The sequence below is a fragment of the Ptychodera flava genome, chromosome 3 (genome assembly GCF_041260155.1).
Source record: "Ptychodera flava strain L36383 chromosome 3, AS_Pfla_20210202, whole genome shotgun sequence".
NCBI classification, from domain to species: Eukaryota; Metazoa; Hemichordata; class Enteropneusta; family Ptychoderidae; genus Ptychodera; species Ptychodera flava.
Genome location: NC_091930.1, coordinates 39,985,113 through 40,057,201, shown reverse-complemented (window position 1 = coordinate 40,057,201; position 72,089 = coordinate 39,985,113). Strand labels below are relative to the sequence as shown.

At 37.5% G+C, this 72,089-nt stretch overlaps 2 protein-coding genes across 2 annotated transcripts in view; one reads left to right on the top strand and one right to left on the bottom strand.

Moving 5' to 3' along the window:
- The window catches only part of LOC139130002 (FAD-dependent oxidoreductase domain-containing protein 2-like), an 18,997-nt gene extending 9,916 nt beyond the window's left edge, over positions 1-9,081 (bottom strand). The window contains exon 1 of the mRNA XM_070695719.1: positions 9,003-9,081. Within this exon, the coding sequence (XP_070551820.1) occupies positions 9,003-9,009 (7 nt within the window). The 5' untranslated portion in view covers positions 9,010-9,081. The remainder of the gene's footprint in view (positions 1-9,002) is intronic.
- Positions 9,082-26,739: 17,658 nt separating this feature from the next.
- Positions 26,740-40,973, top strand: LOC139130000 (FAD-dependent oxidoreductase domain-containing protein 2-like). Its single transcript, XM_070695718.1, has 7 exons — positions 26,740-26,829; positions 28,093-28,773; positions 30,159-30,416; positions 31,263-31,508; positions 31,892-32,081; positions 32,345-32,573; positions 40,151-40,973. Exons 1-7 carry the CDS (start codon positions 26,823-26,825, stop codon positions 40,325-40,327), a joined length of 1,788 nt encoding a protein of 595 aa, XP_070551819.1. The 5' UTR covers positions 26,740-26,822; the 3' UTR covers positions 40,328-40,973.
- Positions 40,974-72,089: the final 31,116 nt, after the last annotated feature.

The following is a 72,089-nucleotide window of genomic DNA, read 5'->3' as shown; positions in this document are numbered from 1 at the left end:
AATCCCCATTGGGTGTATCAGAAAAAGGTAAGCATATCAGTGATTAATATGTAGGAACCTAATATAAATGTATTAGTGAACTCTGGCAAGGTCAAGAAATTTGTTTCTCATCCTAGACATATTGCAAAAATGATGCGGTGACGCGGGGTTTATTTTCCTTCTCAATTTTTTTTTATTCTTCAACTAACAAGAACGCGCAAAAAACTTGAAAACGTTGCTTTAATATTTTTGTATAGCAACAGTTCTGCGGTTTGACTTTTAGTGCAGCAATGCAGTTTTGTCAGCTTAATATAACAGTGATACATGTGTACAGTTCTGAGTGGAATGTTAGTGTCAGTAATTTGTTTGTTATGCACTATCGTCGCGTATTTTTGCGTTTTTTAAATTTCATTTCGTCATGAGCAGAAAAGAAAGGTCGGCGTGGCGGGTCTGAATTTACACGCGCGAGGATGAGAAACAAACTTTTTACTTTTCTTCGCCTAATCGTGATCTTTTTTCTATCAGCACTATATCATTTGCGACTACTCAATAATTTTGCTATGTCTTCGTAATCCTACATCAAATAAGATGTGACTTGACGTGAATCACGACAGAAAGGATGAAGAGGAAAGAAAAAGCAATATGTCTACAAAATCTGTTGACTTGGCTTGCTTACAGGATTAACTTGCAAAATTAATACATTTTGATTATGAGGAATTCAATGGGACAATGAGTCCAGACTTAGCTGTAATTCAGTCCCAGAAGGAGAGTTACATTGTAAAGACTTATCGTTATTTTGAATATCCAGACGTTGTAAGTAGCCAAATTTTATAATCGGTCATGTTGAAAACTTTTTTCCAAGTCCTCCCGACTTAAAAAGTGTGTCGATAAAGACACTCACATGTGTGTTGTATCTTGAATTCATCCCGCAGGAATACTTATTAATTAGTTCGCATTTCCCAAATTGATGAAATTCGATTCGCGATGTATGAGTCATATCACAAAAACAGTATATTCCAAGTATAAGGTGTAACTGATTGATTATGAAAAAAGCGAAAGATACAACACTCATTTATATTCGGTTAATTCCATTTAAATACTCTATCGGTCGATTAACAATTTATTTGTTGACTTGATGCATTATCAGTTGATTGGAGTCTGAACTCTTTGACTTGGCTAGGTTATTGGTTGATTTGATACATAATTGGTTGATTTAATGCGTCATCGGGTGATTTTATACGTTATTGTTCACTTAGCTACATTAGGGGCTGATTAGATACATCATCTCTATATTTATCTATCTGTCGATCGATCTATCTATCCATCGAAATATATTATACATATACATACCTAGAGCTATCAATCGTTCTATTAGTCAAGCAATCGATCAATCATTCAATCGATAGAAAGATCAATCGATTGATAGATCAGTGCATCGATCGATCAATCGGTCGATCTATCGATTGATCAATGGATTGGTCGATCGATCGGGGGTAGATCTATCCCAATGAATCTATCCCCATGAATCACTTGATCCAATACATTATCAGTTGATTTGATACGTTATCGGTAAAATTTGTTGATACGTTATCGGTTACGAAAAAATACTACGTTAATGGTTCGTTACTACGTTATCGGTTCGTTACTACGCTATCGGTTTATTTACTACGCTATCGGTAAATTCTTACGACGTTATTGGGTTTGATACGTTATTGGTTTGTTACTACGTTATTTGTTGTAACAAGGCAACGCTTAAACAGCAAACAATGAGAAAATAGTTCATCACTGTCATGGACCCGGCAAAAGCCCGGACGCAATCCGGAGATACACGTCTGTGTCAACAAAGAGGGTACACGGTTAATATTAAACAGAGCTACTCACTCTACTAAGAGGATATTCATGCTGCACACAGTGATCTGGATCAAAGGTTTGAGGAAGGTCCTGGTACGTTTCTGCTCTTGTTATTATTATTGTTCAGTACTGAACTTCTACTCCCAAGCTTTTTAAACTGCCTAGCATTCAGCTGCAAAACACTAGTACTGTCTGTGTATTGTGTACTATGCATTTGTATCGTTGACAAACGAATCAGTCTGCACTCTAATTCAATCGTGAACAATTTGTCATACACAGCACGTCACCTCATCCGCGATCATTCTGCGAGAAAATTCCCTTTCTTGGAGGAAATTTTCATGTTTTATTGGTTTTTACCTAGCCGTAGCTGTGTATCAATGTACCTGGACTTTATCGTTGAAGTTTAATGTGACAAGTATTGCCGATTGCGTGCAGAAAACGGGATTTTCGTTTTAGTCCCCAACGGTTTGATTTGCTTGCCTTGCACAGCTGCTTCGAAACGAGTCACGAGTGTTGTTACATAATAACCTCGGGAGGTTTGCCACGTCAGTACGTGCAAGCTGTCAGAATGACTTTCCTACGCTGTGAGGACTGTGGTGAGCTCTCAGCTAAAGTGCGTCTATGCCAAGGAGACATGCATTTATGTACAGGCTGCAACAAAAAACGCTTCGGCGGAGGCATGATTTGATTTGATACATAATTGGTTGATTTAATGCGTCATCGGGTGATTTGATACGTTATTGTTCACTTGGCTACATTATGGGTTGATTTGATACATCATCTCTATATTTATCTCTCCGTCGATCGATCTTTCCATCCATCGAAATATATTATATATACATATATAAATCTATCAATCGTTCTATTAGTCAAGCGATCGATCAATCATTCAATCGATAGAAAGATCGATCGATTGATAGATCAGTGCATCGATCGATCAATCGGTCGATCTATCGCTTGATCAATGGATTGGTCGATCGATCGAGGATAGATCTATCCCCATGAATCTATTCCCATGAATCACTTGATCCAATACATTATCAGTTGATTTGCTCGGTAAATTTGTTGATACGTTATCGGTTACGAAAAATTACTACGTTAACGGCTCGTTACAACGCTAACGGTTCGTTACTACGTTATCGGTTTATTTACTACGTTATCGGTAAATTCTTACGACGTTATTGGGTTTGATACGTTATTGGTTTGTTACTACGTTATTTGTTGTAACAAGGCAACGCTTAAACAGCAAACAATGAGAAAATAGTTCATCACTGTCATGGACCCGGCAAAAGCCCGGACGCAATCCGGAGATACACGTCTGTGTCAACAAAGAGGGTACACGGTTAATATTAAACAGAGCTACTCACTCTACTAAGAGGATATTCATGCTGCACACAGTGATCTGGATCAAAGGTTTGAGGAAGGTCCTGGTACGTTTCTGCTCTTGTTATTATTATTGTTCAGTACTGAACTTCTACTCCCAAGCTTTTTAAACTGCCTAGCATTCAGCTGCAAAACACTAGTACTGTCTGTGTATTGTGTACTATGCATTTGTATCGTTGACAAACGAATCAGTCTGCACTCTAATTCAATCGTGAACAATTTGTCATACACAGCACGTCATAGCAGTCACATTTGCATACACAGCACGTCACCTCATCCGCGATCATTCTGCGAGAAAATTCCCTTTCTTGGAGGAAATTTTCATGTTTTATTGGTTTTTACCTCGCTGTACTGTTGTGTTTCAATGTACCTGGACTTTATCGTTGAAGTATAATGTGACAAGTATTGCCCATTGCGTGCAGAAAACGGGATTTTCGTTTTAGTCCCCAACGGTTTGATTTGCTTGCGTTGCACAGCTGCTTCGAAACGAGTCACTAGCGTTGTTACATAATTCACCTCGGGAGGTTTGCTACGTCAGTACGTGCAAGCTGTCAGAATGACTTTCCTACGCCGCGCTGTGAGGACTGAGGTGAGCTCTCAGCTAAAGTGCGTCTATGCCAAGGAGACATGCATTTATGTACAGGCTGCAACAAAAAAACGCTCGGCGGAGGCAATGGTTCAAATGGTTCAAAAAGTGATGGAGACAGAGGACAAGTAAGAACAACGAGTAGTGGTGTGATAATTAATGCGCTTTTATGCTTTTTGGTGAACAAAATGGATTCTGTCACTACTGATATGCTTGTCAAATTATGTTGTGATCATTTTGATGATGATGGTGATGATGAAGTGGAATTGGCTAAGAAGACCCTCTTCCAATTCTGCCATAATGACTTTGGACGGCTTGTAAAGCGTCAGGGTCAAAACAAACGCTATAATATTGTTATGGATGTGATCAAACTACTGCATGAACTGGACGAGGAAGACCTCCGATGCTTTGTTGCGAAAAACCTCGCAAAGTTACCTCCAGTTGACATCAACCACATAGATGTTTCTACACTAATGGCAGAACTGAAATTTATGAGGCGTGAGCTGTCGCAGTTGAGAGATAACAATGCTCTGTCTGAGGTGGGTGATTTGGTGGATGAACTGCACACTTAGCGGCAAGAAATCTGCGAGATGAAAGGCTGTCTTGGTAATATTCAGTTGCACAGTAAGTGAGGCTACCCACAATCCTCCACGATCTGTACACACGAAGATCACTCACTAAACTGAAGCAAATTTCTTCTGTACACAGAACAACTCGGTTCATATTTCAAAATTCTGGCAACATAGTTCTGATCATCATAATTTTCTGATTTCTCACTGTGAATAATGAGAAGATCAACCCCTTTTCCGCGGAGGAGATAGCAATTTTGTAATTTTGTCGACATAGATTTTTGACAGCCATAGACAATATTTTGAAGGAAACTAAGGGAATAAGTTGCATCTGTGTTGGCAAAAGAAAGGGTATTGATTTTTTTTAATGTTCGTAACAAAGGAAATTTGCATGTCTGACAGGTGATATGATGAGACCATCTTAGTTGCTGATAACTTTATCTTGACAAGTGTGCAATTTTTAGAACCTCCAAACATCAACTTTTCATTCAATTTACTCTTGAATTTTAAACATAATCAATAATTTTGGAACATAGTCTTAACAAATAATCCTGAACTTAAATTGTAAGTTAAAAATTGTTAAGAAACTGATAAAATTGAAAAAGCCTTTAGCAAAAAATGTCTGAGTGAACAAATCAAGGGGAATTGTGGGTAGCCTCACTTACAGTGCGTTGGGAGTTGAAAAACGTGACGAGATCTAACAGGTGGTGTGTCGAGGTTCCGCTGAGACATCGGTTATGAAATTAGCACCGCCCCGTAGTAATGAAGCTCGGCGTGTGAATACCAATTCATATGCTGAAGCTGTGCAGTCGCAGGTGGCTGTTGGTAACGTGACAACTAATACTTCGTTGTTGCCTTCTCGTCGAGCATCTTCTGGGAACCTGGGAAACCCGTCATCAAACCAGAAGGGAGATTTCAAATTGGTGACACGCTTGCACAAAAGTCGCCCCAACATGTACTTGGGACAGCAAAACCGGTGGAAGGATGCTCGCCAAAGGTAGTACGTCCTTATCCTCCATTTCAACCGTTTATCACAAGATTTTCTCCGACAACAACTCCCGAAGATGTTAAACGTTACATTGAAAGTCGTTGCAAGACTGAAGTAAAATGCGAATAGCTCACTACAAAATACGATACGTATAAATCTTTCGTGATTGAAACGACAGGGATTTCGCTGACGCGGTTCGTGATCCTGCTCTGTGGCCAGACGGTATTCTTGCACGTAAATTTTATTAACTATTTCCATGACCCTACGGCTTACATCCTATAACTGTCGTGGGATAAAATCGTCCATTGATGCTATCAAATCTCTCTGTGACATCCATGATATTGTTTTTCTTCAAGAACATTGGTTGACAAAAGCGTAACTTTCGTTGCTGCCTAATATTCACATGGAATTCAACGCTTGTGCTGTGTCTGCCATTGACGACACTTCTGGTTTTCGCGTCGGGCGCCCATTTGGTGGGGTTGCAATTGTGTGGCGTAAGTCATTGGGACATAATGTAAATATAAAGTATTTAGATGACACTAGGTTGTTAGGCGTTGAAATCATTACATCCTCAGCGAAATTATTCATTATTTGTGAAACTTTACTTGTTACTAGCGATCTCCGGTGTGGCTTTAAAAGAAGTCATTCCACAGATATGTGTATTTTCAAACTTAAAGAAGTTGTAGATTTTTATAAGAGACATAATAAAACCATATTTTAGTGCTTCATTGATTTTACTAATGGCATTTGACAGGGTAAATCATTGGACTTTGTTTAGAAAATTGATAAATAGGCGTATACCATTGTTTATAGTCCGTATTTTACAGTATTGTATTCAAATCAGTTATTTTTTGTATGATTGGTTTCTGCTTTGTAAAACGCATTCAGTGTTATTATTGGCGTAATCTCTCACCTATGTTCTTTGCTGTGTATGTAGACGATCTAAGTACAAAGCTACAATCAGCCTGTGTTGGATGCTGTTTGGTAAACACAGTTGTGAATCATCTATTTTATGCAGAAGACTTAGTTTTGATTTGCCCCTCGGCAAAAGCACGTGTACTAAAAAAAATAATTTACGTAAGTGAACACTTTGGGACAAGCATAATATTGTTTTTCATCCCACTAAAACGGAATGTATGGCCATATTCCCGAGGTCTTGGAAACCTAACAGAATTCCTATCGTATTTTTATGTGGAAAATCACTTAAATTTGTTAACACTAAAAAGTATCTTGGATATATTGTTTCTTCTTCGGGGGAAAGACAACGCTGATAGGCATAGGCAACTTCGATGTGTTTATGCTAGAACTAATTGGATTGCACGCAATTTTAGCTGCTGTTCACAGATTGTGAAATGTACCCTTTTTAAAAGCTTTTTATATAGTATGTTTTGTCTTAATGTTTGGTGTAACTACAGTGCTAGACAGATGTCAACTCTAAAAGTGGCTTTTCATAATGCATTGCGTATACTTTTTGATCTTAAACGAGATACGAGTATCAGTCACAATTTAGTATCAAGAAATATTTTGAATTTTGCTTCATTGCAACGAAAGTTACCATTGAACTTTTGCAAAAGATTAACAGAAAGCAAGAATTCTGTAATACACAGTTGTTCATTCTGAATTTTACTTTAATTCAACTTTCTGGCAGCATTGTAGGAATGCATTGTATTAGTATTTTCAGTAGTTTTTTTCATTCTTTTATAAATTTATTTCTCGCTGTAATGTCTACATTTTAATGTTATTCTTAGTATGGGCCGATGGCCTGAAATAAAGATAGTAATAACAATAATAATAATAGTATATGCACACACTAGCTTTGTGCAGATGTTGGATACTCAGTGTTTCAGCTTTAGGAAAGAGCAAGAAACAGTAATCGATGCAGTGGACAAAACTATTGAAGCCATCATGATGTTTTCAGATTTTGTGTTACAATGCCTGCTTGTTCTTATCAAATCCATCCTCATTCGTACTAATTTATTTATTTTCAAAATAACAGTAATGAAAAGCTATAAAATTTCAGAAATTGTGTCACCTTTAGTAATTAACATGATAGTTAATTTAGTTCACTAAACTTTTCAAATTCAACAATAAGTAGGCAATTCAATGAAAACCTTATAAATAACATCATCATCATATCCGATATTTCGACGGAAACTTTTTTTGTTTTCTACCAACGCATTTTTGAGAGGGAAAGAGTTGTCACCCAGGAGTTCCTAATGGCTTTCGATAGAAACGTCGTTTGACCATTGCTTTACAACTATGTATACGTAACATGGGGGGGTGGCAGCAGGTTGCATGTATAATATTGCAACGTTAGTAACGGGACCCTAGAAGGAAACCTGCCTTCTTGAGAATTTCTGCCGAGGGTAGTGGCCAGATTCTAGCCGATAAAAACATCGGGATGTATACATTAAAGCATCGTTGTTCGATTCGGGTTAAATACATTCACTTTATATGATTAAACGATACAGTGCTGTTACAATCCATTTAAATTTACGACCTAGCTGCCATCACTTCAATATAATAGTGGAATATATCAGTAAGGTAATCCAGTATTTGGTACTCTATAGTCAATGATAAGGAGCACTGGAACTGGTATGGACTCGAGACTTAGATGTCTCTGAATATGTTTACAGCAGCAATGTCAAAGCCAACGTCTACCGTAGAGAATAGAGAGCATTTACAGTAAGGAACTGAGTCCTTTACCATCCGCTAGGCCGCTTGAAGTCCGTAGGGGCCAGTTGTTGGTATGCCGACCATCCGACCTACACTAGCTAAATCACCCAGTGTTGCTGACTAGAGCTGAGCTCTGCACCAGTTTTCCTGGATATCTCGCTGCCATCAGCTCCGTCTTACTATGCAACTAAACTAAAACCTCAGCTAAGAGGTTTCCTCTACAGTTTGGCAAACTTTTTTTCTCACAGTAGAGAAGTGTTCATAGCTCAAGATTTTGATTATTTACCGCAAATCATAGTGCTTAATCGTAGTAAAATATTTAAACTTACGCTACGTTGATAAAAATTATCAAACCATCTGCTGTTTTGATAATGACCATGATATATTGTCCATGATTATGTTGTTTTCAACTACAATCTGAGAGTTTGCGTTTTGCGTAGTGGAGCGGGAAGAAGCTCTCGCACGCGCCGATATCTAGTCTGAAAGCATAATTAAATGTCCCATTGTATGTCAGTATGAGAGTACAATAACCCGTTGGTCGCGGTTGATTGCATTTTTGACAACAATGATATCTCAGCGTTTTTAATGTACAAGGATTTGCTACCAAGATTAATTTGCACTTGTAAGACATCGAACCACGATTTGTAACCGGGCACTTTCTTATTTAGATACAAAGTCACTAAACAAAGCATGCGAATGTGTGCTGTTTAGTAGAGATTATAAAAACGTCGCACCAATAATAAATTTGGTAAGACAGGCACTCTTGTTAGACTGTATAAGAGTTAAAGGAAACTATTGGTTTTGCATACGATTTAGACCAGAAGACGTCATTTTAGCCCTTTAATTGCTAAAAGCATAAATATGTACTAAATGTCCTCAAAAATTAAGTGTACTATAGAAATCCGGCATTCAATCTCAGACATTAAAATAAAGTAAGTTGAAATAAGAAATATATAAAAGTCGATCTTACTCATCATTGTTTCCAGGTGATGATCAGGACACCTCACAGTAGTTCAACGATGACCAAATCGAACAGCTTCAGTTGATGCAATTATGACTTACTTTAACTTATATATTATCCGTGAAATGTACTGGACTATCGTCAATGTGAATCAGGGCACATTGAGCACGTGCTCTAGACATATCACAGCCGGTCAGGCCTGCTTACTGACAAACGTGATGAAGAGATCTTTGTCTATGCGATTGGTTAAATTCCTGTTTCAAGCTGACATCACGTGTTCTGACAGTTTTCTTGATTAATTTGACATGCCTTATTCAATTTGTTATCTAAAACAATAACTGAAAACAACACAAACAAATAGTCTGTAAAAGTCTTTTTGACTAATTTAGTCTATTATAGCCCTGATTGCAAAATATCTATCGAAATCAATCGAATTTAACTGTAAAGAATGAATCATTTATATACTGAGGAAAACTCAATATCGCCTAGTATTATCAATCTTGCCCTGTAGATTTTCTTTTTTAAATATATGTCATTGGAATAAAATTTGCTCCGTTAGTATTTAAGATGGGAAACATTTTCAGAATATCTTTTTCGAGTTTTTTTTTTGTTTTTTTGTTCGTTTTTTACTCATTTTTTGAAATTGATAACAATGGAGAATATATAAAGAGTTTTTGACAGGTACTTGAAGCAGGTCCAAGGCTGCAAATAGCGGTAAAACCTCATTCCTGCAATGACCAGTTTCTCCATACCACAAAGACAATGTGAGATCGGCTCTATAGCAATCGACTGAGAATAATCGTGAAAAGAAAAACTCATAAGCGGGCAAAAGAGTGTTGTACAGGTGATTGCAGGAAGAGTTTTGCAGTAGCAGCAACCAAAGGAAATATCTCATTTGACAAGGGATGTTTGTACGATTGCGAAATTTAATTATCGTCTCACGTAATATTTATATCGCTCGTGAGTAGTAAGGCTCATGAGTTGCCTTTTGTTTCGATTTGACCCACGAATTTTGCTGAACTTTACAAATATTGTCACGCTGTAGAAGAAGCGCCAAGTCCCTAAGCACGGTGCATATTTCTAGTAGCATCTGCAGGACGAATTTCTCATAATATTTTTTACTGGAAGATTATCCCAATTTTAGTAAATTATCTGCAGCCCTTGTGTGTTATTAGAGTTATTTTCATGAAATATATTGAAGGCATCATCCGCGTTACTGCAATCATACATTTCCTGTCATGAAGTACTACTCAAGTCAGTCAAAAAAGAGGGTACGCTAATTCACGTGCCGCGTGCCACGCGCCGCGTGCTGTGAACCGCGAGCCTAGAGTCATTTTTTTCTCAGCATTATTTTGAAGATTTCGCCCCCCTCCCTATAACTTTTTCCAGTCCCTTACCGGCCAGCACATGTTGAATTCGTGAACACACATATCGCAGGTCACTACTTTATGCACATACAAGGCGTCTATTAAATGTGATTTAACAGTGAAGATGAATCGATGAAGTGAGTTAGAGTGAAAATGCACCTATTTCTAGCTTAACATGGTAATCGTGCATCGTGAACTTTGGCTCGCGGCACGTGGCACGTGGCACGTGAATTAGGCTTATCCCAAAAAAGACTCAGGACTGTAAATAGAACAATCGAAAAATGTGTGCTGCGTATGCTATTTGAAAACATATTTCAACCCTTTCACGACTGCAAAAATGGACAGATGACCTGAAATGTCAGTTTCGATGGAACCGCATTCCAAAAAGGGTTCTGTTATATTGGTAATCAGGTGGTCTATGGTTGTACATGCATTGTTAATTATCGTGGTTGGGGTTTTAATTTCTTGATTGAAGTTATACGAATTCAAAAGTGTTGAATAAGAAGTATTTAAATGAGACGATGAGGACGTATTGATATTTAAATATTTAGTAATGTATCAGCCGGACCACAGATTAGAAACAGATAAGGAACATCACATATGAAAACGTAGAACAAGTACACCCAGTAATGGTTGACCCCAGGGCAGTAGCAAAAAGAAAATACTTCTTTTTGAAGACAGCATTCTTGGCTTGGAAGTCTCTTACGCCAAGACAGAAAGTTAAGGCTACTAGTGATAAAGGGCACTTACATTGCGATTTCATTGTCTCTCGAGATGAGCATTTCCATCAATAAACACATTTAAGCTATCACAAGAGTAAATGTAGAGAAGTATAATTTTATTATGTGGGTTTTATTATTTGCACGACCAGATACAAGCCCTGTAATTGTACTCAGGTGCAAGGTCACAGTTTTGGCAGGGGAGTTCAGATAAAGTACTTATTCTGTCGGTCAAAGTTCAAAATAAAAACGTTACTTCTGTCAATTCATGTTTTGTAATTTTCCCTTTCAGTAGAAATTCTACATGATGTCTGTGCTGTAGGGACATATTCAATGAAGATTCTGAGTAAAACAAACTACCACAAACGAACAAACAAAACACAGGTAAATGGGCAATACTCGCAGTGTTTGATTGCAAAGCAAGTCGAGCATAATGTAAATACCACTCAATTTTACGGGATTCGATAATGTTCTGAACTGTTGACTTCACTTGCCGTCACACTGATAGATCAGTCTACTTGCAAGCAATGAATTATATTAATGTTACCAAGATTTGGCAACTGATCAAAACAACCCCACCATCTTTGTCTTTGCAGGTCAGTACAATTTTTTCATCTTCGGGTGACATGCACACCATAAGCTTTATGTTGATTTGGATTCAAATTGGCCACCAAACCACTAAAAAAACAGTTGACTAGTTCATAAAACGAGATGTATTTAAATTGTTTACGAGGCGAACTCTCCGAAGCCGGTAATTCTCGAACACGTACCAGGACCTGAGGATTGGAAACACTAAGAGGACTTTAAAGAGGTTATACTTTGATGTGCTGACCTTTACTGAAATTGTCAAACACTGTCATGTGCTAGGTCTGTCGCTCTATATGGTCAGGAGCCTTGGGCTGCTTATTAGAGACACAAGCTTCCTGTGCGTGGGCCCAAAGAGAAGATTCTTTCCTGACAGTTTCTACGTTTTAGATAGGGCTCCTTCTCGTCGGCGGTTAGGATCTTTTGTAAGATGTGGGGTGTAGTTGTTCTCTAGTCCTACAGTTTTACAAGTTACTTGCTTGTGCTTTGCTTCAGTTGGGAGTCTTTTACTGCTTTCTCTTTTTCATCTGAGAATATTCCTGCGCCTCGTATCTTTCCCTCATATATTTTATTCAATAATCAGCAATTGCTGGTATCCTTATGTCGCTGTAGTATACCTAGCTGCCTGCTTAATTCATCAATTTTCTCCGCTGTCTCGTCACTACTTCAGTGACATCGATTTGCAGCTATTGTATGTTTCTCTTTTTGCTGACCATTTTCTTCAGTTTCCAATTGCTGTTCAAATACATCAGATCTATGTCTGATCATTATATGTTCAATCGAATCCTATTTTTCATTTTGTTTTCATCGTTTTTTTCTGACCCATCTATGTTTTAGGAGGACATTGTGTCAGATTTCATGTTTTCCCTTGTCGTTTATAAGTTTGATATGTACTTTTCTGTTTAGGAGTTTGTTTTAGTATTAGACGTTCTTTTCTTCTTGTTCTTCTTCTTTCACTTTCCTTGCGTGATTTATTTGTGGCTTCTAATTATTTAATCTAGTTCTCATGTCTGTTAGAAACTTAACACCTTCTCAACGGATAGGGAGTACAATGCATAGTCCCTTGGATTTTATTTGATCACATCGCCTTGGCAGTCTTTGGTTGTTTGCTCACGTGTCACGTGTTCACACACATGAGCATATGTCGCAACGATGTCTGTCTGTCTATCTGTCTGTGCGCTCGATATCTCAAAAACGGTTTATCAGATCAGAATCGAATTTAGTACATAGATTCAGTTTGCAAATGACGAGAACTGATTAGTTTTTGGTGGAAGTGGCTTGCTTACGTTTTGCTCATTTGCATAATTAATTATTTCAGAAAAAATGGCTATAGATTAAGAACGTCTGCACACACTTTGATGAGACTTGCTACAAATGTTGATCACACCAAGATATATCAGCTATGGGAACCATTAAGGGGTTACATGAAAGATAGCTGCTAATTTGCATATTTATTGAACTTTCCTAATTAGGGATATATATCTGATTGGACCTGATCAAAATTGACCAAATTTTGTATGTATTTTGAAGATACTTTGATTAAACTTTATTGAAAGTCATTAAGCATTTTAACTTCAGCCAATTCCCAATTTGCATATTTATGAACTTTGCTAATTAGGGATATACATCTGAATTGACTGGACCAAAGTTGATGAAACATGCTACATATATTGAAGCTACTATGATACAATATGATTGGAAGTCATTAAGCATTTTTACTCCAGCTAATTCCTAATTTGCATATTCAATGAACTTTCCTTATTAGGGATATATATCTGAATTAACTTGATTGTAGTTGTTGAAACTCGCTATGTATATCAAAGATACTGTGATGTAACACTATTGGAAGTCAAGAGACATTTTTACTTCAGCCAAAACCTAATTTGAATATTAAATGAATTTTCCTAATTAGGGATATATCTGAATTGAGTAGATCAAAATTGAATGAAACTTGCTATGTACATTAAAGACACTATAATACAATATTATTAAAAGTTATTTAGAATTTTCTCTTCAGCCAATTCCTAATCTTCACATTTAATGCATTTTCCTCATTAGTGGTATGTACGTGAATTAACTTGACCAAAGTTGATGAACTTGTCATGTACATTGAAGATACTATGATACAACATTACCAGCATTTTAATTTCAGCCAATGCCAAATTTGCATATTTAATAAACTGTGTTAATTAGGGATACATATCTGAATTGACTGGAACAAACTTCATGAAGCTTGCTACATATATTGAAGATACTATGATACAACGTTATTGAAAATCATTAAGCATTTTTACTTCAACCAATTCCAAATTTGCATATTTAATGAACTTTTAGGGATATATATCTGAATTGCCTGGAACAAAGTTCATGAAACTTGCTACATATATTTAAGATTCTATGATACAACATTTTTGAAAATCATTAAGCAATTTTACTTCAGCCAACTCCTTATTTGCATATTTAATGAACTTTCTTAATTAGGGATATATATCTCAATTGACTGGAACAAAGTTCATGAAACTTGCTACATATATTGAAGATACTATGATACAACATTATTGATAGTCATTAAGCATTTTTCTTCAGCCAATTTCTTATTTGCATTTCAATGATCCTCTCTAATTACGTATATATACTGGGATTTACTTTATCAAACTTGGCAAAATATGCTATGTACATTGATGATTATACCAGGTTAAGGTGGCGGTAAAGGCTAGGGCGTCAGTTATAAACTTCAATAAACCTATTAAAATATAAAAGTAGTCAACATTCTCTGTTGAATAAATAAACTAGACATTTGGGGTCAAAGGCATTGCAGAGTTATTGAAACTTCTGAAAACTGATCAAATAAGAAGTAGTTGGTGAGTACTTAGTGTATTAACTATGGTAGAGGTCCCCTAGCTTTTAAAAAAAGATTTGAAAAGGGAAAGTCATTTTTTGCTGTTTTTCAGGAAAGTTTGACAAGGCAGTGCTTTCATTCAGAATGCGTGACTGCTATTGTAAATGCATTTTTAGATTCTTTGAGTGTCAAAGAGGTGTCAAAAGTGAGATTAACCAAAAAGACTGCTCTGTGACTTCAAAAGAGGGGTGCAAATATGGCTTGTTTTCAATATTTTGGACAGACATTTTCCTACATAATTTTATGCCAATTTAATCCAACCTTTGAAATGAGATTTGTACATGGAATTTTTACAGCCCATTAACAAGGTTACAGACAAGATGACTATGGCACAATTTTCCCGTGTTTTTAGAAATTTGAAAGAATTTTTAAATACTTGTTTTGATATGTAAACCCATGTACAATCATAAAAACAAATTTTATTTACAAATCCTGCCGTACACATCTTACAATTAATAGTTTCAACATATTTATAACTAATTTGGTAGTATTAAGTGATATCCAATTATTATTAAATTCAAATATGTAAAACAATATGAAAAATTTAATTTTAATATTTACTGGTGTCATATTTCAAAACAATAGCTGCAAATATAAATTGTTTATATCATTTGGTGAAAGTATTAAGTAAGGGAGTTATCCTGAAAATTTGAAATAAATATCTTGATTCTAACAATCGACACCTGACATTAACTCTGAGAAAAGAATTGGTGCAAAAATAACCTTTACCACCACCTTAAAAAATACTGAAAGTCATTCCACCTTTTCATGTCAGCTCATTTATAATTTGCATATCTAATGAGCTTTCACAGTTTGGTATATATGGCTTAAAGGACTTGGCCAAATCACACTTGCTATATAAAGTGGTGATACAATTAGAGCAGTCAAAGAAATTCAATATTTCTATATCATCTAATTATATATTTGTATACTTCATGGCTTTTTAGAATTAATGTGGTAAATATTGTTCATTATGTTGATCATAATACTTTCAATGAAGTTGCAAACATGTAGCAACGGTCCAAAATCACACATAACTGCAATATATAATGAAATACGTGAGCATTTTCAGTTCATCTCTGGTTATTATTATTTGACAGTTAATTTGAATAACATCAAAATTTTAGGGCTTATTTCCTTCGTACAAACATTGCATTGTTTCGAGATTAAATTCACAGGATCAAAAGCTAGTGCATTAATTTTGTTAAGTGTGTCTGTAATAATGTTCATTGATTCGTCATTTTTCTGAATAGATATTTATCAATGATGTTAGACCTTTAAGAATTCCCTAACGAAAGAAAATAGGCCAGATAAAAGAAACCTGGGACATCATATCGAGGTCAGTGTGTTGTTAAGTGTTAGTGCTACGGGATTTTATACATTTTAAGGTAAAACCAAGTCTTTTAGGGGATATTAAAGATCCCTGAATGTGACCCATGTGTGAACAATAAATAAATTATAAAAATCCTAGCCTTTGCTTAGACAGAGTATTAAGTTGTTACATTCAATACAATTTTACAGGGTTGACCATTTAGTTTGTACTGAGAATGCGGATTTTTAGGAACAGCCTAATACTTAACCTGCAGCCTTAGATTGTTACCATAAAATCTGAACATTTTATGTCCTATTTTACATGTTGGAGCTAAGGCGCCTTGTCTCGCATTTTTCCTGTAACTGCATTCATGAAAATTACGTGACCGCCTCTTAAGTACTTGCGAATCAACCAATTCAATAAAACAGGCTTCAGAGTGTTTATTACAAGATACGTAGGAAGAAGCGCCGCAATACTTTGGTAATTTATCAGTCAGCTAAAGAAATATCAATGTTGAGTGGCTTGTTATAAAGAAATTCAAGAAATATGAAGTAAGTGCACTCAGTGATGGCTGACCTGAGGACAGAAGCAAACGGAAAAGGCCTATTTCTGAAGATAGCCGAAGTAGAATCTGGAGTTGGGATTCTCAGTCGGCAAGAGTGCAAGTTGTGGCTACTGCTTGAAGGGGGCACTTTTGGCATATGTTGCAATTTTATGGTTTCTTGAGACTATCACTCGAGTGAAGATAGGTTAGTAATAATCTTCTTATCAGGGGTTTTATACAGCCTGTACCATTCGAAAAACCGAGCTACAAATCTTTTTATTACGATTAGGTGCATAATCACAGTGTACCAAGGGCAGTCAATCAAGATACAATGCCAGATATAGGTAAAACATAAAAGAAAGGCCATCACCTTAACTTTTTCACGATAATGTCGCGTAGGTCTGAATAAAAAAGTTTCTTCTCACGATTCATTTTTTTGCAATTTTCCCTTTGAGTTCAAATTATATTTGATCTCTACGTTCTGGAAAACAGATTTAATGAAGCATCTGCTTCATGCATTATGACGACAAGGCAAATGACAACACTTGCAATGTTCGATTACAAAGCAAATCGTACTCAATTTAAATACCTCGTAACTATACTGAATTCGATAATATTTCTGAACTAACTATTGATTTTATTTATCGAGCCAATTCAGTCGACTTGGAATAAGGTAATATATTGATGTTACCAGGATGGGTTTCATGGTCAACACAAACCAACTACTATTTTTCTTTGCAATTCAGTTCAGTGGTTTTTGCTTCCTATGAAATGCACATTCGCCCTCTTTTTCAGTTTGCTCCTAGATTCAAAGTTGACCACCAAACCTATAAAGGAACCCAGTTGACAAGTTAAAAGACCCTATATAATTTATATTGTTTGCGACCTCTCTCAAGAATGTAGTTCTCTACCCCGTACCATGAACCGAGGCTCGAAAACACAAAACTGGTTAAAAGAGGCTACACTTTGATCTTCTAACCTTTACTGAGATTGTCAAACACTGGCATGTGCCAAGTCCGTCGCTCTCTTTGCCTAGGTTTTTTGATTGCGTATGTTCAATATTTGGTTGTTATGAGTACTTCAAACAATTACGTATTTGGCACAATGACTCTAATGTAAATGGCCTATAAAGATAATGTGAGGTGGATGCAATTATCATCAAGATGTCAAATAAACAAGTCGACCATTACGTCACTCTAGGTACGGTTCACAACAGGAAAGAAGACGCGTAAAAATTTAAAAGCAGTAACATTTCTATCCCAGAAATTTAAATGAACGACCCGACGGCAAATATATCATGCATAAATGTGTGGTCTTCGAATTATTAACGCACCCAATATTTTTCTTATGTTAAATTATTTTACAAGATCAAATTATTAAAAACCTATAGACTTTCAGGTGATGCGACCGTTTGCAATATAGTTTGTGTTCAAACATACTTTCGCGTTAGTATTTAAAAGTAACCAATTTTTTCTCTCTTAAGATTCGCTTGGTCAAGATTTCAACGATATCAGGATTTTCAAATTTCACTGAGTGAAGTACGAGTTTTCAAATTAACGCCTTATACACATATTGTGCAACTGCTTGTAGGGGGCACTTTTGGCATATGTTGCAATTTTATGGTTTCTTGAGACTATCACTCGAGTGAAGATAGGTTAGTAATAATCTTCTTATCAGGGGTTTTATACAGCCTGTACCATTCGAATAACCGAGCTACAAATCTTTTTGTTACGATTAGGTGCATAATCACAGTGTTCGAAGGGCAGTCAATCAAGATACAATGCCAGATATAGGTAAAACATAAAAGAAAAGCCATCACCATAACTTTTTCACGGTAATGTCGCGTAGGTCTGAATAAAAAAGTTTCTTCTCAAGATTCATTTTTTTGCAATTTTCCCTTTGAGTTCAAATTATATTTGATCTCTACGTTCTGGAAAACAGATTTAATGAAGCACCTGCTTCATGCATTATGACGACAAGGCAAATGACAACACTTGCAATGTTCGATTACAAAGCAAATCGTACTCGATTTAAATACCTCGTAACTATACTGAATTCGATAATATTTCTGAACTAACTATTGATTTTACTTATCAAGCCAATTCAGTCGACTTGGAATAAGGTAATATATTGATGTTACTAGGATGGGTTTCATGGTCAACACAAACCAACTACTATTTTTCTTTGTAATTCAGTTCAGTGGTTTTTTGCTTCCGATGAAATGCACATTCGCCCTCTTTTTCAGTTTGCTCCTAGATTCAAAGTTGACCACCAAACCTATAAAGGAACCCAGTTGACAAGTTAAAAGACCCTATATAATTTATATTGTTTGCGACCTCTCTCAAGAATGTAGTTCTCTACCCCGTACCATGAACCGAGGCTCGAAAACACAAAACTGGTTAAAAGAGGCTACACTTTGATCTTCTAACCTTTACTGAAATTGTCAAACACTGGCATGTGCTACGTCTGTCGCTCTCTTTGCCTAGGTTTTTTGTATACGTATGTTCAATATTTTGTTGTAATGAGTACTTCCAACTATTACGTATTTTACACTATGACTCGGGTGTAAATAGCCTATAAAGATAATTTAAGGTTGATGCAATTTATCATCAAGATGTCAATAAAACAAGTCGACCATTACGTCACTTTAGGTACGGTTCACAACAGGAAAGAAGACCCTTAAAAATTTAAAAGCAGTAACATTTCCATCCCAGAAATTTAAATGAACAACCCGACGGCAAATATATCATGCATAAATGTGTGGTCTTCGAATTATTAACGCACCCAATATTACCAATTTTTTAAAACCTATTGCGTTTGCAATATAGTTTGTGTTCAAACATACTTTCGCGTTAGTATCAAAAAGTAACCAAATTTTTCTCTCTTTAGATTCGCTTGGTCAAGAAGTCAACGATATCAGGATTTTCAAATTTCACTGAGTGAAGTACGAGTTTTCAAATTAACGCCTTATACACATATTGTGGCTAATGCTTGAAGGGGGCACTTTTGGCATATGTTGCAATTTTATGGTTTCTTGAGACTATCACTCGAGTGAAGATAGGTTAGTAATAATCTTCTTATCAGGGGTTTTATACAGCCTGTACCATTCGAAAAACCGAGCTACAAATCTTTTTATTACGATTAGGTGCATAATCACAGTGTACCAAGGGCAGTCAATCAAGATACAATGCCAGATATAGGTAAAACATAAAAGAAAGGCCATCACCTTAACTTTTCACGATAATGTCGCGTACGTCTGAATAAAAAAGTTTCTTCTCAAGATTCATTTTTTTGCAATTTTCCCTTTGACTTCAAATTATATTTGATCTCTACGTTCTGGAAAACAGATTTAATGAAGCATCTGCTTCATGCATTATGACGACAAGGCAAATGACAACACTTGCAATGTTCGATTACAAAGCAAATCGTACTCAATTTAAATACCTCGTAACTATACTGAATTCGATAATATTTCTGAACTAACTATTGATTTTACTTATCGAGCCAATTCAGTCGACTTGGAATAAGGTAATATATTGATGTTACCAGGATGGGTTTCATGGTCAACACAAACCAACTACTATTTTTCTTTGTAATTCAGTTCAGTGGTTTTTACGTCGGATGAAGTTCACATTCGCCCTCTTTTCGGTTTGTTCCTAGATTCAAAGTTGACCACCAAACCTATAAAGGAACCCAGTTGACAAGTTAAAAGACCCTATATAATTTATATTGTTTGCGACCTCTCTCAAGAATGTAGTTCTCTACCCCGTACCATGAACCGAGGCTCGAAAACACAAAACTGGTTAAAAGAGGCTACACTTTGATCTTCTAACCTTTACTGAAATTGCCAAACACTGGCATGTGCCAAGTCCGTCGCTCTCTTTGCCTAGGTTTTTTGATTGCGTATGTTCAATATTTGGTTGTTATGAGTACTTCAAACAATTACGTATTTTACACTATGACTCGGGTGTAAATGGCCTATAAAGATAATGTGAGGTGGATGCAATTTATCATCTAGATGTCAAATAAACAGGTCGACCATTACGTCACTTTAGGTACGGTTCACAACAGGAAAGAAGACGCGTAAAAATTTAAAAGCAGTAACATTTCCATCCCAGAAATTTAAATGAACAACCCGACGGCAAATATATCATGCATAAATGTATGGTCTTCGAATTATTAACGCACCCAATATTTTTCTAATGTTCAAAATTTTTTTAAAAGATCAAATTTTTAAAACCTATAGACATTCAGGTGATGCGTGCGTTTGCAATATAGTTTGTGTTCAAACATACTTTCGCGTTAGTATTTAAACGTAACCAAATTTTTCTCTCTTTAGATTCGCTTGGTCAAGAAGTCAACGATATCAGGATTTTCAAATTTCACTGAGTGAAGTACGAGTTTTCAAATTAACGCCTTATACACATATTGTGCAACTGCTTGTAGGGGGCACTTTTGGCATATGTTGTAATTTTATGTTTTCATGAGACTATCACTCGAGTGAAGATATGTTAGTAATAATCTTCTTATGAGGGATTTTATACAGCCTTTACCATTCGAGTAACCGAGCTACAAATCTTTTTGTTACGATTAGGTGCATAATCACAGTGTTCGAAGGGCAGTCAATCAAGATACAATGCCAGATATAGGTAAAACATAAAAGAAAGGCCATCATCATAACTTTTCACGATAATGTCGCGTAGGTCTAAATATAAAAGTTTCCTCTCACAATGCATTTTTCATGCAATTTTCCCTTTCAGTTCAAATTATATTTGATCTCTACGCTCTGGAAAACAGATTGAATGAAGCATCTGCTTCCTGCATTATGACGACCAGGCAAATGAAAAAACTTGCAATGTTCGATTACAAAGCAAATCGTACTCAATTTAAATACCTCGTAACTATACTGAATTCGATAATATTTCTGAACTAACTATTGATTTTACTTATCAAGCCTATTCAGTCGACTTGGAATAAGGTAATATATTGATGTTACCAGGATGGGTTTCATGGTCAACACAAACCAACTACTATTTTTCTTTGTAATTCAGTTCAGTGGTTTTTTGCTTCCGATAAAATGCACATTCGCCCTCTTTTTCAGTTTGCTCCTAGATTCAAAGTTGACCACCAAACCTATAAAGGAACCCAGTTGACAAGTTAAAAGACCCTATATAATTTATATTGTTTGCGACCTCTCTCAAGAATGTAGTTCTCTACCCCGTACCATGAACCGAGGCTCGAAAACACAAAACTGGTTAAAAGAGGCTACACTTTGATCTTCTAACCTTTACTGAAATTGCCAAACACTGGCATGTGCCAAGTCCGTCGCTCTCTTTGCCTAGGTTTTTTGATTGCGTATGTTCAATATTGGTTGTTATGAGTACTTCAAACAATTACGTATTTTACACTATGACTCGGGTGTAAATGGCCTATAAAGATAATGTTAGGTGGATGCAATTTATCATCTAGATGTCAAATAAACAGGTCGACCATTACGTTACTTTAGGTACGGTTCACAACAGGAAAGAACTTCAAGACGCGTAAAAATTTTAAAAGCAGTAACATTTCCATCCCAGAAATTTAAATGAACAACCCGACGGCAAATATATCATGCATAAATGTATGGTCTTCGAATTATTAACGCACCCAATATTTTTCTAATGTTCAAAATTATTTTAAAAGATCAAAATTTCAAAACCTATAGACTTTCAGGTGATGCGTGCGTTTGCAATATAGTTTGTGTTCAAACATACTTTCGCGTTAGTATTTAAACGTAACCAATTTTTTCTCTCTTTAGATTCGCTTGTCAAGAAGTCAACGATATCAGGATTTTCAAATTTCACTGAGTGAAGTACGAGTTTTCATATTAACGCCTTATACACATATTGTGGCTACTGCTTGTAAGGGGCACTTTTGGCATATGTTGTAATTTTATGTTTTCGTGAGACTATCACTCGAGTGAAGATATGTTAGTAATAATCTTCTTATGAGGGATTTTATACAGCCTGTACCATTCGAATAACCGAGCTACAAATCTTTTTGTTACGATTAAGTGCATAATCACAGTGTTCGAAGGGCAGTCAATCAAGATACAATGCCAGATATAGGTAAAACATAAAAGAAAGGCCATCACCTTAACTTTTTCACGATAATGTCGCGTAGGTCTGAATAAAAAAGTTTCTTCTCACGATTCATTTTTTTGCAATTTTCCCTTTGAGTTCAAATTATATTTGATCTCTACGTTCTGGAAAACAGATTCAATGAAGCATCTGCTTCATGCAATTTGACGACAAGGCAAATGACAACACTTGCAATGTTCGATTACAAAGCAAATCGTACTCAATTTAAATACCTCGTAACTATACTGAATTCGATAATATTTCTGAACTAACTATTGATTTTATTTATCGAGCCAATTCAGTCGACTTGGAATAAGGTAATATATTGATGTTATCAGGATTGGTTTCATTGTCAACACACACCAACTACTATTTTTCTTTGTAATTCAGTTCAGTGGTTTTTTGCTTCCGATGAAATGCACATTCGCCCTCTTTTTCAGTTTTCTCCTAGATTCAAAGTTGACCACCAAACCTATAAAGGAACCCAGTTGACAAGTTAAAAGACCCTATATAATTTATATTGTTTGCGACCTCTCTCAAGAATGTAGTTCTCTACCCCGTACCATGAACCGAGGCTCGAAAACACAAAACTGGTTAAAAGAGGCTACACTTTGATCTTCTAACCTTTACTGAAATTGTCAAACACTGGCATGTGCCAAGTCCGTCGCTCTCTTTGCCTAGGTTTTTTGATTGCGTATGTTCAATATTTGGTTGTTATGAGTACTTCAAACAATTACGTATTTTACACTATGACTCGGGTGTAAATGGCCTATAAAGATAATGTGAGGTGGATGCAATTTATCATCTAGATGTCAAATAAACAGGTCGACCATTACGTCACTTTAGGTACGGTTCACAACAGGAAAGAAGACGCGTAAAATTTAAAGCAGTAACATTTCCATCCCAGAAATTTAAATGAACAACCCGACGGCAAATATATCATGCATAAATGTATGGTCTTCGAATTATTAACGCACCCAATATTTTTCTAATGTTCAAAATTATTTTAAAAGATCAAAATTTCAAAACCTATAGACTTTCAGGTGATGCGTGCGTTTGCAATATAGTTTGTGTTCAAACATACTTTCGCGTTAGTATAAAAAAGTAACCAAATTTTTCTCTCTTTAGATTCGCTTGGTCAAGAAGTCAACGATATCAGGATTTTCAAATTTCACTGAGTGAAGTACGAGTTTTCAAATTAACGCCTTATACACATATTGTGCAACTGCTTGTAGGGGGCACTTTTGGCATATGTTGCAATTTTATGGTTTCTTGAAACTATCACTCGAGTGAAGATAGGTTAGTAATAATCTTCTTATCAGGGGTTTTATACAGCCTGTACCATTCGAATAACCGAGCTACAAATCTTTTTATTACGATTAGGTGCATAATCACAGTGTACCAAGGGCAGTCAATCAAGATACAATGCCAGATATAGGTAAAACATAAAAGAAAGGCCATCATCATAACTTTATCACAGTAATGTCGCGTTGGTCTGAAAATAAACGTTTCTTCTCAAGATTCATTTTTTTGCAATTTTCCCTTTGAGTTCAAATTATATTTGATCTCTACGTTCTGGAAAACAGATTTAATGAAGCATCTGCTTCATGCATTATGACGACAAGGCAAATGACAACACTTGCAATGTTCGATTACAAAGCAAATCGTACTCAATTTAAATACCTCGTAACTATACTGAATTCGATAATATTTCTGAACTAACTATTGATTTTACTTATCAAGCCATTCAGTCGACTTGGAATAAGGTAATATATTGATGTTACCAGGATGGGTTTCATGGTCAACACAAACCAACTACTATTTTTCTTTGTAATTCAGTTCAGTGGTTTTTTGCTTCCGATGAAATGCACATTCGCCCTCTTTTTCAGTTTGCTCCTAGATTCAAAGTTGACCACCAAACCTATAAAGGAACCCAGTTGACAAGTTAAAAGACCCTATATAATCTATATTGTTGGCGACCTCTCTCAAGAATGTAGTTCTCTACCTAATACCATGAACCGAGGCTCGAAAACACAAAACTGGTTAAAAGAGGCTACACTTTGATCTTCTAACCTTTACTGAAATTGTCAAACACTGGCATGTGCTAAGTCCGTCGCTCTCTTTGCCTAGGTTTTTTGATTGCGTATGTTCAATATTTGGTTGTAATGAGTACTTCAAACAATTACGTATTTTACACTATGACTCTAGTGTAAATGGCCTATAAAGATAATGTGAGGTGGATGCAATTTATCATCTAGATGTCAAAAAAACAGGTCGACCATTACGTCACTTTAGGTACGGTTCACAACAGGAAAGAAGACGCAGTAACATTTCTATGCCCGAAATTTAAATAAACAACCCGACGGCAAATATATCATGCATAAATGTATGGTCTTCGAATTATTAACGCACCCAATATTTTTCTAATGTTCAAAATTTTTTTAAAAGATCAAATTTTTAAAACCTATAGACATTCAGGTGATGCGTGCGTTTGCAATATAGTTTGTGTTCAAACATACTTTCGCGTTAGTATCAAAAAGTAACCAAATTTTTCTCTCTTTAGATTCGCTTGGTCAAGATGTCAACGATATCAGGATTTTCTAATTTCACTGAGTGAAGTACGAGTTTTCAAATTAACGCCTTATACACATATTGTTGATACAGGTGTTTAATAAGCACATAATCCAATTCCATGGATTTCATGGCCCCGGTTTGAGAAGGTGCGTTTCTTTCAGCAAGTATGAAGTTGACAACCTTTCCTCTCCTGAGAAAGTCCATTTTGAAGCGATTTAAGCGATTTCGACATGTGCTGGTTAAAATCTAGAGACAGACTGGGTACAATAAAGCAAGTGCAAAAGATTTTACTTTGAAACAAAATGTAAAAGATGGATAATAAATATGTGACTATAACTTGCTCTTCAATCTTTTTTAAAATTCAACCCTTGCTCTTACGTAGGAAACTATTTGATTGTATGTTTGTGCGTAAATGCCTTTTATCTTCTTATGACTCTACAGATTGTACAGGTCTTTATGGTCTATTCGTAACTAGATACTCTGCTAGACATAGACCTCTATTACACATCCCTTACTGTAGAGTTGATGTTACAAAAAATGGCCTGATTGGACGTACGTCACGACTTTTTAATGATTTGATTGATAAGGTTTGCGATGTCGATGTTTTGAAGAATCGCTTTCAACTTTTAAAAGACATGTTTACTTGTTTTTGTCATTGTTTGATGTTTAGGGTACTTTTAGTTTGTTTAAATTTTAGTGTATTTTATCCTCTTCTTTATTTTCTTGTCTGTAAGTAGGGTGCCTGATGGCGCTGTTGATGAGCAAATAAAAAAAACATATCTAGTTATCTCTTGTTCACGTGATTTCTTTAAGATTTACCACGTAGTCAATGTTTGCTGTGACCTTTTTCCATTGGAACTAAAGAACTTTAACCTCTGTTCAGTCGACCGGAGGAAAAGAACGCGTTTTCTCAACTTTAGATTGATATTCGCTTCTACACGACCGGTCATTGAGGAATAGCTAAAACATCATTATGCATCCCCCGCAGAGTTATTGTGAATTATTGTGATCCTCAAAAGACTTCAGCTATCATTGTGAACTTACAAATTTAACATTCTTTTTAAGTAAATGAGTCTAAAGCTCTGTAATGGCAAGAGGTTTGGGCAAAGTTCCTGTACTAGCTAGAATTTGGATCAGTCGTCCCTGACAATGTGGTGTGGGAAAGTATGAATCGAAATATAAATAATTTTGGCTGCAATACGCTCTACTTGACATTGCCCGCCAACTTGTCCGAGTTGAGTCACCAGACCCTCCTGTTCACAGAATCCGTACTTTCTAGGATAGTTGATCACTTGAGAGTCGTGTAACCACGATACCGAACCGATGTTCAAAGTTTCCACCTGGTTTGAGGCAGCGAAAAAATACATTCGTGTGCATTTGCCTATGCAGTTTCAGGAAGGGTCCGTACTAAAAGTTCTCTACTTAACATAGTTACCCATAAGCAGGCTGATGCAGCTATGTAAGTGTTACATAGTGCGATATATCCCTTTTCCATTTTGTTATCAGCTGGAGCTGATCCAAGTTAAAAAGCGATCACATTATTACCTCACGTGATTGACTGGGTTTGCACGCTTCTCTGCGTATCAACCTCTCCATCACACATATTTAAGCACCAGCGTAGGCCCTGATCGATTACAGAGAGCTTCATCTCATCAACGGAACGTGTCTGGTTTACATCATCAAAAGACGATTCAGAGTTGATCAGGAAACATGAGAGGTAAGCAGGGTAGCACACTTTCTCACCTGTTATGGATTTGGTTCGGCAAGTTCGTGTACCATTATACTGAATCACTCTTGTTTTGTTTCCAATTTTGAGATGCGTTCATCGTTTGAAAAGAATAAGGAATTTTTGAAATAGTTGTTGTCACTACTGCCTATATTTTTTGTTTGCGTTGAAAAACATATGAGTCGGCTTGAAGAAATTTACACTTCTGCAAATCAAAATCTGAATTGCAGGTCACCATGTTGCAAGTCACCGAAACATATGGAGATCATGTATTTTTTGTGCAACTTATATTCTCTAATATTGATTTTTAGGTAAGACAATGAAAACAGGTCAATGCATGACGAATGTCAATGTACGACAAATGATCATATTATTTTAATGTGCAACAATTTATTTCTTTGGTTGATTAAGAAAGGGCATCGTCCCTTGCAATGTAATATGAGAGAGAGAGAGATGCATATATGCAGACAGACAGACAGACAGACAGAAAGCGAGACAGATTAAGACAGACAGAAAGAGACACATGCACAAAAAGAGTAGTTCAGGCATGGGGGAATTATTATTACTATCTCTCTTACTTTGTTGATAAAATAGAGATTTTTTCGATAACCAGCGAAACGTAAAACATATTCATATGAGAAAGTACTAAAGAAGGTTCAATCAAAGGGATGTTCTGTTCATTTCTAGTTACGTGTTTCCATCTCTCTTAGTTACAAGAACAAAATTATATTATTATAAAAATTATATTATTATGTTATTGTAGCATTAGTTCATCGTAGCTGTAGTAATAAAGTTTGAAGAAATAGAGCCGTCGCCTCCGTCTCCATCACTTGAACTCCAAAGATCCTGCTTCATAAACAATCCAACACAGTATATCCGCCGTTAAAGTCCACGTCTGAGAAGTAGGAAATGATAACTGCAAATTTGTTACGGCAGAAATGAACCAAGGCTGCACGATAAAGCGACCTGTTATCATTTTAGGCTTATGTGCAGCGTCTTTGAAGCTGCTATCAAATTTGGTGGCTTAATGTTGCCATTATAATAGAATAATACAAATAGACTCCGTAAATTGCTGTGAATAGTGACAATCGACCAATCAGATATAACCTTCCGACACGCTGCTCATGAACAGATCTTTTTTATTACAGTAGTGGGGATGATTTCGTTTTTCAGAGCAGTACGGAGCACCCCTGGGCGTTAACTAGCACAATTAAATATTGGTGATTTTTGACTGTGTTCGTTTCTCTGTTTTAGTTCATCACGAAACCATCATTGTTGGAGCTGGCCCAGCCGGTCTTCAAATGGGACACTTCATGAACAAGGCCCAGCGTGACTATGTCATCCTGGAGGCGTCCAACCAACCCGGTTACTTCTTCACGCACGAGCCGCGCCATCGTGTTCTGATTTCCATCAACAAGAGATTCAACCCGTTCCCAGAATTCGAATACAACATGAGGCATGATTGGAATTCCCTTCTTTCGGACGATCGATCACTTCTATTTCCCAAATACTCTTCAGATCTGTTTCCAAAAGCCGATGAAATCGTTAACTACTTGAGTGACTTCGCCAAGAAACTTGAAATCAAAATCACCTACGACACGCGCGTGAACAACATCAGTAAAGAGAACCGACCTGGCTCTGATGAGGGACTGTTTTATCTGAAGACGAGTGGTGGCATAGAATACAGTTGTAAAGTTCTGATAATGGCAACCGGCGCACTGTCCGAACGTCTCCCAGATATCCCTGGTATCGAACTTGCCGACACCTACGCAAAACACGACCTGGATACGAGGAAATATGAGGGTAAACTGGTTGCAATTGTCGGCCAAGGAAATAGTGCATTTGAAGTGGCAGATTACCTCTCCCCGTATGCTGCATACGTCCATATTTATGGACACAGACCTCTGAAGTTTGCATGGAACACACATTTTGTCGGTAAGTCCTAACGGTGATCTGCTCTGTCTACTTCTACCGATGATATTCTCAATCTTTTGCAATAATGTATTTGTCTACCACTTGTGGGGACTCAGTTTGAAGCTCATTGAGCAATTAAGTTTCGAAGAGTTTATTTTTGTAAGAATCAAACGTTTACTTTTCCCGACAAAAGTATTGCACAAAGACGGTGGCCATTTAGAATTTTTATAGAGTCGGTTAATATTGGATATTTAGTTCTTTGGTATCACGTTTTGCACGGTGACCACTCATTTATTCTTTGTTTGGAATGGGGATGGTGACAGATTGAGCAAAAGTTTTATTAATCTTTCAATATCGAGGCTCCAACTACCTTAACTGTGATCCCAGTTTGTGAATGGCATGCCTTTACATTTGAATCTGCTTTATCCCATCCTCCAGTATTCAATAAAAAACCTATTGCCGATGAAATATCTGTTTCCTCTCCATGGCATTTCATCTCCTCTTTGAAACCATGATGTTGCCAAACATTCAGTGACGCATAGATACACGTAATGTTTGCCGTTGTATATCTCTAGCGTAGGTAATGTAGCCTGCGATTTGATATATAAACAGTTCCTATATTCATGTGCCTTATTTTTCGAGGGGAAAATCTTATATTCAACTGCATGTGTTCGCATTGGTAGCATGGCGTCCCCATCTAAAGGTAGCTCAGTTCATGCTGCATTGCCTAAATGTAACACAGTAAGAGACATGGTCGCTCGTAAGATTTTGACAACACGGCCCTACGTTGAACAGTGTTGAATGTTCCGTACCCGGATGTAGATATATATAATACATTAGTAACAATGGGCAGAATGGTGCATGTTCTCGATAGAAAAAAGTTTCTCGACAGTACGCTAAGAGTATTGAAGCAACAATCGTCGGTAACTTAATCAACGTACTGAGATAAAGGTTTCGATACACTATCTCATTATATATCAATCAAAGATCTTGCTGCTCCTCGAAACCCTTAAGTTTGGTTCGGCGACGGCTATTTCTTTTCCTTGGCATGCTGACACTGTTGTTTTGAAATAGCAAAAATCTAATGACCTTCAGCAACTCTATGCTCAAATTTAACGTTACCAGGGTACTGTAAGATAGATGAGTTACATCATTTAAATGATTTTGCAATGCGGAAGGAACGGCAATATTTTTGACTAAAATAAAGTTTTCTGTTTTCTGTCTTCTCTCAAGATCAAGAAAACTATTCAAATTAAATACCTAACGAAGTCGAAACGTTTTCTTCATCGCAAATCATGACTTCCGAGGGTTTCCGGTCTAATATTTGAGTCACTCCAAATAAGTAGAAAGTTTTGGTTACATATATCTAATTACCTAACAACCTCGTCTTTACTATTGCATTACAGGTGATCTGCGAGCCATCAACAACAACGTCTTAGAAATGTACGGCCTAAACGGGCTCCACTCGTACTTGTTTGCGGAGGCTACAGAACTGAGCAAGCCTGAAGGGGAGGCCGATAAAGTTATTCTTCATTCTCGGGAGTTGGTTCTTCACTCGAACAGGCAAAGCTACTTCTCGAATGCCAGACAATATGATTACGTAATCGTATGCACAGGATGGAACTATGTTGACACCTCGCTTTTCGCCGATAATTGCAAACCGGGTGAGTAGGTTCGAAATGGTTCAAGCACACAGCACTGCTATGTAATTTTATATTTGCATTATTGAAAAAAAAAGAAAATGGGCCACAAACGTATGCTTTGCTTGTGTTACCTTCCTTTGGTAATTTTCAGTTATTATGTTTAGTGTGGGCTATGGGAATATGTATAGGCGTTAGTTATACACCTCTCTTTGGGAAGGGTTGCAGTTTGCACACTTAGCTATGGGGAGGGTCACATTTTACGCATGCGATTACTTTAATGATAACTGAACAGACGGACGAGAAATGAGCATTGCCATACAAAATATCAGCATTTATTGTGCTACGTCTTAGTGATTCTTGGAGTGGTTTCTTTGAAATTGTGCACTGCTACCCTGCTGATAATAGGTTAGTTGGGTTGTTTGTGTGGATGTATCTCTTTTCAACTTAGGAATATCCTGTAAAATATATATATATATATATATATATATATATATATATATATATATATATATATATATAATTTTAGTCTTCAATTATTTTGAACAATCTGTACTAACGTATATTGTCGATATGTTTCTACCAAACAATTATCAAACGCATACTGCTTCAGTGCGTACACTTCAAATACCACTGTTACGCACAGAATCACATGATCACAGGATCACATTTGCTCATGGATCAAACCTGATTCCTTTTTCCCGTGCTTCTTCATTTTCAACGCTTCTTTATAATTATTGAGGGGCTCCTTGTGCGAATGCACCAACTTGCGCGTCCACTTTATATTTGCCTACCTGCCTGCACCTTTGTTTGTTTTTCTGAACGTGTTACGTGTTTAAGGAACTCATAACTTAGAGGGTGTCTTTACAGCTACAAAGAAAGACGGCAAGTTCCCTCTCCTGAAGACCAACTGGGAATCTGACAGTGTCGAAAATCTCTTCTTTATGGGCACTTCCATGCAGGCTAACGATCGCAAAGCAGCGTCTGGATTCATCCACGGTTTCAGATACAACGTACGCACCATGCATCACATGATGGAGGAAAGATATCATAAAGTTCCTTATCCGGTGCAGTTTTTCCCACGTGACTGCACCCCTGTAGCAAATAAACTTGTAGGTAAGCAATTAACCAGGGTAGTTGTGTTTTCTATTCAGTATAGCTGTAAAAATTACAGGCACAATTTTCTTTCAGCCATTCTACTGTTTTCCAAAAGGATAATTAGGTAATACATTCCAACACATCAAAGATCTCTCAGACGAGTTTATTGAAATGCATTGCATGCATATACAATATCAGATTCATGGTACTTCACATGTCAATTGAGAACTATATGTCAAATGACCAGTCATTTCATTTACAGCTAATTCATCAATGTTAGAATATGTGGAAACAAAGTAAATTCTAAATGATTGCTGTCGGCGTCGGTGCAAAAAGTACTGCAGTAATTATGATACCAGTATCTTGATATTTCGTATTTCTATGTTTCCGTTATTTTCCAGACCGAGCGAGCGTAGATGCAGCTATTTATCAGCTAAACACATTTTTGGGTGACGTAGTGATAGTCCCGGACGATCCCAAGGATCAACTCCGTTACTACGCCGATTTGCCAATGGATTATGTAATGGAACAAGATTGGTTCAAGAATGCCAAGCATGCATTTACCATGGTTCACAGATACAATTTCGAAAGGTATGAACTCCCTTATTCGAGTGTCTTTCTTTAACAAGATATAATAAGAATTATAAATTATATATATATATATATATATATATATATATATATATATATATATATATATATATATATATATATATATATTATATATCTGTCTGTCTGTCTGTCTATCTGTTTTTTTATTTTTGTATTGTTCTTTGTCTGTCTGTCTGGTCATTTTAAAAAATCTATTCATTTATATATATTTATTCATTTGTTCGTTCATGCAATGCACAAAGGTTTGATGAATATTCCAAGGATCCACTGTCGTTTACTCACTGGCCACACTCTTATGATCCTCATTGCCAAGCTTTCTTGAGACCAACGCTGACCTACTATCAAAACGGCAAATACGTTGATGAGACTGGTGGCGGCGAATCACTGGTACTCCGTTTTGACGTCCAGGAATTAACCCGTGACAACCCGGACAAGAACCGAAACTTGTTCAAAAACTTCATCAACAAATATGTAAGTATGATAATTGTTTTCGTGTCGGCTCATCTCAAATATACTTACAGTAGAATTTGTGTTTTCTGATTATGTGAATCACTTAGGCGTTGTGAGTTTGGACCAATGCATCAAGTTGCTGGTATGATATCTATTGGACTTTTGCAGCGTGAAAAGAATGCCAATAACTAGCGTCAGTCAAATATGTATATGAGGATGTTAATGCCACACGAATGTTTCTCCCCATTTATCAATAATGCTGTCATCTTAATGCGAACGTAACGAGACATCGATCCTAATGCGTCTTACATGAGCATGAACTAGAATAGAATTTCTGTTACACAATTATGTCAGTTATTATTTCCGGCAAATTCTTCACATGCATCAGTCAAAATAAGTGAACCCTCTATCCATTGTACCAAAAAGTTTATGATCCCCTTCAAAGATGACAAAAATTTCATGACCCCCCTCCAGTTTCTTGAGTAAAGCTGCACACACAAACACCTCCGGAGGGGGTGCGATAAAATAAAAAAAGATTCTCAGAGATTTTAAATAATCCCCCAGTTTAACGCAATGTGTTCACATTCAAATCTCCCCTTCTGACTTGCTATAATTTTGAAATCCCTCCCAAAAGGATTGGACAGAAATTACAGGTGGTTTGCAATTTTTGTGCAAGCACTTTTGAACGGTCATGAAATTCCGTGGATGCCTTTTCGGGAGAATCACCGTTTTTTGCACAACTATTAGATGGCAAATTGTGGTTGATAGTAGTTCTTCATTCTAAAATATCAAATCATAATACGTGGGAATGTATTGGGCAGACTAGTAGCAGTTTCCCATAAAAACGATCTACATCTGTATACTTACACATGTCTGATGATTCATGTAAATGTGTTTTCCTTGCAGTGGAAGGTAAAAGTGCATGCGTGTATAAAAGTTTGATATTTGGATTAAATTGATAATGTTGATCCACTATGCACGCTAGTGTAGAAAACTATGTAATACTGAGAAAACTATGTCATACTTTTTCAAATCAAAACTAGCGATAAATATGCATTTATAGACCTTTGATAATTGACATAAATGCATTTGATAGGAATAGGGTAGTTACAAATCGTATCTGTGTAAAAATTCGATTTTGGAATTTCACCAAAAATATTAATCAACTATACATGGGAGTGTATGATAAAAATGTGAATAATATTTTTAAATGAAAAACTTGCAATACTTAAACATATATAGATGTTTGATATAATTAACACAATAGTACTTGATTAGGATATGATGCTTAAAAGTGCATATTTGTCTACAAGAAATTTGATTTTGGAATTTCATTTTCGGTTCACTACACATGGTAGTCTATGAGGAAAATATGAATAATATTTTTCCAATTTAAAACTGGCTAAATCTGTGTATTTATAGGCGTTTGGTAATTCATCTTAATGTGCTTGATTAGACTAGGGTGGTTGCAATAGATGTGTGTGCAAGAAATTTGATATTGGAATTTCACTGGAATGTCTATCCGGAAACTATAATTTTTTTTCTAATAGAAAACTAACTAATCTCTGCATTTTTAGACATTTTCTAATTCATTTTAGCTTACGTGCTCACATACATGAGCCAATGTCATAGCGATGTCTGTCTGTCTGTCTGTGTGTGTGTGTGTGTCTGTCTGTCTGTCTGTCTGTTTACACGATAAATCAAAAACCTCTCGACGGATTCAAGTCAGATTTTGTAGACAGGTAACACATGCTAATTGCAAGAACTGATTAGATTTTGGTAAGTGTGGCTTGGGTATTAATGAAGTAATGACATATCACTTTTTTCATATAATGGTTTCCCTATGGAGACAGTTATGACAGTGTCGACATATATCAAGAAATGCTGCAAAAAATTTCATGAAACTTTTCACAGATGATAATCTGAGAACATTATGATGATACAGTGAGTGTCATGTCAACTACCAGCTCGTTTGCATATTTAATGAACTTTTGTACTTAGTGACACCATTCTGAAAGTCCTGCAACAAATTTGATGTTACATACAACAAATATTGATGTGATATATATCTAATTGTACTTAGAAGCATTAGGCAGTGTCAAGTTAATAAATAACTCATTTGCATATTTAATGAAGTTTGTAATTATATAACTCCAAAACATCTGCACCAAATTTTAAGAAATCTGCTGTAGATACTGATCCGACAGATATCTAACTGTGGTATAAAGCATTTAGTAGTGTGAATTTAATTAAGAGTTCATTTACATATGTAATTAACTTTGTAATCAGGCATTTAACTCTAAATTCAGTAAACCTATGCAATGTGAGCTAACTTAACTGTGATTAGACATTCAATCATTTAAAGTAGCACTTGTTATTATATATGATGTCATCAATTTTTTCTCTGTTTGATGTCATCGTGTTTTTGCGGCGCTGTACAACTTCGAACCGAAGGCCAGAAGTTGTGCGGCTCGGCGAAAAATACGAGTTTACGATGAAGTAAAGGAGAGAATATTTAGAATATTTTCAAATATATATCTATGAAGAGAAGACAAACCAGTTCGAAACGGTAGTTCTTATTCAAGGAGGTGTCGCAGCTTTCAAAATATTACAAGCTTACGATCTTGGAGAGGCCGAAAAGTTCAGTTCAATGGCAACCACCGTGACCCAGACTAAGTATGTAACCACAATCCCCACAACGGGCCGTCTCCGCCGGTGTCAACTCGTCCATGTCGATCCCGGTCGTCAGTGGATATTTATGTCTTACGAATTTGATGTTTGCAGTGACAAATATCTCGCCCGTAGATACCTCCCAATTCTGTCAGTTGACAGAATCTCTATTCCGTTGTCAAAGTCAGTTTTCGATAACACATCCATAGCGCTGAACTGCAGAGTTCAGGCTTCAGCTAAGCTTATAGCTGATGTTTTTGCTATAGCGCTACCCTGCAGGTTCGATTCCCATAGATAATTTACGGAAATTTATGTGATGAAGGAAATTTATCGTTGTGATGATTTGTTTCTTCCTTCGCTTCCCGAAGATCGTACTGTACTTATTTATTAAGTTGAACTTACGTTGGGGTGTAGCTTTCGGGTTTCTCGCCATGAACAACGTCCACATTGAGTAGTCCGTGCGTGCAACTAGATTGGAGCGCTAGCTGCTACGGCACCCCCTAATTGTATTCTTTGGAAAAGCTAAATAAGCTTTAGCGACTCAAAATTTCGTTACACATGCCTTCCATGTTTCGATGTCTGAATTTACCAATTTACCTTTTCGTAAAAGCGTCATAAGAGCTCGGCGTCGATCGCGACAGATCGGTCTGTGCACGAAAGCCTCACTGCAAAGTGCAGGAAATAACTTACGATTAATGACATAGAACAGGGGTAATTCCGATTTCTTATCCGTCCTATTCTACGTCACACAGGTGACGATTCGGACCAGATCATGTGATAGTGTAATGTATGCCAGGATTTTCCCAGAATTCTATCTGTCACTGACCATCAAAGTTTTCCCACGAGGTACTGATGACATATGGTGCATATTATGATGTTCCTTGTGAAATACTCTTTTGTGTCAATGCCTTTTCTCACATGGCAAAACCAAACCCGGCTAGTGCAATGTAACAGTCACGAGCACTTTCCCTTTTGAAAGCTACACATTATTATAAAGATATCACACTATCTTTATGTTTGCGCTGAATGAGGCTGAAATTAATGGGATAAGAATTTCATGTGAGGATATCTTCCAGGAATTACTTTTGAGTGTGCTCATCAAAGGAGTCGTACAAGGCTATCGAAAGGGTGCTATGGAAAAACTGAAAATTTCTATATCAAAACTTCAAACAAGTTGGCGCTGGGCGTTATAGTTGATAGCATATGCTATCAACTACAACGCCCAGCGCCGACTTGTCTGAAGTTTTGAAATCGAAATTTTCAGTTTTTCCATAGCACCATTTCGATAGCCTTGTACTACTCCTTTGATAGTCTTCCCAAAGTGTTATACACTCATAAATTCAATCTGTGGCCGTTTTTTCAACATTGACGTAACATCAAGTGCAACATTAATGATTAATCAGCTACAGATGAATTGTTCGATATATTTGATTCAAAGCTGACAAGAACAACATAATTATGTGAATGTTATCCTATGAGTCACAATCGCATCTTTTCTCTTAGTGTAAATACGGCTAGTTTTCAATCGGGTTCGAACCAACAACATACGACATCAGTCGCCTAGCGGAGAGGCCACAGAGAGAACTGCTCGGCTAAATCTCCACTCCCAAAAAGAGTGGTTCAATAGCCGGCTAAGTTGTTACATTTTTTTTTCTGAGACTGCTCCACACATTGTAGAGTTCGCGAGGCACTCATGCACGTACGCTCACTATCACACATCGCCCACACAAAATTTATCGAAGCAAAGCAATGAATACAACGCTATACCTCGGCGAACGACTAGTCTCGGGGAAAATTCTGTCCACCAACAGAACTATCAACCCAGGGTAGAAAATACGGCTAGTTTTCAATCGGGTTCGAACCCAAAACATACAGCATCAGTCGCCTTGCGGAGAGGCAGCAGACAGAACCACTGGGTTAAATCCCCACTCCTAAAAAAGAATGGATCAATAGCCGGCTAAGTTGTTACTTTTTTTCTGACTGAGACCGCTCCACACGTTGTAGAGTTCGTGAAGCACTCAAGCACGTACGCTCACTATCACACATCACGCATACAAACTTTATCGAAGCGAAGCAACGAATACATCGCTATAACTGAGCGAACGATAGCCTCGGGGACAATTCTGTCCACCAGCAGAGCTATCAAACCAGGATAGAAAATACGGCTAGTTTTCAATCGGTTTCGAACCCACTCATGACCCCTCAGGTATATGGATATGTGTTAGCAGTTGCCATGGAGTACTGCATTGCATGCTGGGAGTTTTTGAATTGCAGTCACGTGTATTTTTGGTTCAATCCGACATAATCCTCAACCATCCTTGATCGTGGATACAACAACTGGTGACGAGGATGGGATGAATCGTGCATTATAGTTGGCATGTCCGGGAAACTACGAACTTCAGTTGCGCTTTCCGGTTCACGGGCTTCATTTATCGCCTTCACTTTACTCTCAGTTGGCCCTTTACCACGCTTGGATAGGATTAATCCCATAAATTCCAACTGTGACATGTAGAATGCACATTTTGACTTGTTCAGTGTCAAGTTTTTCTCTCTCAGTTTCTCTGGTAATTGCACTTACCATTGATTGTGTTCGGCTCCATCTTTTGCGTGTAGGAACAATTCATCTGAAATGTTGGCAACGCCCTCACAACCTTGTAATACCTGTGGTATAACGTGTTTGTAGATATCTGGCGCAGCATTAATTCCAAACATGAGGCGCTTGTACCTATACAACCCTCAGTGTGTGACGAACGTTGTAATACTTTATGTTTCAGGGTCAAGTTCAATCTGATGGAATCCCCATTTCAGGTCAAGCTTGCTACACACAGTGCTTTGGTTCACATCTTGTAGTATTTCGTCGACTGTTGGTATTTGGTAGCGCTCATGAACGATTGCTCGGTTTGCTTAGCGCATGTTTACACACAGCCGGATTTCCCCATTTGATTTTGGAACTACGACCACTGGACTTACCCATGGCGTCGGGCCATCCACAGGTTCTATAATGTCCAGGTTGATTAGTTCATCAATTTTCGCTTTCACTTTCTGACGTAAGCTAAATGGTGTGCGTCGAAATGGCTGTGCCACTGGTGTCACATCTGTGTCAACATGTAACTTGAGTTGGTAGTCTCTCAGCTTCCAAACGCCTTTGAAAACATCTCCATATTTTTCAAATATTGCTGCTTCATTCCGTAAAGCATTGATGCTTGCAGCATTCCAAGTTGAATGGCAGTTTCTTGGCCTAGAAGTGATTCCCCTTTTCCATCGATGACAAAAAATTCGGCTTCTACCTCTCTGTCTGCACTTTTTGTCAGTGCGGTAAAACTTCCCATCATATTTAGTGGTTCGCTGGCCCCATATGCATATAGTTTTTTGGTCGAGCCTTTCGTACAGTCAGTGCATTTTATTTTCTTCTTTTTCAACTCACGCCACAGGTACTTCTCAGTAACATTACTGCTAGATCCAGAGTCAATCACCATTTTAATTGGGACCCGACCAACTATGGTCTTAAGTTTCTGTATACCTTGCTGCTGTCGGACGGTGAACGCATACTCGTCCTCAGACAGTGTGCCCACCTGCTTACAGAATGTCTAGGTTTTCCTTTTCCTCCCCTGTTTCTTTTTGGCTTCAATGCTTTTGGATTGGTTGACTTTGATTTACACTGTGCTGCGAAGTGATCTGATTTACCACATTTTGCACAAATTTTACCCTTGGTGGGACATTCAGGATCTCTACCAAAATGTCCTGTTCTGCCGCACCGATAACAGTTAGCAGATTGTTTCTTATTTTGAGTACTGGCTCCTCTATAAAATTGCTTTTTCTCTGTGCTGTTTCCTTGTACACGGTTAATTGATGAAACAGGACTTTTGGCTGCCATACCTTCAAGTTGTATCTGGACTGCTTCATATGCCGAGGAAATTTCTAGCACCTGTGTCAGTGTCAGTGCTTTTCTTTTTTCCAACAGTTTCCTGCGTAGCTCGGTGGATCTACAATTTTCAACAACTTGGTCACGTATTTTTTATCTGACTGGTCACCGTAGTCACAGTCTTTAACAGCTTGTTTCAGTCTGGTCACAAATTGGGCGACACTTTCGCTTTCATGCTGTTGCATCGCTCTGAAAAGATGGTTCTCATAAGTAGTGTTTACTTGAGTTTGAAAGTACCTGTTCAGAGCTTCCTCTGCTTTCTTCTAGTGTTTGGCGTCGCCTGTGTTATCTAATGTCTCAAATATTTTCTGTACCTCATCACCTGCCGAATGGAGAAGTAGTGCTCTTCTCTCTTGCTTGTTATCATCCTTCTCTTCTTCGATTATCAGTCCTTTGCTGCCTGCATACATCATGAAACTTTTTAGCCATCGCTTCCAACGTGTGACAACACTGTTCGGGTCTCTGGTTGGGTCAAATTGTTTTATGCCAGCTACGTCGCCAATATTGATTCCAGCCATCCCAGAATTATACCACAGCTCTGTAGATGTCTAAACTTTATTATTTGTTTGTTGACGTTACAAACATTTCACAAACAGTTTAAGAACCTTGTGATCTCTTTATTAACATGCGAACAGTGGCTTAAAAAAACTACTGCTTGCGTTTTGTGTACAGAGATGAACACAAGAGTACATGTTTAGAGCATCAAAACGGGTTGCGTTACCAGTTTGTTCTTGTTGCTATTTGAAAAAAAATATTCTTGTCAACTGTATTCTGAGAAAAGAAGGGATGTCATGTATGAACAGTATTTGGACGCCTGACCCCTCAGCTGTATGAATATGTGTTAGCAGTTGCCATTAAGTACTGCATTGCATGCTGGGAGTTGTTGAATAAAAGTATAGCTGAGAGTTGAATCGCAGTCACGTGTATGTGTGGTTCAATCCGATATAATCCTAAACCATCCTTGATTATGGTAACTACAGTTTGCTCGGTTTGATTTGTTTTTCAGCTCCATTTCAATCCCGGTGCAAAATACAATGAGTTCTTCTTAGCGACGAAGGAAGCGTATGATATCGCATTTGTACCTCTAACGGAAGAGGAGAAGTCCCGTATACCCCAAGAATTCTATACGATTGGCGGTATCAACTGCAAACCACCAACTATGGACCTGCTACCAGTGATGTAAGATGACGACCTGGTACAGGACTGCATCCCATGTTCTATAAATAAAGACATGATCACTAAGGGGTGTTGTGAATCTCAAGGCCAGAATACTCGTCGCTATCAGTGCAACGATGGAAGTGTTGATCCAATTTAATTTCAATCAAATTTCTATAAAAAATTATTTTCGACCAACATTGAAAACAAAGGTAGTATAGTTTCCATTTCATTACAAAATTCTGTCACGGAGAAACCAATTTTTTGAAAACATTTAAAAAGCGACTGACTTTTAGAAATAAACATACTTGCCTACACACACACATACATACATACATACATACATACATACATACATACATACATACATACATACATACATACATACATTGAAATTGTCTTCAAGAGACACACTAAAAGTAGCAGACAATAGCATACATACTAAATCAGTTCCCTTTATGATCAAATTAAAAAAACTAACACACGAACGAGAAATTGCTTCAATTTTGAAACGGTTTCAGGATAAATGGTAGGTTGCATTTCTTTTTCTATATGCATATCCGACAGACAATGTCAGATCACCTTTCCATTTTGTCAATCAATTGCATGATTATCCAACCCGATTAAACCAACAATAAACCTATTCCATCGGGAATAAAATTTATGCAGAATTACTTCTACTTGTCATCCGTGTTATGTTCCACTCTCTCTCTCTCTCTCTCTCTCTCTCTCTCTCTCTCTCTCTCTCTCTCTCTCTCTCTCTCTCTCTCTCTCTCTCTCTCTCATATACATTAATTTGGCTTAACTCAATATCAGACCGGGGAAATTATTGTGATGGCAATCCGTTCTCTCGCTTTGCTGCCTGACTCTCCCATCTGAGTGTGTGTTGTGTTTGTGTGTGCATGTGTGTGAGAGTGTATGTGTTTGACCAGTCCTGTTTGCTTTTTATTGCATGCCTTTGTATATGCCTCTGCCTATCACGATCTTTTCCTATGCCTACCTTACCTATTCGGTGTGATTCAGTAGTGTGAGAGTCTCCAACAACACCGGTGTGAGTTTGCAGGCAAAGTAAAGATCTAGAACTCGATAAAACTCAAAGATTGAGACGTGTACTATTTAATTGAACTCTAGATTTTCACTTTACTGACTCCATGAGAAGTTGATGAAGACCCATACATGAATGGATGTTTCACTCCAGAATTTGATCTGAATGGCTACAATTCTTGGGTTGACTCCTAACAGAAATCTCTCACGCGCCAGAAGATGTAGACAACAAACTGAAGTCATCATTAGTTGGAAAAGTAATTATACTGATTTCTACGAGACAAGTAATGCCAAATTGTTCATCTACTAAATGTGCTCGCATTCACCTTTTGTGTCCACAAATAGTCGCGTTTCTAACCAGTCAATGTTATCAAATTTTTCCTAGTCAAAAATAGCGTCAATCACACTAATTGCTCACATGTGGTTACATTTAGCAAACCGGAGTGAGTGTACGTACGATATGTAAGCTTAATATCTCCTATGAAAGTATACCTTAAATTATTCCATTAAAAAAGCATGAGCTAGCCTATGTGTGTTTGCGTCTTGTAGTTGATATCATCAAGAAAGGATAATCTGTGCACAATCAATTGTGGCACCAGATCTATGCGCTTACATATGAAATCGTTGTTTTGATTAATAGTGTCGAATGTCTGGTCGGTTATTGTACGCATGTCAGTAATGTGCTTGGCAGGATCAGACAGCAACAGTGGCTATAATGAGGTGCAGCCAACGGACAATTGTGTGCTTATTAGTCCCCCCTGGACGAAGTCCGAGGGGACTTATGGTTTGGGTTCCGTCCATCCGTCCATCCATCCGTCCGTCTACGCAGATATGTCGGACATGTCTGAGCCAACTCCTTTCAAACTTAGTACAAGGATAATACATTATGGCATACATATGCACGTCCACTGTTTTGAGTGTGGCACGCATTATTAGCGCTTATTGCATAATTAGCGATTTTTGAAAAAGAGCTCTGTTTCTTAAATAGATTGCACTAAGTTTGACGAAACTTTGTGCACATGTTGGTCACACACAGCTCTAATAGCACATGAAGACATTTGTCAGTACTGTGTCAATTAATTGCTAATTTGCATAAATTATGAATTTTCATAATTCCAATAATATTTGGATAAATACTGACTCAAATTTAATGAAACTTCTTACACATGTATACATACCAGAGCTGTGTTGAGCTGTTACTTTGTGCAAAGTCATTTGGCAGGATCATGTCAAGTAATAGCTAATTTGCATATTTGCTGAATTTTTGTAATTAGGGTGCTAAGTCAAGAAATAACAAATCAATTTTGATGAAACATGGTACAGATGCTGATATTCTAGAGCTGTAACAGTATGAATGACAGTTAGCAGGACCATGTAATTTAATTGCTAATTTGCATATTTTATGAATTTTTGTAATTAAGGTTTCCAAGACAAGAAATTGACCTTTTACGCTAACAATTTTCTCGTGGTTAATAAGATCAGAACCCCGTAAATAATATATTTCTGAAAGCCTAGATATAGAGGAACATTTTGGTTACAATAGTGTCACCATTGTTTACATAACTATCCTGTGACAGGTAATTTGAAAAACCTTTGAAAAATCGGTTTTCCCTATGTTTTGTTTCAGTGCTTTGAGTTATGTGAATGAAAATTGTGTGAGTAAAAGCTGTTCTAAGAATCTTATAAAGAGTGTCTCAGAATTTTTTTAAACTTTGTCAAACAATTTTTATGCCAGAAAGACTTCCAGAGGGACGAATAAAACCCTAGTTGATATCTTTAAAATTCTGCTCAAATAAAAGCTAAGCAAGATATAAAAAATCTGAGACACACTTTCTAAAAGCGTTGTAACAGATTGCAATTCAGCAAGTTTTAGTAAGATATTTTGAAGTATTGAGACAAAACATAGGGAAAACCGATTTTTGAAAGGTTATGCAAATTACCTGTCACAAATTTGTTCAAATAAAAACTAAGCAAGATATAAAAAATCTGAGACACTTTTTAAAAGCTTTGGAACAGATTGCAATTCAGCAAGTTTTAGTAAGATATTCTGAAGTATTGAGACAAAACATAGGGAATACCCACTTTTGAAAGGTTATGAAAATTACCTGTCACGTGATATTTATGTAAACAATGGTGACGCTGTGGCTACCAAAATGTTCCCTATATCTAGGCTTTTAGAAAATGTTTATTTACGGGGGTTCTGAGCTTATTAACCACCAGAGAATTGTTAGATTAAAGAGGTCAATTTCTTGTGTTGGAACCTTAAGGAAATGTCTAGAAATACGAAAGCAAATTGATGAAAGTTGCATAGTGGAAAGTTGGCATAGTATCTTGTCAAATAATAGGTAATTTGCATATTTAATGAACTTTCCTAATTAATGTGCTATATCCAGAAATATTGTAACACATTTGTTGAAACTCGGTGCAGATGTTGATCTCAAAGTTTTGTAGTAGCATGCAAAGACATTAATCACATCACGTCAATTAATTGCGTATTTGCATATTTTATGATTTTCATAATTAGGCTGATATGTCAAGAAATACTTCTGTAGATTTGTTGAAATTTGGTATAGTTGTTGAGCTCATCTTTCTTTAATTGTGTATAAGGACATTTATCAGTATCATATTAATTAATTTCTAATTTGCATATTTAATGACTTTTCCTTATCCTGCATCAAATTCTATGAAACATGGTACAGATATTGATCTTCCAGTAGAGTAAAGCTGAATAGTTACATTCTGTAACTAAATAATTTATTGATTTATTTAATGACCTTTAATGATTAGGGTGGCACCCAAGATTGGCTGAATATCGAAACAATGTTTGTTATGAGAGATCTATATTCTGAATGACTGCACTAAATCTGATGACACTTGCTGCAGATGTTGATCATACAAAGATTTACCAGTCAAGAAAGGCGTTTTAATTTTAGCAGCATCAATAGTTAATTATAGGAAGTCTCTTCTTTACTGAGCATGAGGACATTTTTGGTTCACATCTGCCGTTCTGACTTTGTTATGTCAAGTGGCATCACTCAGATATACTTGGACCAGTTTCTTGCATATAATTTGAATTTTGACAATTAAGAAGCCAGGGCATGACAAACCTAATTCTGCCAAACTTGGTAAAAGGACATACCCTTATGCCACTACTTGTTTACAATCCAATCCAATAAGGGCATCAGTCACAGACAGGGCTTTGGTACCCGCATCCATTGTTTGTTAGCATCATATCAACTTCAACTTTTGGTCACTTCCAGTGAGATTCCAAATTACAAGAGGGGAACTACGTCAATGTCAATGACTTGTTATGATAAGCCCTGCCAGCTAAAAATATGTCCTCTGCCAAAGCATAATTAAAATTTCCCCTGCCCTAAAAAAATTGCTCCCGGAATAGCTTTTTCGATGAATAGCTCTGTTGCGTTGGCTGCATCTGTATAACATGCATGCTAGTAAGGTCAGGTGGTCTGTTTGATCGATCGATTGTCTGCTCGACCTTTCGCTAGCGTACTATTTTATTTTGGTTGCAGTGGAGATTGGAGCAAAGGGTTGGCGATCGATAGATCGAGCAGACAATCGATCGATCAAGCAGGCAACCAAGCCCACGATCGCCTGTGGGTAAATGAAACTCACAGTACAGAGAAAACAACGCGTAGCTCCTCTTCCTACACCTGAAGCGACAATGGCATGTTTGCCAAATAGGGCTTAGCCGACACCAAAGTCGCCAACTGAAATATTAAAGGGGGATCCAACAAGGCAATTTGTGTAACGAGAGTGTTGTCCATGTTAATATTCTGTTGTAACGTATTTTGCACCTTACATTAAAGGGAAACAGTACATGCGTGTAACTTTCCGCAATGATTTGAACATTTTTCCTCGCGCCAATTAAAATAAATCTTCTCTTCGCTCCATTCCCACCAAACAATACACTTCGTTTTCTTACCAAAAGACCCAACTGTCATCTATTTGCCAAACGATTTTCCCTTCAACATATAAACTCTCGCAAAACAGCCACCTTAGCCCTGTTTCAAACTTCCCGCCCTTCTTTTTCCGCCAACTCATACTAAAAGAATACTTCCGATCTGCTTACAAAGATATTACTTTCGAACAGGTTATTGCACGAACAAAACAGACCTTTCGTTTACAAATCTTACGAAAGTTTAAATTCTGTCTCATAAAACTGAAAGAAATTTGATATCAACCTGTCAAGATTACGAGATATTATGGGTATTATTGATATTAGTATGTTTTATAGTTGCAAAAATAAAAGCTTTCAAGCTGTTGTCTTTGCATAGTCTCAGACTGTAATTCTTGTTCTCGTGTTTCTTCGTAGGATTTATTGAAATTCTTGTAAAATGTAGAAGCCAAAAAAGCAAAGAATCTCAAAATGTAAACGACGACCCCAATTGCAAGTTTCTTAAGTGTACATCCTCATTCAAAAACACTGCATGTCGAAAGTATTGGTATCGGCTTGGAGGCATTGGCAGTTCTCCTATTGGTACAAATTAATAGTCGCGCCAGCGGCTTACTGACTACGCATGCGCTTATTCATAATATACTATGCGAGTAACCGGAAGTGTACCCTTCTTTCTCATGATGGGCGCCGCCATGTTTTTTTTTGAGTACTCGTAAATAAACAAATACGAAACAAATTACCATGATATAACATGCCTTTTATAAAATATACCTCTTTTATTAGCCAGTAAATGTTATTATACACCTTGTCGCTGATACAAAGTATCGTTGATATAGATAAACGGAGAAAACTGTCGTGCATATGAACGGGGGCATACGCAAAGAATGCTGGGATTGAATTATAGAAGAGCGCCCCCTGTGTCAATAATTAGGTTCAAAAATTGCAAGTTTTTAGACGGAACGCTATAGTTTTCAGCTTGCAAGTGGAAGGTGGGTAGAGCGGTTACCATTGCAATGATAATTATTGCATAATACGTCCCTTGTTTAACGCCATAGGCTGTTATCATTGTAAAAATTGCCAATTTTTGTCCAAAATTTTTACACGCTACAGAAAATCTATACCTGCCCTGCTGCAGGGTTTGACGTCGTGTAAGTACGTGAACTGCTTTCATCAGAGGGAAACTGGGCATAGTTGTCATATAAACGTTTATGAAGTAACAATTACAGTTTATCATGAATCAATACAAATAACATTGCCAATCTTAACCCCTGGCGCGACACCAAGGGCTGAGCCCTATATAATATTAGTAAATGTTGGTTTTGACTTTTGTTCGGATGTGTTTATCGAGATCGCCACGCAAACAAGTTTTGGTTCAAACTGGCGTCCAAACTTCGGCACACTCATGGCTCTTCAATAATTGTACATATAGCAGTATGAATCATTTGTCCATTCAGCTTCATTTGTGTGACGATTTGTCCAAAGTATAGTAGGCTAATCCAGACATTTACTGCGACTTAAGGCAATGATGCAGTGCTAGTCTTGTCCATCTAAATGGCAGAGAAGTGTTATTGACATCTTCATTTTCTTCCAAACAATCAACTTGCTAAAGTTGGTCAATTGTGGTATTTGTATAAATGGTGTTTGATTTGTATGATCATTGGGGAGGGACATAAAACCTACCGATGGGCATACTATGGTCTGACAAATTTTATCATCTGTAAATGAGTGCAGCTCTGCGCTACCAATAGTCATTCATCTGTTAAGAGACATTCTCTTTTTGATACGTTCATCGGAAAATCATGACCATGATAAACTACTACGTAATGTTAAGGTAGAATGCACCTCGGGACAGATATTTGGATTGAAACTTTTCCAATTCTTTTCTGATCTACAATTTTTGGGGGTTCATTGAAAAGGTCTTTGTGTAAGAAACATTTTTGCAATCCTAGTTTTTCAAAATAACATTTTTAGCTCACGTGGGCTAATGTCATAGCGATGTCTGTCTGTCTGTCCGTGTGTGTGTGTGTGTTAGTGCGTGTGTGTGTCTGTCTGTCTGTCTGTCTGTCTGTTTACACGATAACTCAAAAACGCCTGAACGGATTCAAATCAGATTTAATACACAGGTACCATATGCTACTTGCAAGAACTGATTAGATTTTGGTTAGTGTGGCTTGCATATTAATGAAGTTATGCGATATTGTTTTTTTTCCGTACAATGGTTTCCCTATGGAGACGGTAATGACAGTGTAGACATATATCAAGAAATACTGCACCAAATTTCATGAAACTTTTCACAGATGACAATCTAAGAACATTATTATGATACTGTGAGTGTCATGTCAATTATCTTCTCATTTGCATATTTAATGAACTTTTGTTATTAGTGAGATAACTCTGAAATTCTTGCACCAAACTTGATGATACTTGCAACAAATATTGATCTGATATATATCTAATTATACTTAGAAGCATTAGGCAGTGTCAAGTTAATAAATAGCTCATTTGCAATATTTATGAAGGTTTGTAATTAGTCATATAACTCCGATATAACTTCACCAAATGTGATGATATCTACTGCAGATACTGATCCGACTGATATCTAGCTGTAGTGTAAGGCATTTAGTAGTGTGAAATTAATTAATTGTTCATTTGCATATTTAATGAACTTTGTAATTAGGTATATAACTCTAAAATTACGGCACCCAAGTCAGAGAAATTTAGTACAGATATTGTTTTGATAAATATTTAATTGTACTGAGAAGCATTTGGCAGTGTCAAGTTAACAAATAGGTCATTTCCATAGTTTATGAAGTTATGTAATAAGTGATATAACTCCAAAATAACTGCACCAAATGTGATGAAATCTGCTGCAGATACTGATCCGACAGATATCTAATTGTGGTGTAGAGCATTTAGTTGTGTGAAGTTAATATAGGGTTCATTTGCATATTTAATGAACTTTGTAATTTGTGATATTACTCCAAAATTACAGCGTTAAATTTGATTAAACTTGCTACAGATGTTGATCTGATAAATATCCAATTGTACTGAGAAGCATTGAGCAGTGTCAAGTTAATAATTAGCTTATTTGCATATTTCATGAAGTCTTATAATTAGTTAGTCGTATAACTGTGAAATAACTGCATCAAATGTGATGAAAATTGCTGCACATACTGATACGACAGATATCTAACTGTGTTGAAAAGTATTTAGTAGTGTAAAGTTAATTAAGGGTTCACTGGCACATTTAATAAACTTTGTAATTAGGTATATTACTCTGAAATTTCGGTACCAAAATTTTGTGAAACATGCTACAGATATTGATTTGATAAATATTTAATTGTGCTATGAATCATTGAACAGCGTCACGTTAATTTAGGGTTTATTTGCATATTTAATGAACTTTGAAATTAGTGACGTTACTCTAAAATTGCAGCAGTAAATTAAATAAAACGTGCCACAAGTGTTGATCTGCTGGATATCTAATTGTCCCATAAAGCATCGAGCAGTGTCAAATTAATTAACAGCTCATTTGCATATTAAATAAAAATTTGTAATTAGTGATGAAACTCTGAGAGTACTGTGCGAAGTTGAAAAAATCTGCTACATATAGTGATAACATATATCTCATTGTACTGTGAAGCGTACTACTATTAATGAACCTGTTGTAAAACACGTGAGCATATTCAGTTCATATTGCTTCAGGAAAGTTTGAGTGAAAGTTCAAGTCTTTCACTTTCGAGGCGCATACTACCTTCAGAAAATACATGAAGTCATCTCTCTCGGGTAGGTCACGTCCGGTAAACGAAGCTTATTTTTTGTTGCACTATAGTAAATACTTTGGCAGCGAGTAAACAGTCATTTCAATGTTATCTGATCAAGGCCTTCATTTCAACTTTTATGTTTGGAGTTCAGCATGTCTCTTATCATTTTTCTTTCAGAATCCATCACCTTACATTGACATGCACATGCATATGATAAGATTGTCGCGCATCGTCTACCTCTGACCTTCTCTGTTTTTTGTCCGATCGACAGGAGATGTACGTGCCATCAACAGCAATGTTTTGGACATGTATGAATTGAAGTCTCTCCACTCGTACTTTGCAATGGAGGCCACTAAACTGAAAAAGTTTGCTCCCGATAAAAGTAAACGGAGCTTCACTTCAGGGACTTGGTCCAGCACTGGAAAGAGCAAGGCTATTTCCTGAATGCTCACCCATACGATTACGTCGTTTCCTGTACAGGTCGGAACTACGTAGACACAACACTTTTCGCTGACAATTGCAAGCCGGGTAACACAGTAAGTGAGGCTACCCACAATTCCCCTTGATTTGTTCACTCAGACATTTTTTGCTAAAGGCTTCTTCAATTTTATCAGTTTCTTAACAATTTTTAACTTACAATTTAAGTTCAGGATTATATGTTAAAACCATGTTCCAAAATTATTGATTATGTTTAAAATTCAAGAGTAAATTGAATGAGAAGTCAATGTTTGGAGGTGCTAAAAATTGCACACTTGTCAAGATAAAGTTATCAGCAACTAAGATGGTCTCATCATACCACCTGTCAGACATGCAAATTTCCTTTGTTACGAACATTAAAAAAAAATCAATATCCTTTCTTTTGCCAACACAGATGCAACTTATTCCCTTAGTTTCCTTGAAAATATTGTGTATGGCAGTCAAAAATCTGTGTCAACAAAATTACAAAATTGCTATCTCCTCCGCTGAAAAGGGGTTGATCTTCTCATTATTCACAGTGAGAAATCAGAAAATTATGATTATCAGAACTATGTTGCCAGAATTTTGAAATATGGACGGAGTTGTTCTGTGTACAGAAGAAATTTGCTTGAGTTCAGTGAGTGATCTCCGTGTGTACAGATCATGGAGAATTGTGGGTAGCCTCACTTACTGTGGGTAAGTCCTGTTTTTCTCCGACGGTTAGTAGTGCCATGACAAATCTATCATCAAGGGGCTGCATTAAAAAATGAGACTGTTTCACTTTTTACACACGATAGCCACCAAGGATGATAAGATAGCTCACGCGTCAGCCACACAGGATGTTACAATACGTTAGTTCATATACAGGTCAGCTGTGTCTGATTGTCAGTCGGCTGTAAACACTGACGTACGATAGTCTGGTTCCTGACCCATTTTCCCCGGTAGAGGGCGTGGGGAAATATAGGGTCAGGTACCCGCTAATGTAAACATGGACGCTATTGGGTTAAAAATAAAACAAGCTGTGATTGGATGAAAGTAACACTTGTCACTTTTTGTCATGTTTCTTGGATTTCGCACTTTCAGCCTCACTTGACACCAACTTCTTGTTTGTACCACAAAGTCGTGGAGGTAGAAAGAAAGACTTTCTACCTCCATGATTTAGCCACTGTGATTTAGCACATTTCTTGATACTTTTAGAACGTCGACATGATGCCTTGCTTTTTTCACGAAATTCGGACACCATTCTGTCCATCGAAATCAATCGTTGTTCACAGTTCCAACAAAGTTTGCTTTCAATTAGCTGTGATATCGCAGCGGTACTTGTGGCGTGTATCGAACGTGCTAGGGTCATTGGGGTCACGTCACAGTCGGAGATGACCTCAATGACCCTAGTGCATTCAGTACACACACAAGTACTGCTGCGCACAGCCAGCCTTCAATCACCTCTATTTCCCTGTACTTCTGGTTAATCCTTTCAGTTTATGTTTCCCATCTCGTGTGCCAATGTTTTTGGTTCGGATACCAGTGTTCGAACATAATTCTGATCCAGCCGAATTTTGACCGGCGTTTTCATGGTAGTAGCCAGTGTCAGGTGACTGACTCCGCCATCTTGAAAAAAATTCTGTTCAAGATGGCTACCCGGTACCTGACCCTATATTCCCCACGCCCTCTACCGGGGGAAAATTGGTCAGGGAACCAGACTATGACGTACGATTGACTGACTCCCACCAGTTGCCATGAGAGCGCCTACGCCAGCTCTTGTGGCAAAGTGAAAAACCCAGGTCTAGTCGGGCCCTCTAGGTTGGCGATCTCAAATTTAAAGCGAATTCATGTGTGTGCCCTCGCTAGTAGATCGCTTGGCTACATGGTTACCATGTAAACATATCAATGCGCCTATCTGAACGTATCCCATATGCTTTTAATTTTAAGCATGTTCGAGTTTACAGTTGTAACGGCAGGGAAAGACATTACCTCCAATGTGTGCGGTTAATTCTCAGAAATGTCTTTTTTATTTGACAGAAAACTAGTTTGTATGCGTAAATACTTCCATGTTTGGCACACAACACGATATGAAGACAGTAACAAGGGAGAACGGCCCCACACTAAGTACGTTCGAGAAAACGGTCCCGGGACAAAGAGCATTTCGATCACACGTGAATCGTCGCGATGTGAAGTCTGCATGTACCCGGAAGACAATTAATAAACCCTGTGCTCGCGGAGGCATGGCAGGCTCCGATCGATGCAAATTGCAAGTGGCTATTTCGCCGCACGAATTTCCATACAACAAATAATAGCAAAAAGCAAAATCGAACCTGCACAAACTATATTCTTACCCGATGGCAAAAGAAGTAATCATCAATCGAGGGTATGCAAAATGCTCGATTTTGGCAGCAATGCCTGGCGTCGCAACAGGGCCAGCTGAGGCACAAAGTAGCTTTGCAAACTCAGTCTCTGCGAGAAATTCCAACGTGTTTGAATTCGCTTTAAATTTACATTCCCAACCTAGAGGGCCCGACTAGGCCTGGGTTTTTCACTTTGCCAGCTCTTGCACCAGCAGCGTCACCCATTGCTAGTGCGCTATGGTGTGTCGTGTCTCAGTGTATGCGCATAGTCCATCCACATGGTTTGTTTGGGCTGCAGAGCGGTGGAAGGAGGAGGTATTTTGTAGCCATTTCGGGGGAAATTTTTAACATCTATCCCAGAAATACACATTTTCCTTACCACTGCCCCTATATTTGTTGTTCGGGCTAGGCTTAGCTCAATCTGATTAAAACCATTTTACGGCCTTTAACTGCAATACATCTCTCGTTGAGGGTCTGACTGCAGATGAAAAAGACCGTAATTTTAATCAGATAATAGATTGGCCTTGACTAGGCTAGGCACAACTAGGCCTGGGTTTTGAAGTTTGGCAGGCTATTAAGCTTAGGAGTACATTCTACCCTGATTTGAGTCTGTGCCTCACTGTTTAGGACAACATATCAAATGCCTAGTGCAACATATAAAATACCCAGGACAATATATTGAGTGCCTTGGACAATATATTGAATGCCCAGGACAACATATTGAATGCCCAACACAATATATTGAATGCCCAGCACAACATATTGAATGCCAAGCACAACATATTGACTGCCAAGGACTACATATTGAATGCCAGGACAACATACAATCTGATTAAAATCAGATGTATAGAGTATGGCGACGTCTGTTCTTCCGCGGTATTCTTTTGCTGTCGCCTCTCACTACATCCACAGAGGAACATAGACAGAGTGGCAACGGGTATTGTTCAAGGCGTGAAGCGGTTACGTAACCCATCCATGTTCGCCTAGCCTCAGGTCGCTCTCGGCTCGCTTTTCCGAAGAGTGTCGACCATGCATCCTTCGGTAATTTTCGCCAATTGTTAAGCGAAAGTATGTTCGGCAAAGTTTGTGTTGTTGTGGTGCTGAGTGGAATTGGCGTGCTGGCGAAAACGGGAGTGTTTTGAGCTTCAGGAAAGTGAGTTTTACCGTTTTAAAAATTCCTCTCATATTTTTATGAATATATAATGAGTGTGTTTGAACCAAATTTGAAAGTCTTTTATCGATACTGTCTGGTTTTACTCAATGGTTTACGGTCAGTCATACCGTCTTTTACACGTGCGTCAAGGAAGGACATGTTTATGAAACTGCTGGCGTGTTATGTTTTGATTGGCGTGAAGCAGTGTTTCTGGCCTGAGAGCTCACAAAGTAACTATGGTTGCTACGCGACTGGCAGTACGATGCTATCTCGTCGTATTTTTCGCATAATCTCGTGTAATTATCAACCACAAACAAAGCCTCCAAAAAGTTTAACACCTTTGAAGCTCATTTTAATATGAAAAGCCAATAGTCTACCGAGACGACCATGGAACAAAAGGCATGCAAGCGTTGCCACTCTGTCTATGTTTCTCTGTGCTACATCTGACCAACTCCCACAGAAGGTCGCGTTCAAATCTCAGGCTCTGAAGCAGCCAATCATATTGCGCGTTATGCAATCACGAGGTCGAGTTCGTTGATGTGGTGTCGAGTTCCCTAGTTTTTACCCATACAAACATCCGATCGTCGTTCAAATCTGCAGCGACAAATACCAACATGACGCACTTTAAAATTTCAGTCTATAAATTTGTGGTTGCTAGGCTGTCTTGTACACATTATAAGCCTACTTGAGTGTATAAGTAACAGTAGAGCTGAGCAGCCAAAGCCGTGCACTGGGCGCTGCTCAATGTACTACACACTGCCCGGCCCTGCGTACGATGCTGTGTTCCCGGCGTATATACGGCATCCAAGCACAGTCTGCTGACCTTCATAGGTGGAATACACGGCAACGACCGAGGTCCCGGTTTAAACCACCAACGAAAAACCACCTTCCCTAACAGTGACTACTTTCGGCCGAAATCTACTCAATTCTGATGTATGCCTACCCGAATCACTCTGTATCGCTCACAGACTGCAAAAAAAGTTGCTCTCGTGACGTCCCAAACAGTAGTGTTTCACGGCCAAGGGTTCAGGGGCCTGCCATATGTAGCAAGAACGTATCTTAAGGAGCGTTCAGTTATTATGGCCGGGGGTGGGCCGGCAAATTCTTCCTGGGCATCAGTCAAAATAAGTGAACCCCCCCTACCCATTGTACCAAAAAACTTGATGACCCCCTCTTTCAAGATGACAAAAATTTCATGACCCCCCCCCCTCACATTGCTTGAGTAAAGATATGGATCCATAGAATCCCCCAAAAAAGAGCTTACATTTTTTCAAATGACCTTCCTTACAAACTCAAAAGGTGTTAAAGCTCAGATTTCCACTTCTGACATGCTATAATTTTGAAATTACCCTTTAAAGGGGTTGGACAGAAATTACTAGAGGATCGCAATTTTTTTGCAAGCGTGTGTGTACAAAATTTTGATATTTGGATTTAATTAAAAATCAGCTGTTGATAATGTTGATTCACCATACATGGTATACATATATTTTCTCATACATGTATGAGAAATCTATGTAATACTTATTCAATGCAAAACTATATCTGTGCATTTATAGATATTTGATATTTACATAAATGTACTTAAATGAAATATGGTTGTTACAACTGGCATGTGGACAAAAAGTTTGACCTTAGATTTCACCAAAAATGTTCATCCACTATACATGGGAGTCTATGAGGAAAGTATGAATATTTTTTTCCAATACAAAAATAGGTAAACCCATGTATTTATGTACTCTCGATTATTGATATCAATGTACTTGATTAGATTAGGGAGGTAACAAATGGATGTGTTCGCCAGAAATTGGATTTTGGAATTATACCAAAATGTAGATTCACTGTACATGGGAGTCTATGAGGAAAATGAATAATTTTTTTCCAATACAAAACTATCAAAATCTGTGTATTTATAGACATTTGATAATTCATTTTAAAGTACTTAGTTAGTCTAGGATGGTTAAAGGTTGATATGTGTGCAAGAAATTGGATTTTGGAATTTTACCAAAATGTTGATTTGCTAAACATTGGAGTCAATGAGAAAACTATGAATAATTTTTTTTACAATGCTAAACTAAATTAATTTGTGCTTTTATATGTGTTTGATAATTGATACGTACTTGATTCAAATAGGGTATTTAAAAGTTCAGATGTAGACAACAATTATGATATTGTAATTTCACCTAAAAGTATTATTTAACTTTTCATGGTACTGGTAGTCTCAGTACAGGTAATTGTTAAATAATTCCCTGACAAAACTTGCTATATCTCTAATATGTAAGTAATAGGAATTGTTCATGGCCCCCACTGCAGTGAGCTTGATTTACAATAAGACAAGCCTCAGAGTTGTCAAGTCAAGATGTTCATGTGACAGATAATTATACTTTTGTTCAGATTTACAGGTGAATAACTTCAGAGAATGAAATCATGCAACGAATCATTTTTATCTCCCAGAAAATTTCTGAACACTGAAACTGCTTTTTGACGGGACGGATACTTATGAAAATTAAGTGACCCCCCCCCCTCTGAGCTGTTTGAAAAATACATGACCCCCCCCCCCCTTGCAGTTTTCAAATTGAGGTGACCCCCCTGGATTTTTGCCGGCCAACCCGCGGCCATATCACTGAACGCTCCCTTACGACATTTCTGATGAGTTATTCGACGAAAAGTATTAGGAAATGTAGTTTTTCGTCCAAATCCGGACCGATGGTCACCGTGTATTCCGATAAGTGTCAGCAGGGTTGTGTTGCAGGCCGGATAACGTCAGGAACACACAGCATCGTGCGCAGGGCTAGTCTCAAAAGCTGCCGCATGATTTCCATTGGAAAGTTATTAATAAAATGCATGCTCCAACATTAAAATTACAGACAAGTGGTTTTAAAATTCGCCGTGCGCCTGTGTTTACAACCGGGTGGATGGCTCGGTTACACATTGATGCCATTTTGATTTTCGTGCGTCTTCTTGCCGCATATGCATGTTTGCGAGTCGAGTCATACCTATTGTTCTCTGTAAGGCGCCTTCTGATAGGTCGATTGTTCTGGCCAGAGCACGAGATTTAAAGGCGACCTTCTATTGGAGTTGGTCAGATGTAGTGAGAGGCGACAGCAAGAGAATATCGCGTACGCGTAAGTAGACGTCGCCGTACTGTACATCTAATTTTTATCAGATTGGACAATATATTGAATGCCCAGGACATATATATTGAATGCCCAATACAATATATTGAATGCCCAGCACAGCATATTGAATGCCAAGCACAACATATTGACTGCCAAGCACAACATATTGACTGCCCAGGACAACATATTGAATGCCAGGACAACATATAATCTTATTAAAATCAGAATAGAGTATGGCGACGTCTGTTCTTGCCGCGATATTCTCTTGCTGTCGCCTCTCACTACATCTGACCAACTCCCACAGAAGGTCGCGTTAAAATCTCACTCTCTGAAGCAGCCAATCAGATTGCGCGTTACGCGATCGCGAGGTCGAGTTCGTCGATGCGATGTCGGGTTCCTTAGTATTTAACCATGTAAATATCCGATCGTTGTTTAAATCTGTAAGGCGCCTTCTGATAGGTCGGTTGTTCGGCCAGAGCACGAGATTTAAAGGCGACCTTCTACCTCCATGGATGTAGTGAGAGGCGACAGCAAGAGAATACCGCGTACGCGTAAGTAGACGTCGCCGTACTGTACATCTAATTTTTAGCACATTTGGACAATATGAATGCCCAGTACAAATATTAAATGCCAAGAACAACATATTGAATGCCCAGCACAATATATTGAATGCTCGGGCAACAATTGAATGCCTAGGACGACATATTATTACACCACTAAAGGCAATCATGGCTTTCCATAGTACATAGTATGTTACTCTACATGACCTTGCTTTCAGGTAACATTTTACATAAACGCTCTGATCAGCAGATCGTTAAAAAATATTTTACAATTAGAGACTTTGACCAATATGCCACCCTGGGCTCGGGTAAGCCTAATTCAAGATGCAAGATTTACGATCAGGTTCTCAGATTAAGCTACAAACAGATGTATTTACACTCAAATCGACTTTATCGATTTATGTACACGGATAAATCATCACTAGGACTTCAACGGCTCTTTTTAGCTCACGTGTGTAAACACGTGGGCTATTGTCATAGCGATGTCTGTCTGTCTGTCCGTGTGTGTGTGTGTGTGTGTGTGTGTTAGTGTGTGTGTGTGTGTGTGTCTGTCTGTCTGTCTGTTTACACGATAACTCATAAACGCCTGAACGGATTCAAGTCAGATTTGGTACACAGGTACCATATGCTACTTGCAAGAACTGATTAGATTTTGGTTAGTGTGGCTTGCATGTTAATGAAGTTATGCAATATCGTTTTTTTTTCCGTACAATGGTTTCCCTATGGAGACGGTAATGACAGTGTAGACATATATCAAGAAATACTGCACAAAATTTCATGAAACTTTTCACAGATGACAATCTAAGAACATTATGATGATACTGTGAGTGTCATGTCAATTATCTTCTCATTTGCATATTTAATGAACTTTTGTTATTAGTGTCATAACTCTGAAATTCATGCACCAAACTTGATGATACTTGCAACAAATATTGATCTGATATATATCTAATTATACTAAGAAGCATTGGGCAGTGTCAAGTTAATAAATAGCTCATTTGCATATTTTATGAAGGTTTGTAATTAGTCTATAACTCCGATATAACTTCACCAAATGTGATGAAATCTGCTGCAGATACTGATCCGACTGATATCTAATTGTAGTGTAAAGCATTTAGTAGTGTGAAATTAATTATGGGTTTATTTGCATATCTAATGAACTTTGTAATTAGGTATATAACTCTGAAATTACGGCACCCAAGTCAGTGAAATTGGGTACAGATATTGTTTGATAAATATCTAATTGTACTGAGAAGCATTGGGAGTGTCAAGTTAACAATAGGTCATTTGCATATTTTATGAAGTTTGTAATTAGTGATATAACTCCAAAATAACTGCACAAAATGTGATGAAATCTGCTGCAGATACTGATCCGACAGATATCTAATTGTGGTGTAGAGCATTTAGTTGTGTGAAGTTAATAAAGGGTTCATTTGCATATTTAATGAACTTTGTAATTAGTGTAATTACTCCAAAATTACAGCGTTAAATTTGATGAAACTTGCTACAGATGTTGATCTGATAAATATCCAATTGTACTGAGAAGCATTGAGCAGTGTCAAGTTAATAATTAGCTTATTTGCATATTTCATGAAGTCTTATAATTAGTCATATAACTCCGAAATAACTGCATCAAATGTGATGAAAACTGCTGCACATACTGATACGACAGATATCTAACTGTGTTGTAAAGCATTTAGTAGTGTAAAGTTAATTAAGGGTTCATTTGCATATTTAATAAACTTTGTAATTAGGTATATAACTCTGAAATTTCGGCACCAAAATTTTGTGAAACGTGCTACAGATATTGATTTGATAAATATTTAATTGTGCTATGAATCATTGAACAGTGTCAAGTTAATTGAGGGTTTATTTGCATATTTAATGAACTTTGTAATTAGTGACATTACTCTAAAATTACAGCATTAAATTAAATAAAACGTGCTACAAATGTTGATCTGATGGATATCTAATTGTCCCTTAAAGCATTGAGCAGTGTCAAGTTAATTAACAGCTCATTTGCATATTAAATAAAGTTTTGTAATTATTGAATAAACTCTGAGAGTACTGTGCGAAGTTTAAAAAAACCTGCTATATAAAGTGATAACATATATCTCGTTGTTCTGTGAAGCGTACTACTATTAATGAACCTTGTGAAAACACGTGAGCATATTCAGTTCATATTGGTATATGCATGAAGTGATGGCCTGCGATGTAATTTAAAGGGAAAGCGGCTGCACACACGCACACACTATTTTTCGTTTCTCTTTGTTCGTGTTTGATTTTGTGTGTTTGGTTATCGGGTGTAGATATAAGCCATGGTGAGACATAGCCGTAATCTGGCTGTCGAATGACAGCGTGATCTTTGATGCTACGTTTCGAAACCAGTGTGTGGTCTCTTCCTCAGTCGCTTTTTGATACTTGCTCTCCTTGGATTTTTGTTTCACTGTTTGTGGTTTAAAACTTGTCAGTGTTTTGTTCATCCAGTAGGAGGCTAGAATACTGATCTGTGGATCAGTTTGTTATGTTTCATTTGTTTCTCAAATTTGTTGTTAAATTCGAATGTGTTGGTTTCAGAATACTGTTTAGCATAATTAAACAGGTATTCTGTTGGTGGCTTATGAATATTTGTTTGTTCATTGTTTGTTTTCGTTTCGCTGTTTAACGCTTTGCCGACTGCCCTCATGGCGTCATCGTGTTGTGTGCTTGTGTACATAGATACTGCGTCTTAACTAATGTGGCTAAGATAGCATTGTTCGGAAACTGGACTGAGTCCATTTTCCGGATGAAGTCTGTAGTATCTTTTATATATGTTTGTTCATGGAGGTAGTAGTGGGTTTGTTGTTTTTCACGATTTGTTGGGGAAGTGGTCTAGGAATTCCGATATGTGAAATGTTGGACTTGAGCATCCGCTTACAGGGTTTGCTCTGGCTACTCAAGCTGATTAGCCTTTTTGGCTAATACAGTGTGAACACAAGTAGCCAGATTTTTCTTTTGAGAGGTGAGGTCAAGGGTCACACACATTCATCTCGAAGGGTCAAAGGTGATATTAAATACTCAAGAGTAATGATAACCAAATATTTCAGGTCTGCCACTTTCTCATCATCATATGTATCCTCAGTGCTGCTTTAATAGTTCAATAAAAAGAATGCTTCGTATCAAAACTCATGCATGACTATTGAACACCACTTGTGAACTTTCAAACGTCAACCAAAGAAATTGTGAAGTACAAAAAAATACAGAAAAGAGTAACATCCTCAAGATCTTCATGAACGTGGCATGGCATGCCATGATCACACTGATATTGATACACGTCCGTGCATGGCCAAAAGACAGCAAACTCAGTAACAATTTCCAAGCTAAGTACACAGTGTTTTACAAAGCTGTTTAAAATCAAACTGGTTTGCACAATCCCTCGATATAGAAGTGACATTTTGGTGACATTTCAGCTTGAATCATACCTTGAGATAAAATATAAACGTGAAACAAAGACATCATGTGTGCTGCCATTCACGTTCAAGAGCATGGTGTGAACCGTGAACTGGCATGTGCATTGGCTGCACGTAAAAGCAACTCTACTTTCCAAGATCAAACGGTCCGTGTCTTGTAAAACAACAGCATAGCAGTGAAAATTGTAATGGTCACCGGTAAAACCGCTCTTCACAGATGAAAGGATGATCGCTGAAAACAACTGAAATTGCATGTTTAGACTGGACTATGACATGTATGACAACCTCCCGCGAAAACAGGACAGCGTGAACGTGAACAATGGCGGACGTAACTAGAGTGGGACTATTCTATTTAGGTAACGGGGGACATTTCGGAGGGGCACAAGTACATGTATTGGGTATACGTGCCATTTTGCTCACGATACTATCACGGGAACTTCGATGTCCCACTTCTTTTATCAGAAAAGTAATTTTACCAACTTGTACGACCCATTATACTCTGAAAACAGTGGCAGGGTTTATACTGAGATGAGTACGATAGTACTATGGCGGAAGACTTCCCAAGAAGTAAAACCAAACAGTAAGGCCAAAGTAAGTAAATTCTTTGTTTTGCGTCCGCGCGCGCCTAGGTTTTTGGAGATTTTTCGGAAAAAAAACACAAACTTTCCTTTCAAAATTTCGCCGTAGGTGGCGCCATTTTGTCGCAAACACAAGTCGTGGCTTTTAACTTTGCGATGAAATACTCTTTTATGGCAGTCAGATTTCCCTGATAGACCGTGCGGTGACGTAAAACAGTACTCTATATATATTTACCCCTGTCGATCCTCTCCGGGGCCTCACATTCTCGCTGTCTGTTGTGGCTTTGCCTGTTGTGGCTTTGCCGTCACGATAAAAAATGGATGAAAGCAGGGAAATAATCGAAGTTAAAAAACAGGAAACCTTTGCACGGCAACTTGAAGGCATGGTCATTGCGAGCAATCGGGACTTGAAGTTGAACAGAGAGAGATTCAGTCGGCCGATTGGACTTGGGTACCACGACTCAGAGAATATACGGTAGACGGAAAATCGGAAAGTGTTGAAGCCTATCCTACTTTATCGGTCTTTCAGGTTTGCCAAAAATTTGGTTCATTCGTCCATTTTAACTTGAAACAAAAAACAAACCAGTGATCAGTCCTGTAAACGAAAGGCCTTTACGTACTTTTTTGTTCAGTTTGGACAAGGGAAAGTATATTAGAATCCCTCTGTGAAAGTTCAAACTTGTAGCAGGCGGTCGTAGCTGCTCTTGAAGGAGGTCACACTTTCTGCATTAATGACATCGGCTGGTAATTTATTTCAGGTGTCCACAACTCTTGCTGAAAAAAGTACTTCCTTGTGTTAAGTCGAACGGTTAGTTTATGAAGTTTTGGACAGTGTCGACGTCCTTCAAGCTGACTCGAGAACTCAAGTTGAGTTTTCAAGTCGGCTGCTAACTCAAGTGAAAGGTTACAGTGGTCATGGCCTTTGATAACTTTCTAGAGTTGAATCATGTCGCCGCGAATTCTTCTTTGTTAAGGTGTTATACAACCAAGCTGTTCAAGTCTATTTTGATAATTGTAGTTTTGGAGTTTAGGTATTATTTGCCGTGCTAAGATTTTCATGTCCTTTGTAGCCATGGTGACCAAGCTTGTACTGCATGCTCGAGCTGTGGTCTCACAAGTTGCTTGTAAAGACGAAGAATGACATTTTTTGATTTGATCGACAATGATCGTTTAATGAGATCAACATTCTGTTTGCTTTATTGCAAACTTATCACATTTGCTTGAAGGTTTTAAGGTAGAATGAAGTAGGACGCCCCAGTTATTTCTTCAGTTGTACGTCCCAGTGAAATGTTGTTCATTGAGAATTTATGGAAGGGGTTGTTGTAGCCAATATGCGTCTGCCAGTGTTCACTCATTTTTTGTAGCTTGTCCAAACCAGCTTGTAGAATTTCAGGATCACTACAATTTCGCAAGGGGTGATATGTCTTGGTATTGTCAGTAATTTTTTGAGTTCAGAACTAATTTCACCGCCAATATGATTGATGTAGATTAGAAAGAGTACTGGTCGTGACGTATTCTCCGTTCAGATGATGCTCCATTTATGACTACTAGTACTCGCTCTATTGTATTTGTCAATCAAGCTTTGACCCACTGCAGAATATTTCCATTTATGCTATGATACTTCATCGTTTCAATCAATCTGGAGTGTGGTACTTTGAAAGTGCAAGGAATATAGATGTGAAGCGTCCACCTAAATTTGGGTCTGATGAGTCTGTGTGTGGAGACAGACAATTACGAAATGATTTCTATTATTTGATGGAAAGCAAAGGTGCTGGTTTTACGGGTGGTCCCGAGGAAGCTACAGGGAATACTTTAGTCATTATATCACCAATGTCTTGTTCTCTCTGATGCCCCATCTTTCTAAAATTGAATGCAGAGGCTACAAGTTACCCAATCTCTTTGGTGTTTTCTTTCAAAACAGAGACACCTTTCAGCAAAACTATGACATTCCATCAGCATAAACGTTACAAGAAACTTGAAAGAAACGTACAAGAACTTGAGGACAAAAGACTGTTACTGTATACTGTTATAGTGTACCCATTCCTCAAACTGTCCATATTTAAGTAATTTGATGAGGCTGTAAAGTTGCTGTGCAATGGTGTTGACATGTGGACTCTTTGAATGCACAAGAAAGAAATCTAAAACTAATAAAAGAAAAGCAAACGTCAAAGAATGACTGTTAATTTTGATCCATTTGTCATGAAAATGCATACAGTGATCATACAGTGTGTCACACTGTGACAGGAGTATTCATATTGTTTGAGAAAAATTGTCCAATAAAGGCAAACAGATTTTGTGTTATATTTTCTGTGTGTGTTTTTTAACCGCTTACCCGCGTACCTTTTAGGATTCTGAGTGGACGCAAAACAAAGAATTTATTACTTTGGCCAATGCTACAGAACATCGTAGAAACAAAGTGACCGAACGTACAAATTTGAGTCGCCAGTCTGGCGATTGTTCTGACCGTCTGAGTCGCCAATGAGTGAATCAATTCGCCATTTTGCCGTCTGGCGAGCGGTAGCGCGAACACTGGCTTATTATCGGACGACTGTGAATTTCGTGTCCGTTGGTGGTGCTTTGTGTAATTTTGGTAGAAAATACCAACGTGGTGTTGGCGTATTAGTGTAGAATGGATTTATATATTTATAAATGGTGGTCGATGTGTTTCTTCTTGTACATTTCTGCTGTTTGTTGGTGTAGTTTTCTACTGATTATTTTGTGTAGTCTGTTGCTAATTTTGTGTAGTAGTTTTAGTCGCCGAGTTGTCTTTCACACTATCTTATGTAATCTATTGTGTTCATGATCGCTGTCCCTCTTCCCTTGTCGAGTTGCTTAATAGTGCATCTCTAATAGTGAGTTTAGTGTTTTGATTGGTTTGCGTTCAGCACCTGTCATGTTGTCTTTTTGTGTTAAGAATGAAATTTTAACGGTAGCGCTAATTTTCCATGTTTATGTTATTCGATGCTGGTAGGGCCCATGTTGATTTGTGTTGGAATTGGTGTTCCTTGGTTTGTTTATGGCGCATAATGCTTTGGAGACTCATTCTTCGAGTAAACTTGTTTGCGTCTTTAACAGTGATTCTTTTTTGGTGTCAGAATAAATATGTGCCTTTTGTAGAGTGCATTTGTGTTAGTTCGATTGTGTGATGATAGATTTTTTATGACTCTGAGATTGTTGTTGGATTTTGTTTGCAGTTTGTGTTCATTATGCTATGGCTTTTATTGTGTTTCTTTTCGTGTTTCGTTTCTTGTGTCTGGTTTTCTTGTTTTTGTTTAATTTTCTGTTTTTGTGTTTCATAGTGTATTGTTTTTGTTGTATATGTTTAACCATTATGTTACGGTAGTTCTCCTTTTGGAGAGAGTGGTGGCCTTGAAAAAAGGCTGTTGGTTTGGTTTTGTTGAGGCTATCGTTTTAAGTGCGTACCTGTGGACGTTTCTGTCTAGATTGTTGTGTCGCCTTCTTCTTTGCTGATTCGATGAATCTGGTGAGAAGGTGCTTGCTTTTCGTCTTTTCGGCTTGGTGTGGCAGATCTTCGTTATCTTGTTTCAGACTTGTAATGTGAGTTTCGATGTGTGTCGGACTCGAGGGGCCCGAGGTCATACTGATAACAGTAAGGGACTAGATTGAAATTACAGGGAAGGAGGGCCGTGTTTTTCAAAATAAAGCGATGCATAGAATAGTGACCCTTCAAGAGTGTTTTCAAGAAAAAGGTGACCCTTCCAAATTTCCATGCACAACTGAAACTGGATTCTGATATAAAGGGCCACCAGTAAAATCGAGGTCAAAAGTAGTTCTGGTCACATGACATTTCATAAAAAACTTATAACTCTAAAATTATCCCTTGTGACTAAAAAGCAGACTTCTAGCACCATTGGTTGGCCTTAACTTTATAGCCATGTACACAATTAATGAGATACAGGACGATGTTATGGCCAAAGGTCAGGGGCAACCTCAGAATTTTGTTCCATACCGGTCATTCTTGAATAGATACTAGCTCTCTAGGACTCTTACATAGGATGAGAGAAAGTCAAAGCAGAGGTGTAGGGCAGTTCAGAGGTCATAGACAATGTTGTAAAATAATACTTTAAAAATCTTCTTCTCATACTTGACAGGGCGTGTGACCTTGACACTTGGCAAATAGGAACCTGGCCCTATGGTCTACAAAAATTGTGAAGAAATTCAATTGACCAATTTTGGTACGAATCAGGTCAATTTTAAACTTAAAATTTGAGATGGCCGCAAGAGAAAGGGTCTAAAAATTATTAATGTGGATTGTGACACATAGGCACATAGGAAAAGGGTAACTGTCTGTTGCGCATGAAAATTTGGGAGGGTCTCTTTTTCGTGCAAACGCTTTTGAAGAGCCACTGTTTGAAAAACACCGGCCCTCTCTTCGTATAATTTCTATCCAGTCCCTTACTGTAATAACCTAGACCCCTATGCGAAGAATTCGTGAAGACACGTATCCCAGGCCACAACTTCATGCGCATAGAAGGCGAAGTTAACGTCCTAATGGTTATATATCAGTAGACATGGTCGATAACAATATTGTGTAAAAATTCATCTGTTTCTGGCTTAAACTGTAGCACGTGAATCGTGAATAGTGAATCTTGAGTTAGGCTTACCTCCGGGCTAACAGCAGTGGAACAAACAATAGACGGAGTCAGTAACAGAGTTGACCCCCTGTACCCGACAATCGGAAAGCCATAGGTGGTAATCAAAGACAAATCTTGGCATTTCTTCGTTGGACAAAAAGGGAACTGGGTTTATTTAACTTGTTTGTATACAAAATATCCGTTTATCAGTGACGGTGAAGAAAAGTGTCATCGTGCCGATACTAATTTACAATTCTGTCTTTATTGATTTCAGACATACAGTTCCGAGTTTTGACTAAACTTAACCCTATAAATGTTGATCACCGAGCGATGTAGGTTAGTGATGACATGCCGAGATGAGCGAGTAGTTTATTACTCGTCAACATGTTCGCACACTGGAGAATGCCATATTTGTGCCGTATAATATATGATGCAATGGTAAGGGAAATATGGGGTTGTGTGGTATACTGAATTAGACCAACGAGTGCATACATCGTTTGACAATTCTGGTTGTAAAGCTAACGTTGAGCATTTACGCTACACCTTTCACACAAGTCAGGTTTAATATCAAGCACTCTATCACGTCCTCCCCCACAGTCTTTGGTAGATAAGGCAAATTGTAATAAAACGCATTTCTCTATGGGGATCGTAAATGATATTTCGCATCAAGTGAGGAAGAACAAAAATATTGTTGCACACATTATTATTTCGCATTCTTTGGAATTTTGCAACACTTGGCTTGCCATACTATGCAGCTGATATCATTTTCTGCACCAAGGCTACGTACCCTGGCCTGCTGTGTTAAGCTATGTACAAAAAATCAACGTACTGACGTCCTGTAACACGTGAGGCAAATGTTTTGCGGCATAATGATCACGACATCAACGTGTACCTGGCCAGTTTTTATATCATATAGCAAACAGGGCGCAACTGATAACCAGAACGCTGTTATCTGCGAGATTAGGCCTACAAAAATCTGAACCAGCGTGGCATCAATCATCATTTTATGAAGCAGTTATTGCACTGTTTGAGTAGTGTACGGGGTGAGGGCGCAAAGGCAGTTTATTTTTTCCTAATTACAGTTGATCTGGTTGAAGAAATTGTAATGTTTTGAGCATATCGTGAACCGTTACTTTCTATAGTTGTAATATCGGAAAAGATTTCTGTTATTTTTGTCCTTTCTGAACTTTTCCTTCGAAAACGTTGCTGGTAGGTTCACTCATTAGCGGGTCAAATAATGATCAAGAGAGATCTACCCCGTGTCCGGAAATGAATGATGCAAGATCCACAAGCAGAAACTATAATATCCGGAGCCTGAAGGTTTTATTGAAAATTTGACATGCAATTATGCAAACATAGATCCTCTTGTGTTAATTGCATTCTTGATTTAATAGAAACATTACCTTAGGATGAACGGATACGTTTATTAAATAAAGATACAAACACAAGCATATCCTCTTCAAAATCGTGACACTCTTCTGTAATTCCGAGGGTATCTTTTCTCAAAGTCTGTTAATATGTGCAATCAAGGATAGGTTTGCTTGTGATTCTTCTCAATTTTACTGATGGTAAAGTTCTCATTTCGGCGACAATGAAATGTAATGCAGTTATTGTGCTTGCTGGCTTACCGGTGATATGGTCAGCTGTAGGGGTGCAGTCACGTGGTAGCAATTTCACCGGATAAGGAATGTTTTGATATCTTTCCTCCATCATGTGATGCATAGTGCGTATGTTGTATCTGAAACCGTGGATGAATCAAGACGCCTCTTGGCGATCATTGCCCTGCATGGAAGTGCCTACGAAGAAGAGATTTTCGACGTTGTCAGATTCCCTAGTTAGTCTTCAGTAAGGAATATGTACCTCGTTTCTTTGTCGCTGAAAACAATCGACACGTAATACCAACCTGGTAAACGAATGTGAAATACGGAATCTTCCAGTTTTCAGGGGAAAAAACCTGCATGCCAGGCGCAAACACCTAGCAGTGAGGGCTAAGGAAGGTCTACACCGGTCGATAACTTGGTAGTTATTTACCACAATGGCGTCAAGCAAACATAATTTTAAAGAAGGACACAAAGACACATGCTAAGCAGGAAGTGAAAGCGCTAAAGGGAAATAACATCAGGATTATGAGAGAAAATGAAGCCTGTTTCAAAATGTTGTTAGTTTAGAATATGGGCGTGTCGTGTGACTTAAAAAAACGTGTAGGGAAACTTTTCGGAAGACAAAAGAATGTCAATTTGGAACACGATTGGAACTAATTTGGGATAATAGGATGGTGAAGTAAATAATGTCTTTAAAATCTTCAAAAGTTAGCCCCTCTACCTTTCTTTTTACGTTACAAACTTGTTTTTATGAGTAATTTGTAATATTGAGACATTCAGCTATAAGGCAACTAAAACGTTTGAGAAATTTGAAAAATATCAAAACCCAATTATCCCAAATTAGTTCCAACTGTGTTATAACACCTTTTATTTTGAATGATATAACATTAATTAGAGAAAACAAAATATAGATTTACATTTTGGTATACAAAATTAAAAATTACTGGTAATACCACTGCCTCAAAGAAGTGAACACCGATACTGATGCGTCTTCCTCGGTCAAAATGTAAAAAAAAGTTGTTTGCCGACGATAGTACTGCATTTAACAAAGAGGGGAACAGATTTCGAGTTTTATATCTTAATTGATAAACCCTGTACTTCGCTGCCACTTGTCTTGGTTTATGATACGATTGTGTAACATGTCAGTTTTTCTGACATGAAATATCCAATTTTGAATTTGAGTTGAAGTGCGAATGCGCTTTTTGTTATGGAACAGATAAAGAAGAGCAAAGGAAGTAGAACAACAGCCAGAGTTAACGGCTTTCACTTTTCGCTAAAAATATATTTTAAATATACAGTCGAATAACGTATCAAAACACTTCATGATGAAATTACTCAAAATTCGCTTTCTGGCTGTCCCTTGATTTGTCATGGCACTGCCATTCGAAAGCTTTACGACTAACCGTGGACCTCGGAAAATACAAGGACTTACCCGGCTTGCAATTGTCAGCAAAAAATGTGGTGTCCACGTAGTTCCAACCTGTACAGGAAATGACGTGATCGTATGGGTGAGCATTCAGGAAGTAGCCTGGCTCTTTCCAGTGCAGGACCAAGTCCCTGAAGTGAAGCTCCGTTTTACTTTTATCGCCTGCAAACTTTTTCAGTTTAGTGGCCTCCATTGCAAAGTACGAGTGGAGAGACTTCAATTAATACATGTCCAAAAGCATTGCTGTTGATGGCACGTACATCGCCTGTCAGACAAAACACCAGAGAAGGTAGAGGTTGACGATACGCGACAATCTTATCATATGTATGTGCATGTCAATGTAAATGATGGATTCTGAAATAAAATGATAAGAAACATGCTGAACTCTACACATTAAAGTCGAAATGATGGTCTTGATCAGATAACATTGAAATGCCTGCTGTTTATTCGCCGCCAAAGTATTTACCATAGTGCAACTGAAACAAACTTCGTTTTCCGGACGTGACCAAACCGACAGAGATAACATCATGTATTTTTTAAGGTAGTATGCGCCTCGAAAGTGAATGACTTGCAATTTCGCTCAAACTTTCCTCAAGGTATATTTCAACCATTCCTTTCAAAATCAAGATTAAAAATCGAGGGTCAATGACCAAACTTCGGTATTGAAAAGCAAATTACCCGAGATTTACCAATGTTTGAAATTCAAAATGGCCGCCATCCCTGTGTAAACTCTATGAATACACATACAATTTTTGATTTCGAAAAACTAAGATGGTAAACATATGTCTTACACAAGAGCTTTAAAAGGGACCTCAAAAACTGGTAGATCAGAAAAGAATTGAAAAAGTTTGACAGTCCAAGTATCTGTCCCCGAGGCGCATTCTACCTTAACATTATGTAGTAGTTTTATCATGGTCATGATTTTCCGATGTACGTGACAAAAAGATTATTGATGGCACAGAGCAACATTTACAGTTGATAACATTCATCAGACCACAATATACCTATTGGAAGGTTTTATGTCCCTTCCATTGGTCATACAAATCAAACAACACATTAATATATACGAGGGATTTGGCAAGGTAAAATATTACTACAATTGACCGACTTTAAAATTTAACAAGTTGATGATTTGCAAGAAAGTGAAGACTTCAACAAGTCTTCTCTGTCATTTAGATGGACAAGTCTAGCACTGCATTGCTTCAGGCCGCTGTAAAATGTCTCGATTAGCTTGCTATACTTTGCACAAATCGTCACCAAAATGAAGCTGAATAGACCGATGATATGTACAGGTATAGAAGAGCCTTGAGTGTGCCGAGGCTCGGACGCTAATATGAACCAAAACTTGTTTGGGTGACGATCTCGATAAACAAATCCGAACAAAAGTCAAAACCAACATTTGCCTATTGATTTATACCAATGCAATTGGATAGCTGCCAATGCCTCGAAGCCGATACCAATACTTTCGACATACAGTGTTTTTGAATGACACTTAAGAAACTTTGGGTCGTCGTTAACATTTTGAGATTCTTTGCTTTTTTGGCTTCTACATTTTACAAGAATTTCAATAAATCCTACGAAGAAACACGAGAACAAGAACTACAGTTTGAGGCTATGGAAAGACAACAGCTTGAAAGCTTTCTATTTTACAACTATAAAACATACTAGTATCTATAATACCCATAGCAAAAATACACTAATACCCAAAATATCGTCGTAATCTTGACAGGTTGATATCAAATTTCTTTCAGTTTTATGAGACAGAATTTAAACTTTCGTAAGATTTGTAAACGAAAGGTCTGTTTTGTTCGTGCAATAACCTGTTCGAAAGTAATATCTTTGTAAGCAGATCGGAAGTATTCTTTTAGTATGAGTTGGCGGAAAAAGAAGGGCGGGAAGTTTGAAACAGAGCAATATGGAAAGGCTTAAATATAAGGAGACTGTTCTCGAGAGTTTATATGTTGAAAATCGTTTGGCAAATAGATGACAGTTTGGGCCTTTCAGTAAGAATAACTCATCGAGATTCTTTTAAGTTGATAAAGGGGAACCAAGTCTATTCTTTGATGGGAATGGAGCGAAGAGAAGATTTATTTTAATTGGCGCGAGGGAAAATGTTCAGACCATTGCGGGAAGGTACAAACATTTTCCCTTAAACGCAAGGTTTGTTCAAAATACGTTACAACAAATATTAACACGGACAAAAGAAAATGCCTTCTTTGATCTCGCCGTAAACTTTCAGTTGGCTGGCGACTTTGGTGTCGGCGAAGCCCTGTTTGTCTAGCATACCATTGTCGCTTCAGGTGTAGGAAGAGGAGCTACGCATTATTTCTCTGTACATAGCTCATTTGCATATTTTATGACGTGTTGTTATTAGTCATATGACTCCGAAATAAATGCACCAAATTTGATGAAATCTGCAGCAGATACTGATCCGACAGATATCTAACTGTGGTGTAAAGCATTTAGTGTATAAGGGTCAACAGTTGCTTGTCAAAGATGTGTTTTACTTCAACAGTTTCGCCCCACGATTATGTTCTCTCTCCTCTCCTGTATATATTATATACAAAATACAAATGGTTGTATAAGTCAACATAATAATAGAAATATTGTGAGGTTTGCCGACGATTCAGCTATTGCTTATTAACAAATCTCGAGGGCGGTCATGATCTTTAAGTGAGTTATTTTTTTGAGTGCTGTAAAACATCATTTTTTGAATTACATGTTAGTAAAACTAAACATATCGGTATTCATTTAAGAAGAGGTGGAATTTTCTCCAGAATCAATGATTAACGATTGGTTTGAAATTCAGATTCTTAATAAGTAGAGTTATTATGGCTTCATATTAGATGATAAAGTTATGTTGGGGATGAAAACACTGATTTATTTGCAGCAAAGGCCAGCAAACGTGTATTGTCTTTCGGAAATTCAATCAATTGATGATTACCAGAATTGTCTGCTGGTATAGGAATTTAAATGTAAAGAATAAAAACCGTATCAGTAAGATAATAAAAACTTGCAGCAAAATTGTCGAAGGACAACCGATAGGTCCCTCTGACTTGTTCGATAAGCACGTTTGTGAACAGAAAATTCCTTCTTGCTTTCCAAGTTTCCAAGGCATCGACTATGTTATGAATTTGACTTGCTCCCATCCGGTCGTCGTTTTTGAATAGTGATATTTAAAACTGTTGCGGGTTCTACCCTTTTGTCTTTACTCAGAATGATACGAGGACAACTTTCGCTTCACTTAACAAACTTTACTTGACCCAATAACATCCAGGTAAACTGTTGAAAGTACATGTAGAAAACGATTACTACAGTATACAAATGCGTTCATAAACTTCATACAAATCACGCATGTGAACAACCATAAAACGATCGGTAAAGCCTTACTAGTGTAGCTCTTTGATAGCTAAAGCATACAGAGTAAATTGAGAGTATTTACTTAGATTTAGGAGATAGAAACTCGTGAGATCGTCCCACGTGCTTTTAACTAGAGAAAACGAACAATCAAGTATAGAGTAATTATAGAGGGCGCACTGCAAAATAAACAGCAGAAAGGCACTGAGGCAGCTACAAAAACCAAGGAGCAAAATGCTTTTTGTATCAACAGGGCTATCGAATGATTAAAGAAAATAAAACAGCTTTTAAAATTTGTATTTCCGTCATTTATACATGTGTGCTTTGCCTAGATTTTAAAATGTGCGTTTCAAACTGCTTGATGCTCAATGTTTGATGCCGAAATCGGAATATAAAATGTATTGCTTGAATACTATCCAAAATTAAACGTAAC

Excerpts from the sequence above, each read along its gene's own strand:
- LOC139130000 (XM_070695718.1), top strand. Across the intron at positions 30,417-31,262 it reads CGCCGATAATTGCAAACCGG|CTACAAAGAAAGACGGCAAG; the intron begins GTGAGTAGGTTC and ends GTGTCTTTACAG. Across the intron at positions 32,574-40,150 it reads AAAACTTCATCAACAAATAT|CTCCATTTCAATCCCGGTGC; the intron begins GTAAGTATGATA and ends TTTGTTTTTCAG.